Raw genomic sequence first — 72,089 nt, 5'->3', positions numbered from 1 at the left:
TTCCGCTTCCTAGATCTAGTTTAGGAAACTTGTTCCCCACTTGGAGCTATTAGAAAGAGTATAGTAAATGCTTCATTTAATATCATACTCCTTTTTGAACTTTGCCTTTTCTCTCCACCCTTAAGTAGGTCCGGTATTTGATGAAACTCATGAAAGTGGGTGGAACCTGTCTTGCCCCTCCTTTTTTCTAGGGTGCACTATACATGTGACTGTGACTTTCAAGAATGATTTGCCATTTGCTAATTTTTTAAAAATTAATTTCTAACTTCTTTCACTGATCAATGAAGAAAAATATTTCACCTTTTGAAATACACCGGAAGGACTGAATACATAATTAAAAAACATCTTTTTTCACTGTCAGTCATTGTCTTACATGCTTAGCATAGATGTCCAGCTTACTAGCATATGATATGGTGTTCCTAGAACACAGCTGAAGATCTGGTAAATGGAGAAAATGTGAGGGATGGTGCCAGAAGACAGAGGTCTATGGAATGATGCACATCATCTTTCAAGTTGGGAGGATGGAGACCTGCTCCATGAAGAAGCTGGGGTTGGGGAGAACATTTAACAACATGGGGACCAGTCAGGAGAATCCCCTTATTTCTGTTTTGTATATGAGGAACTCTAGAGTAGCTAGTTAAGGCTCTGTAGTTTAATAAAAAGATCCTGGAGTCTTATGAAGACTTCATAACTATGTGTTAGTAGGGATTTTATTCGCTTAGTTTGGTTGCAATTTCCAATTTTTTAAAATGTTTAGGTAATCTTGTCCCCCTTCCCCAAATCCTAATTCTTGTAGATTCATTACTGTTGAACCAATGTTCCTCATGTCTCAGTTCCTTGTATATGCATTCTTTTCAGATGTATTAAACAAACAAAAACCCCTTAAAAATTACTAACACCTTTTCTAATAATATTACTGCTGAAATGCTGTTCTTTTAATCTTTTTGTTCTTGGTGTATATGCCACTAAGGATGTATAGGCATTTGCTCTGTCTTAAGGTTACTTTGAATAGTTCATCTATTTGATTATACCAGCAGTTTGTTACGTATTCAGGCTCATTTGTTTTATTTTATTTTAATTTTTAGAGATTAATTTATAAGTTTAATTTTGTTTTGTAATTATGTGCAATATTTACATGGTTTCAAAGTTACATTTACAAAACAAATTATTGTCAAAGTAATTCAGCCTGTCCCATCAACCTCTCTGCTTCCTCTCCCTGTGGATGACCATTTAAATAGTGTATGGTTTGTCATTTATTGTTTATGTTCAGTACATAATTGTAAATCTGTCCCAGTGATCTTATGTGGAGCCAGACTAGAGAGCCTTTACTGTAGAAAATGATGAGCTAGAATGTTTGTTAGTCTTGTGGAACAGGGACTTTGCACAACATTTTTAAGGCTGTATTTCCTGCATCTAGATTAGTGGCTGGCACCTAGCAGATGGTTGGTAATATGTGTTAAATGAATGAATGAATGAATACTTAGTAGAAGTTTGCGAGCAGAAGAGTGAGAGAATCAAAGCTGTCCTTTTTTGAAAACTTAATCTGACAGTAATGGTTAAGGTAATTGGGAAGGAAAAACTCAATACTAGGTGACTCATTTGGAGACTTATTTGGTGAAGTGGATGATAGCAATTTTATTTTATTTTATTATTTTTTAAAGATTTATTTATTTATTTATTTGAGAGAGAGAGAATGAGAGACAGAGAGCACGAGAGGGAAGAGGGCAGAGGGAGAAGCAGACCCCCTGCTGAGCAGGGGGCCCGATGCGGGACTCGATCCCAGGACTCCAGGATCATGACCTGAGCCGAAGGCAGTCGCTTAACCAACTGAGCCACCCAGGCGCCCGATGATAGCAATTTTAAAGAAAAAATAAAAAGTGTGTGTGTGTGTGTGTCTTTGTGTGCATGTATAGGTTTGAATTCTGTGGACTGGGAGCATGCTGTCTGGACTGGTTCTATCGATCTCAACTGGGTGTACCTGTGTTTCTGTGGTCAACGGGCCTCACTTGCATCCCTGGCTGGTGGCAGGCTTTGGCAAGGGGACTAACTGTTGTCTGTGTCACCTCACTTCTCTTTGAGGTATTTCATCTTTCATCCTTGGGTTCTTTCCCATCCATGGTAGTCTCAGGGTACCGAGTACAGCAAAAGGCTATACAAGGTGCAATTGTTTCTCAAGCTTCTGCTTGTGTCATGCTTGCCAAGTTCCCACTGGCCAAAGGAAGCCATGATAACAGCCCTGATTCGGGAATTGTCCAGACAGACTCTAGCTCTTGATGAGAAGAGAATGTACAGCCATTTTGAATTTTCCAGTGTGGGATGTATGTGAAACATGTGAATAAGGTCATCTATTTCCTACAGCTTTTAGTTCTAGTTCCACACATGTTTGTTAATTTACACCTCTGCGTCCTTTCTATGGACTTTTCTGAAATGTTTCTCAGCCACATAGTCCATTTTGTATTCTGTATCTTCTACAAAACCTCTCTTTACCAATATTTCACTTATGAGAGTTTCTTTAGCACTTCTGGCTTTTGCCTTGGTGATTACCTTTTAATTAAACACTTTAAAACATATATTTATATGTTTTATATATCTATATTACAGTTTTGCATTGTTCTCTAAAATTTTGTGTATATTTCTCCTGAATTCTCAGCTAATTTGTCTTATTTTTCTATTGTAACTTCAATGAATTTAGAATAGTGTTAGAATATAAGTACTCTATAAATAATTGTTAACTTGAACTTTGGGTTGACCTAGAGAAACCTTCTGAAACTGGATATTACCAAAGCCCTCTTTATTTTGCTTTCCAGCAGATCTGTCAGCTTATGATTTACTATGTCTAAAAACAATGGCCAAGGAAATCTGGTTAAATTCAGCAGACTACTTTTTTTAAGTATTTTGACAATTGGATTGAATCCATTAAAAATAAAATATTTGTAATTATGTTTTTGGAATTACTTTACATGTGCAATAAGACCACTTACAAGTAAGACATATAAAATATCCCTGCTAGGGCGTATGTATGGCTGAGGAGGAGTCTTTCAGTGGTTCCAGTAGTGAAAACAAAACAAGCAACAAAGATTGTGATGATCCAGGGTGTGTCATTGGAAAACCTCTTAATTTCCTTTAGCGAAAAGTCATGTTGGGGAGATCTCAAGGAGAGCTGCTTGTATTTGTGTGATGCAGAAAAATAAAGATGAATGCTAAGAGGGAAGGTAGAAGCAAGGAGAGAAAATAGTGCCAGGCTAGGACAGCAGTATCAACTTATATCTTCTCGTTCTGATTTATCTTCCTATGGCCTGGGGAAGAGTACTCTGGGAGTTCTCAGAAGAGGAAGGAATAAAGACATCCTTTCCTTCTTCTCTTCACTGGAAATTTCAGAGAAGAGTGAAGGCAAAGGGAGAGAGAGGTGGGGCAGAATTGTTTTCGGTTCTGGAAGACAGAAAAAAGGAGAGGTAAAGGAGATTTGGGCAAAAGCCTTTTTTCTTAAGCCAGTCGTGATCCCCGGTTGAAGAGATCAGTACCTAACTATGGATGAATTACATTAAAACTAAAACTGCTTGTGAGGTGTGGCTCTAACAGGTTTTGGTGAAGTGCTTGATCGTTGGGGAGTAGGGTGATTGGTTATGATAAATTGTAAGATTTTTCTGCGTGATGAGAGATCTATAAAATTTTTGTTTTGTTTGGCTAGAGACTAAAGTAAACCTCAAAAGTCTTCATTGATCTCCTGTAAAATAAAATGACTACAAAGGAATTAACATGTATATACGGAAAGAAATGAGGCTTAGCAAAATGCATAGCAATTCATCAATGAGAGCTATATTAGTATCCAGAAGTCTAATGCATGCTATCTGTCAATAATTGTTGGAGACTGCTTGTCAACAAATTGGATTGTTTGTCATAGACACTGACAAACTGTAGTATAAGGATCTTGAACTTTTGCATAGATTTAAAATATTTATGTGAATATACATAGGCACATGTCTATTTGTAACGAGAGTGTTTTCCTGCATTATAAAGTTTCAGGATTTGTCCAATAAGGCCTGAAGTCTTTTTACTAAATGGTGGAACTCATCATGACATTTATATACTCTAACATCCAATCATCTTGGTTTTCATGAAAATATTTTCCTTAAATATTTTGAAAGTAAAGCATCTTCACTGAGTCAAAATTGACATTTTAATTTGAACTCTCCAGTCTGAAGAGTTCGCAGTCAAAATTTGTCATTAAAAAAAACTCAATGAAATGAAAAATAATGATCTGCTGGCTTGCGCCTACAGACATTTGGAATAGAAGTGCTAAAGATACTATATTTTAATGCTCAGTCGACTTCTTTTACTGCCAGGCAGGGAGTAAGTGGGAGGCAGCTCTTGGTGCTGTGGAAAGGACCATGGCCTTAAACTCAGAAGAGCTGCATTTAAGACAGAGCCGTGTCATTTATCAATGGGATGACTTTGCTCAAATGATTTAGTTTCTTCATCCTTAAAATTGGGATGATAATAGATATGTCACAGAGCCTTAAGACAGCAATGCATGGGAAATGTATTACAAACAAAATCTTATGTAAATGTAAGATTGTTGAAGATATTCCCTATCTATTTTCTAATAAATGATATTGTTTATATTCAAGTTCTATAAAAATTAATAAACATTTGTTTCAATTACCTCATTGAAAAAGCAATACACGGTGAAGGTAAAATATAAAAAGCAGAAAATTAAAACAAAGCAAAAAGAAGGAACTAAGAATCACCCATCATCATTCTAAATTTTCACCTAAACTTTTACTTCTGGATATAGCTTTTAAAAGTATACACTATTATTGCAGTGCACAATATACAGTATGTAGATTGTACCTTTTCCCTTAACATTATATTATGATTATGTTTTTAGGACAGTATATGTACTTCATAGGATTGTGTAAATTCATATATACTCCTTTATGTGAATAAACCATAATTATAATTTACCTATTTCCCTATTAGTTGAACAAAGACTTTAGGAGTTTCCAATCTCTCAAAGAGATGACTATTCTTTTCTGTTACTCCTTGTATACATTCACCAGTATTTCTGGATGAAAGAGTAAATAGCATTTTGAGCCTTTTAATATAAATTGCCAACTTGCCTTCTAGGCTGACTGCCAGTTTCTATTTTTCCTTGCAGTGTGTAAAGGTGCCTGTTTCCCCACATCCTAATCAATATTGGGCATTACAATAACTTAAAAAGTCCGTATCAAGGTCATAGGTGCAAATATTATCTCACTTTTTAATTAGCATTTAAACCAATATGTAGAGTCCAGTTGTAATTCTTTTTAAATTGCTTGTTCATGATGGTGGTCCAACTTTTTCTCATAATTTTTAGGAGCTCTTTATACATTAAAGTTATTAATCCCTCTCATATATGTTGTGAATATGTTTTCCCACTTTCCCACTTTTTCATTGCTCTTAAATTATGTTTTTGATGATTTTAAAAATGATGTATGCATTTTAAATTCATAGGTAGTGCTTTATTTATCTGGTATTGTCAACGAATGAGGAATACCACCTAAATAGAGTTTCCAAATAATTGAGGCTTTTTTTTATATATAATGGGAAGACAATTTTTAAATGAAAAATCATTCTAAATTGTGTAATCCACCTCCTTCCTTCCTTGTACAAAATGTACTGCACAAAATTATAAAAATGTTTCATATATATATATAAAATTTGGTCTTCAAAACAACCTTGCAAAATAGTTACTGTTACCTCCTTTTGTAGCTGGGGCCACTGAGGTTACAGAGACAATAGATAATAGACACAGCCTATGATTTGAACCTAAGTTTAAACCCTCTGCTTTTTATGCTATAGTCAACACACTTATATTGTGTATTAATATTCTGAGGCCCTCAAAAAATATTCAGAAGCCCTCAAGTCTATATAAGTGTCCAGAGCTATATTTGCATGATATCTGCTTTTTGGGTTTGTGGATATTTCTTTTAAAATAGATTTTGATATGTGCTTCCTCAATTTCAGCAAGGTAACTCTAAATGTGTCCTGCTTTCAGCTTCCTTGCTTCTGACATGGACAACAATAACCAATAAACACTTACAGATGAGTCACTGTGAGCCAGCCACTGTAATGGTTGCTTGGAGATTTTCCCTACCAGTGTTTTAATTTGCTACTCTTAATCTGTTGTAGGGTGGAAAATGCATGACCAGGTTTGTAAAAACTATGTACAAGAAACGAATAAACTTTTTTTTGAGCAAGTCCAAGAGGCTTTTCTGTAAGTAAAACTCCTGAGTTTGTTTTGCCTCAACCTGATTCAGGGTTTCATCCCAGAACCCTGGGATCATGATCTGAGCCAAAGGCAGTCACTTATCCGACTGAGCCACCCAGGTGCCCCTATAACGTGTATTCGATAGTGATGATTCAATTCAATATATATATATATATATATATATCTGTTCAATGTTTATCATTACACCCAGAACCATGTTATATGATAGAGGTGGGTGGATGGGAGTATAGTTGGGGAAAGAATACTAAAATATTGGATAACTGTATATTACAGAGTAGTATTAGCATGCACATCTGTATTTACAAAGTGTTGTTGTATCAGATTTATTCCTAGGTGGGTTCCAAACTGAAAGAGATCAATGGAAGTCAATAAAGGCTTACTTTGAGTTGCACATGAAGGTCAGATTTTAATAGAGGATGAGAGAGAAATATTTTTGCTAGGTGGGGAATAATATTATATTGGTTGTTGGCTTTTGGTGGCAAGTAACAAAACTGACTCTTGATAACCAGAACTACAAAGAGATTTTAGGTGGCTGCCATAATAAAAAGCAGAGTTTTAAAAAAATCAGTCCTTTTTTTTTGAAGAGAGAGCATGTGTATGCACAAGGGTGAGGGGCAGAGGAAGAGGGAGGGAGACAATTATAAGCAGGCTCCACACCCAGTGTGGAACCCGATGTGGGGTTTCATCTTACAACCCTGAGATCATGACCTGAGAGGAAACCAAGAGTTGGATACCTAGCCATCTAAGCCACCCTGGCACCCCAAGAGAAACATATTTTAAACTTTGGCTGTGCACTAATATATAAAAGGTGCTGGGTGGTCTACTTCACATGGTATAACTCCTTCCATCTTGATTTGAAATTTGAGATATGGTACTGTGATGGTTAATTCTTTGTGTAATTCTGTTAAGAATTAATTCTTAATTTCTTAGCTGGGCCATGGATTACCCAGATATTTGATCAAACATTATTCTGGATATTTCTGTGACGGTGTTTTTGTTTTGTTTTGTTTTTTACAACCTTGTTAATGTTGTTATTGTTTATATCTCCAAATTTTTATTTAAATTCCAGTTAGTCAACATGCAGTGTAATATTGGTTTCTGATGCAGAATTTAGTGATTCATCACTTAACATACAACACCCAGCGCTCAGTGTTGGTGATGGTGTTTTTGAATGAGATTTACATTTAAATTGGTGGGCTTTATGTAAATCACATTGTCCTCCAAGATGTGGATGGACCACATCCAATCAGTTGAAGACATGAACAGAACAAATGTGGACCTCTCTGGAACAAGAGAGACTTCTCTAGCAACTGCCTTTGGACTTCATCTGCAACATCAGCTCTTCCTGGCTCTATAGCAAATGGCCTTTAGACTTGAACGAGAATATTAGTTCTCCTGGGTTTCCAGCCTGCTGCCCGCTCCCCCTGAAAATTTTGGATTTGCCAGTCTCCATAATCATATAGCCAATTCCTTTTAATAAATGTTTTCCTATATATTTGCCCACGCTACTATATTCTTATTTCTGGAAAACATTGGCTAGTGCAGGTATGCCATAACACTTCTGTGTAAAAACTCCTCAAAAGCGCTCTGCTACCTACAGGACTGAAAAAGCTCCTTAGCTCCTTAGTGATCTAGTCTCTTGGAATTATACTTGGAATTCTCAAAAGGGGCCATGCTTTTTCTTGAGCATGCTGACCCTTCTACCTCATATGCTTTTATGCTGCTTGTTTGGAAAAGTCTTATCCTTTAGTTCTCAACCAAATATCTTTATAGTTCAGGGACTATTGCCAGATAACCAGTTAAAGCTAAATGCTGTGATTTGGAAACACCTGTTCATCTTCTTACACCATTTATCTCATTGCTTATAGTTATTTGTCCATATGTCTGTCCTCCCCATCGAACTCTGAACTTCATGAAGTAAGCAATCTTATTGTTCATGTTTATAGTATTTAGTAAAACTCCCGGCAGCATTAATAACAAGCCTGTGCTGGTATAGGATTCTTCCAATCAAAGACCTCAGTCACTGTGTTGTGTGTGCTTCTGGCCACACAGTAATTAGCCTTCCTGGGGATATTAATGGTTGCTAGAGTCTGAACTTTTGTGGATGTTCACTACCATTGAATTTCTAATATATATCTCATTGATTGTGAATAATATAACAAAAGTTAAATAGACAGCCTTTGTTTATTTAGAATAATATAGATTGTGGGGTATCTTTAAAGATTATCTTTGAGGCCCTAATGGCTCACAAATGAGTTTTCAGAAGATTTGTTGTGATATGTTGAAAACCCAGGTAAATATGGAAGGATTTTCTTTCTATCACAAAAAATTTCTGCATTTTCCTAGGGCATGCTTAATTATAATACCACCTTGTGTATTTATTTAAAGTTAGTTTTTACCTCCTTGACAGAGTGATCGGCTGTTGAGAAATATAAAATTTCAGTTTATAAACCTCTGTAGTAAAGGTCAATCTGAAATAACAATGAGAAAAATATGCTGACATTGACAAAAATTACATTAATGTGTATATCTCAGAGCACATATTTATCAGTTGAAGTTGGCTTTATCTGAACTGGCTCGTGGAGGAAGAGAAGTCATAAAAGTTATGGGCAGATTCTGGGTAACTGTGAGTCATCATATGCTCTTTTCAAGTGAGGTGTATTTTTTTTTTTAATGTGATTCTTTCATGAGAAAAATCTGGGGATTTTCAGCCTCTTCTGGTGTGTCTGTTTTGTCTGCCATCCCACTACCAGATCAGCATGCAAATGAAACTGCAGAACCATGATTCTTAATCACCTCCTTAGCTCACACAAACTGTTGCTTCACCAATGCTTCAAATCTGTTAAACACACAAAAATTAAATTATATATAAATATATATAAATTAATTATTAATTATTTATTTTTAGATTTATATTTATTACATTAATTATTAATTAATTATTAAATAATCATATATTAATTATTTATATTACATATATGTGTATACACACACACACACACACACGTATGTATGGATGGATATCAGGATCACTTCACAAAGTCCCTGGAAATTGAACACTAGAACTGCTACAGAATGGAGCATTTTATCAGAGTGGTAGCAAATTGTCTTGATTGGCAATTCTTCTTATTATTACTCATTACATTTCATCCTGTTCTGTCATCGTAACCTAGACTCATTTACTCCCAAAATTACTTCTGATAATGAAATTTCTAACAATAGAACATGTTCCTGAAGTACAAACTTCTCATGAATGGAGACTTGATGGTTCTTCTCAATGGAGCCTGACACTCAGCTCTGGGCACCAGGTCTTCTGGAAAGTAAAAAGTTCTTTCTCCGTTCCTGCCCTAAATCCTCAAAGTCAATAAAACTTTTACACAGTTCCTGAAGTCATTGTTCCATTGTTCCTGCAGACAAACTTCAACATAAGATTACCAAGCAAATACTCTTCTGCTTGCAATGATGTCTAGTGGGCCTGGTGTCCCCAGAACTCTGTCAGGAACTGGCCTGTTGAGGGGGAGGGTAAGACGCTGTTGTAACAGCTTTCAGCATGCTGACTTGGTTTCCTCCCTACTTTGTTTTGGAGTATAGATTTTCATCATTTTTACTAATTACATAGTATTCCACATGCTGATTAGTCATTTATTTATTTGGCTTCTCAGTGTTGGGACATCTTTATACATAAACTACTTTGAGTGGTTTCTGCAAACTACTCTTATTATTTCCTTGGACTCTTTTCCAGACTTGTAGTTGCTGAGTCAAAGAATGTATATAGTTGTAAAGTCTTTGATTTATATTGTTAAATTGCCTTCTAGAAATGTATCAATTTATAGTTGTACTAGTCATGATTGATCAGACAGTTTTTCCCTATTGAAGATGATATTAACCTTGGGTTTTTCATATCAGGCCTTTATTATATTGAGGTTTATTCCCTCTAAACCTACTTTGTTGAGAGTTTTTTATCATGAATGGATGTTGTACTTTGTCACATGCTTTTTCTGCATCTATTGAAAAGATCATATAGTTCTTATCCTTTTTATTATTGATGTGATGTATCGTGTTGATTGATTTGTGAATATTGAACAACTTTATAACCCAAAAATGAATCCCACTTGGTCATGGTGAATGATTTCTTTAATGTATTGTTGAATTCAGTTTGCTAGTATTTCATTGAGGGTTATTGCACCTATATTCATCAGGGATATTGGCCTGTACTTCTCTTTTTTAGTGGTGTCTTTATCTGGTTTTGGTATCAGGATAATGCTGGTCTCATAGAACGAATTGGGAAGTTTTCCTTCCTTTTCTATTTTTTGAAATAGTTTGAGAAGAATAGGTATTAACTCTTCTTTAAATTTTTGGTGGAATTCGTCTGTGAAGCCTTCTGGTCCTGGGCTCTTGTTTGTTGGGAGATTTTTTATTATTGCTTCAATTTCCTTGCTGATTATGGATCTGTTCAGGTTTTCTATTTCTTCCTGTTTCAGTTTTGGTAGTTTATATGTTTCTAGGAATTTATACATGAATAAATTCTTCTAGGTTGTCCAATTTGTAGGCATATAGTTCTCCTAGGTTGTCCAATTTGTTGGCATATAGTTTTTCATAATATTATCTTACAATTATTTCTATTTCTGTGGTGTTTGTTATTATTTCTCCACTCTCATTTGTGATTTTATTTATTTGAGTCCTTTTTCTTTTTTTCTTAAAAAGTCTGGCTAGGGTTTTGTCAGTTTTATTGATTTTTTCCAAAGAACCAGCTCCTGGTTTCATTTATTTGTTCTATTGATTTTTAGTTTCTATATCATTTATTTCTGCTCTAATCTTATTATTTCCTTCCTTTTGCTGACGTTAGGTTTTGTTTGTTGTCCTTTTTCTAGCTCCTTTAGGTATAAAGTTAGCTTATTTATTTGAGATTTTTCTTGCTTCTTGAAGTAGGCCTATATTGCTATATACTTGCCTCTTGGAACTGCTTTTGCTGCATTCCAGAGGTTTTGGATGTGCTGTCATTTTTATTTGTTTTTATATACTTTTTTATTTCTTCTTTTATTTCTTGGTTGAGCCATTCATTGTGTTGTTTATGCCTTGCTGCCGTGTCTGAGTCACTCTTGCTGTCAGTGCAGTTGTCTGCACTGACTCTCTGCCTGTTGTAGGATGTGTTTGTTCTCTCTGGTGTTAGTGGGACACAGGCAGGCTAGATCTGGAGAGGGGCAGTGTACTCTCTGGGGAACTGGGAGCAGGGTGGAGGTATTAGCAAAATTTGCATTGGGCCACTAGTCCTATGCCAGATCCCCCAAAGAACTGTGGTGGCTGGGGGCTGTGCACCAGGGTGGCTGATGGCATGAGGCTGGGAGCAGAATGTGACCATGGCTGGGCATGTAGCTGGGCACTGTGCTGCAGCTGGGCAGGGCATGCAGCGGCAGCTGTGCACCTGACTGCTTGGTGGGGCAAGTGCACAGCTTTAATAAAATTTTCCCTGAGCCAGGGGCCAAAGCTACAATTGTATGGGCAGCCCCGCTTCCCACAGGTGGCACTGTGTTTATGCTGGGGGGTATAGGAGGAAAATGGCACCTGCCAGCTCCCTTGTTTTCCAAGAAGTCCTCCAACATGCTCTGAAATTAGTATGAACAGATCTGTCTCCAGTTTGCCCTGAGTGCTGTGTAAATTGCCATTTTTATGTTTCCTTTCTGTAGAGAGGCTACTGTCTCTTTAAGGGAAGTGACCCAGCTATCACCTACCCTCCTGGCTTGCCCAGTGCTGAGTCAGATGACTTTTAAAGCTCCAGGCTCCAAATCCCACTGGTTTTACAAACTCATGGAATTCCGCCCTTCTGGGTTTTATTTTAAAAGATTATTATTTGAGAGAGAGAGAGTGAAAGGGAGAGAAGCAGACTCCCCACTGAGCAGGGAGCCCAGCAGGGGTCTTATTCTCACAACCCTGGGTCTTGATCTCATGACCCTGAGATCATGACCTGAGCTGAAATCAAGAGTCAGATGTTTAACCGACTGAGCCACCCAGGCACCCAGACCTTCTGGTTTTTAAAGCCAAACATTATGAGGATTAGTTTTCCCTGTGTGAACTCACTGGTGCAAAGGCCCATTTCTCTGCCCTCTCTGAGCACACAGCTCCCTCCCTCCTGCAGACAGCCTCCTTCTGACTTTCTGAACTTTCTAAGCTTTCAGATGCAGATTTTTCTCTATATTTAGTTGTGGAGTTAGTTTTTCCAGTCTTCAGATCACTCTCTGGTTTATTGGCTTGGATGTGGGTGATATCTAGGTGTAAATGTGGTGTGGGGTGAGCTCAGGATCCTCCTACTTTGCATCTACCCAAGCTCCTCCTTTCAGATCATTTCTTAATTTCACCTTTCTCTTAGCACATTCCTTGAAGTCAGTCTATTGAACATCATTATAATCTTTGTGTATTAAGTTATGCCAATTTTAGTGGTATATCATTTTCCTGAAGTAACTACAATGTCTCCAAAGAACATCAATACATAAATTATAGTCTTCAAGGACGATCCCCTGCTGTGCTAAAGTCAGAGTTCCCTATTAGATGTGTACTAGAAGAAGACTAAGTTCTGAGGGGTTTCCTTCTCTCCTGCTGGACCCATAATTCCCATGTATACACTGGAAATTTCATCTCCAACAAATATGGAAAAACATCTAGAGGTAAATTGCATATAAGAGAGACAAAAGGAAATTTGGGCAACCATATAGGCAATGCAGATACCATCTCTACTTTGGTATGTGACTAAATTATATAGATGATTTAATAAGGCATACGTGTGTTTTAATATTTTCTTTCTTTTTGCAACATCTTATATGGTTGTGTAGACTTCCTTTTATTACTATATTATTTTCATTACTATATTTTATTATAAGTATGATGATGGATAATGAAGATCTATCCTATAAAAATGTACCCTGTTCTCAATGATAGGGAGCTGAAGAGGGGCAGCTGTGTGGTGCAGAAATACGATGCCAAGAGAGACATTTTGAAGCATACCATGCTGGCAGAGTCCCTTGTCACTAAGAATCAGCGCAGCAAGCAAACCACTCTCACACTGAAGGACCATATTTTTGAGTCTGTGTGTGTATGTAAGAGGGAGGGAGGGAGATACTGTAGACCATACAGTAACAAAATATAGCAAAAGCTGCATTAGTCTTGAATAAAATGCTGTAATCCTTGTGTTAGAATTGTTTTTCGCAGACGCAACTAGTAGGATCAGTTCCTTCAAAGATCATCTTTTGACGGGAAGAGCAATTTTAAAAATTCAGTAATTTTTCTTTATGGTATAGATTTAAAGTGAGTTTTATATTCCAAATATGGACATATACAAGACCATTTTCCATATGTGGTGTATTATTTAAATATTGAAATTTTTATATATTTTAATATAGATGCCACATAAAATGAAAACTATTATTTTCTTATCATTTAATTGCACTTCCCATTTTCTATGAAAAGTATGAAGAAAAAGTACCACTAATATCACTCTGCCTTGTGCCAAAGCACAGTGCTTGTGTGACGTATGGTCCATGGCTTACTTGCTCATTCCAAGCTGGTTTGGGTTTCTCCCAATTTGGAGGGTTATCTCAATGGGAGAGCACAACAGGAACCCATCATATGGTCTCTAGGACACATTCTCTGAGCAGGAGTCATCCCAGACACTATGGTTTTGTTCTTGGGGTCAATGTCCTAGAGCCAATATAAATATTTAGAGTCTCTCAAGATGACTTGACTCCCATGGTGGATCTGTCAGCCTGAGAATCTGGGTTGTTGAAGTCTGCAAATCCAAATGCCATTGTCACCAACCAGATCTATGATGTCTCTCGCTCTCTCTCTCTCTCTGTCTCCTTGGGGCTTTATGGTTCTTTGGAGATTCATTGAGGGCTACCAGTAGTATGTGGGATAGGCCTAGCATCAGAATCTGAGCACAATTCTCATCTGTTTCACATGATATTTCACTGGAAAATAAAAAAAAAATTTTGGGGGGAGGAATTGTAAAAACCATGAAATTAGATGATCTCAAAAACTCATTCTAGTTTTATCCTCTGGTAATTCCATCACTTTCCAAAACTTTATTCCTTGACTCCTAAGGTTCCAAGGTTTTGAGGGGTGGCCCTACTTGTTTTATACAGCAGTGGATGACTGAAAAAAAGCCTTTTTGAAAAATGGATTGGTTCAGCCCTTGATTGGTAGCACGCCTATACATTAGACATGTGATTTTTGTTTTGCCATGACCTTTTATCCATACTTCTAAAATCATAGATATTTGCAGTATTATGTCATCTAAGTGGATTCAACTAAGTAATAACAAAAATGTGTGCTTCCTTCAACTGATATACGATACAGATAACTATAATATATGTTTGTGCTTTAACATGCCCTAAGTTTCTCTTGCATAGAGAGGAAGGAGTAAATGGTATTCTCTTAGGTCTGTAATTTTCTTTGGAAAGACTTCATGTGTTTTTAAGCATATTAGTTGTGACCCATATATATTAACTTTCTATAAAAATGATTCATTTGTACTCAGAGACAATTTTTTAGGGAGTTACCACAGAGAAGGATGAGTGCTATATTTGATGCTTATTGAATCTGTTCCTTTAGCTAACTTTCCAAGTCAGGATGAGTTAAATATTAATATTTAAACATTTCGGGAGAATTGGACAGAAAATATAGAAAAACAAATCATTAAACACTAATTGTCAATCTTCCTTTCTCCAGAACTACAACTCGCCTATGCTAGGATCCATGTTCTCTTTCTTCACTTCTGTCACAATGGAGGAAAATTTTCTGCAGCCTCTGCCTCAAGTTCCTCATTCCTTGGTACAATTTTCCTCACATTATTTTCTCTCACTTCCTTCTAGATTATTACCACTAGCATTCAATCATGTGGTAATATTTCTCATTGCAGCAAAAATTCTTAAAGTCTCTCTCCTACTCTGAGTAAACTTCTCAAAAGAGCTATCTACACATGTCTCTATTTTTTTACCTCTCATTCACTTCTCATGATTTTAGTCATCACTACTACACTGAAACTGCCCTAGTCAATGTCACTGATGACTTGCTTGTACCATTTCTAGATGACTCTTTATCCTCACTTTAGTATTTTCCTACTTGACTTATCATCTTTTGTTGGCTTAGAGGACATGCCTTCATGGACATGTCTCTTTCTTCGTTTTCTTCCTCCATAATGACCCTTCTCTATCGGTTCCTTTTGCTGGTTTCTCCTTTACCAAACTTACAGATATTGGCACTCATCTACATTTACTGCTGGGTTCACTTTTCTATTCTACACTTCTACCATAGATGATCTCATCGAGTCTGATGCACCAGTTTGTTTTGATGACTCCTACATGTTATTTCTCTAGTCCTCACCTGTGTCAAATGCATTCTACTGTCTACTTATCATCTCTTTTTAGATGTATTATAGTCACCTCGAACCTCATATGTCCACAATGGAAATCTTGGTTCTTTATCCCACTAAGCCCATTTTCTTCTCCCAGTCATTTCTGATTCAGTAAATAGTACCATCCTCCATTTAGTTGTTGAAGCCAGATGCTAGAAGCTGATGTTGATTTCTTTCTTGTCCTATGCCCTATTCATCTAGTAGCAATCCTGCTTCTACTCTCTACAAAGCAGATATGGACCCATTCTCTTTTCTCTAGTTCCACCACTATCACCTTAACCCAGGCCTCTGTTATTTCTCTCCTGAATGACGGCAATAGTCTAATATTGGGTGTCTTCCACAGGCTTTTCCTCTCTTTCAACCCAGTTTTGACTTGGTCGGAAAAGTGACTTTATCAAAATGTCAACAAAACCACATCATTTTCCTTGTAAAAGTCCTCCATTGATTTTCCACTGCACTTAGAATTACATTGGAACTTCTCACCAGGACTGAAAAATCCCTCTGTGATCCAGCCTTTGCCTAACAACACTCTCTTCCTCATTTGCCAGGTTACAATCTAGCTAATTTTCTTCTTTGTTGCAAGGTCTGAGCCCTTTGTCTCCAGAAGTTTTGTAGATGTTCTCACCTCTGCCAGGGAAATTCACCCTAGTTCTCATCACCTGAATAGGTCCCTCTCTTCCTTTGGATCTCTGTTTAAATGGTCCACCTCTAGAAAACCTTCTTGACTACTCTCTAGCATTTTTGTCCTCAGATTATTGTTTTTCCTTCATAGCACTTACTACAATTTATTTATTTTTTTCTAATTATTCTAATTGTCTAAACTCTATGAGGGTAGAAAAGATGTCTGTATATAGTATATTGTTTTATCTTCAATGAGTAGCACATTTCTTTGCACATAGTTGCTTCATAAATGTTGAATAAACAAATATATGTCACTTTATTTTATTTGGGGATGTGCAAAAACATATACAACTGTGAATTTTCTAATTAAAAAAAGAATACAAAAGTATACTGATTCTGATAGAACTAAGTGAAATGGGAAGTGGAAAAAAAAACCACGTAGTGATTCAAGAAAAAATTTGCATTTTTATTCAATCTGTCTTTCACTACAAAGCTAATGAATGATAGTTATTATATATTTGCTATAATTTTAGGAATTTTGAGGGTAAAAAGAAATATACATTATGATCTATTATGATAAATATTTTATAATCTAGTTTTCTTTAACTAAGTCATTTGTTTTTGTTTTTTTAAAGATTTTATTTATTCATGAGAGAGAGAGAGAGAACAAGAGAGAGCACAAGCAAGGGGAGGGGCAAAAGGAGAGGGAGAAGCAGACTCCCTGCTGAGCAAGGAGCCCGATGAAGGACTCAATCCCAGGACCCTGGGATCTTGACCTGAGCCAATGGCAGACGCTTAACTGACTAAGCCACCCAGGTGCCCCTATCTAAGCCATTTGTATAAGAAGAATCATTTTTGCTTGAATGGTTTGTGTAATAATTTCAATATAATGATTTCAATGAAAATATTCATAGATAATCTTTCCATTGGTTTCTGTTCCTCGTTTGTACTGGTGGTTTCATACTCTGCTAGGCTGAGGATAAAAGAGAGTTTCTTATTAACAGAGACCACTCTTTAGGTCAGGCAATTTTTTCTTTTCTTTCTTTGTTTTTTTTTTTTTTTAAGATTTTATTTATTTATTTGAGAGAGAGAGAGAGAGCGACAGAGACAGCGAGAGAGAGCACAAGCAGGGAGGACAGGGAGAAGCAGGCTACCTGCCAAGCAGGCTCCCCGCCAAGCAGGGAGCCTGATGCAGGGCTCCATCCCAGGATCCAGGGATCATGACCTGAGCTGAAGGCAGATGATTAACCGACTGAGCCACCCAGGCATCCCCAGGCACTTTCATTTTTTATTTCCATTAGAAATGTACTTCTGACCCACATCCAGGGGGATGTGGATTTCAAGTGTTATTTTTTTTCACATATAACCATATTTTTTTATGGTTTTCATTTGTCCTTCAGTTAGTATTGATAAAATGCTGACTGGGGATAAAGTTGCCAGCAAAGGCTTGTTGCTGCATTTTCCTCCCTGTGAAAATAACTATATTTTCAACCATAGCACTGACTTTGTTAATAATACTCTCGCAAGAACTTCTTTTTAAAGCCAGTCACCTGCACGATATCCCTCTTCTTCTCTGTCTCCTCTGGGAATGAGGTACCTCTTGGTGTTTTGTTACAGTCAAAAGTGGGACTCCTTGAACTCATGAATAAAACAGGTAACTTGTGTGTTTCTTTGCCATGTTAGGATTTTCAAAAAATATAATTGTGAATTTTACTTACCTGTTTTACATCAGGGACTTCTGTGGCCTTTCTTTACTTTTCCTGATCTTTAAGAGGTGAGTATTGATGGTTTTAAAAATTGCTTTAAATATACAATTATTTGTTCATCATATCACTTACGATGGAAACACCTTGCGTGACCATATGCTACTATTCGTTTAATGTTTGGCCAAAGGTAAAGAAATAATTCATTTCTATTTTGTTTATCTTTTGCATTTTTGAACAACCAGTCTCTTGAATCTTCTATATTTACAGAAAAGCAAATATTAAAAAACGTTGTTTTATAAAATTCTAGTTTACTTTTTAAGTGTCAGCCTTTTGAGATATAATTCCCACATAATAAAACGTACCATTTTAAAAGTATAGTTCAATGAATTTTGAAAAATGCATCTCCCTATGTAACTACTACCACATCAAAAATATAGAACATCATTATCCCAAAAAGTTCCTTCCAGACTCTGCAGCAACCACTGATCTGCTTTCTTTATGTATACCCATAGTTAGTTTTGTTTTATTGCTGAATAGTATTGCATTGTATGGATGTCCCACTATATAGCTCTTTTGGATGTATTTTCAGTTTTTGGCTAATGTGAATAAATATTCTGTCAACACTTGTGTATAAGTCTTTGTGCATGCATATTCAGAACTACTGGGTAATGCAGTTAGAGAGTAAAAGATATAAAATAAAGTGATGATTTAAGAACTTCACATTCAAGAAACGGAACTAGATTCATAGTAATTGGCAATTAATGCAAGCTGGTAAGTTCTCTGAGTATCCATAAAGTGTTGGAGAAGAATAGAGGAGGAAGCTATTAAATTATACGAAATCTTTTTGTGGATAAGTTTTCATTTCTTTTGGGTAAATATCTATGATTGAAATTGCTGGGTCATGGCTGCCCTGAAACTACTATTCATGCCTCCTGCTGTGAGAAGCATAGTGACAGAAAGCTCTAGTTGTCGCCCTCTGTTTGCCCACCAAGTTTGCACCGCAGCCATGCTACTCAATGCCTTTCCACACTTCCTGGCCACTGACTCATCACAGCAGGGGAACTATAGAGAGCCCGTGCTGTAAGATGTGGGTCTTCTCCAACCACTGAGTTTGACTTGAGTACTCTTGACTGCTTTTTTGGAATTGTGCAGTGATTCTGTCGATCCTTTCTTCCTCGCTCCTCTCTTTCACAGGTGTCAGACCTGTATCATGGTTTGAGGGCTATCCCCACCTTCTCCGCATCCCATCCCTTCATTGTTCTGAGGTGTTTCCCAAACAAATTTCTTGCATCTCTAAACGAGGTCATAACATCTGCTTCTTAGAGGATCCGAAGTTACACATGGGTCATATCAAAAGTTCATGTTTAAATCCATCATAAATTGCCAAACTCATTGTTGTATTAGCTTACATTCTCCGGAAACAATATGAGAGCGCCAGTTTTTCCACATCCTTCCAACATTTGATATTGTCAATCTTTCTTTTGTTCATTCTAGTGGGTATATAGTAGTATCTCATGATGGTTTTAAATTCACATGCATCTGACAACTGAAGATGTTAGGAAATGTCCTTCTCTTCGAATTTTATGTAATGTGTGTAGGTCTGTGAAATGCTTTACAGAGAAGTAACAGCTGGAAATAATGAGAGGGTAAGTAAGAGTGAAGTCCAGAGAAGAACAGAGGTGGAGCAGGCGTGGAGAAAAGAAAACAATAAATAATGAGGATATTTGTGGAATTCCAGGCCCTAAATACTTTTTTTGTTTTCCTGTTGTTGTCTTCGGAAATCTAGAGATGGTTCTAGTTGTCGTGCTTTGTTGATTATGAATGAATATGTAAACTTAAGAAAGTGGTGTGTTGTGTGTAAATTTCAATACGATGGAAACAATTAAACGGTGCAGATTATTCATTGTAAGAATCTATTCACTGGATATGAAAGAGGGAGAACAGACTTCTGGGTTTCAAATTGCTAAGCTGTTCCCTTCTTCTCTTTAAAACACAAATTTTCATTGAAAAGTTGTCAATAAATATATTGGCTCTGACATCAAATATAGACAATGTGATTCTGACTTCACTTAACCTGGGTTTCTGATCAACACTGAGCTTATTCCATTTGAACTTTTGTTAAATATGAATCGAGCAGGTATTAAATAATAATATCAACATTTTAAGATACATTAAAAGCTTAGAATTAAAGGAACATAAGAGAGCCACACTGAATTATTGATATAAGATTTTATAATTTATTTTTAGCAAAATGTAGACCGAAATGGGAGTAGCAATAATTAATGACTTTTAGAAATATCAGGTTTTCATTTTCTCTCCCTCAAGGAAGTATATGGAAAATCAAATGATACATTTTGATTGTAGCATAATCTCTTGTGGGGCTTTCATATGTAGATCAATACAAGAGAATTTCTGTCTACATTCCAGCGTGACATTATGTAGTTTTAGACACTATGTCTGGCAATTACCACATAACTCAAGTGCCACATAAATTACCTTTATAAATAAAACTTTGCATACATATGCAATATCAGAATGGAGCAATAAATTCGTCATGACTTCTTGTCTCCTATGGCGCCACTTCATCACTTCCTTTAGCAAGTTGGGACTGAGGGCACACTTGGTGAACGCCTCTGTCTAATCTCCTATCATGATGCACCTCATATTTCAATATACAACTGGTAGAGTTGGCCTTTGGAGGAAAGAAAAATTCAGTTTCCCACATGTCAGTCTTCTTACCTTCTTGCCTACAGCAAACTTTAAAAAAATTACTTGGGAGAAATGTTAAGCAACCAAACCTTTTACAAAACATGTCAAGATTAATTGCTGGTTTCACTCATGAGCTGTGTAGACTGTTTCCTAAGATTCTCATCTTATTAGATGCAATGATTCATATTCCCTTTCTTGGCAAAACATCTGCTTCTTTGCAGATATCCCCATCAATAATGTAGGCAGTGATGGGGTTCTGCCAGCACTGAACTCACTTACAAATACAGAGAATAAAAATGTTTCAAGAATCTCTTAGCTCTTTGGTACCTTAGACTTTAAATATTTGGTGCTTTGGTAATTTAGAAATCTCTTCCTACTTAACTATATTACAGGAATGATTTGATTCCTTAAACTTGTTTTTTATTCAACCCAAGTGGGAAAGCTGTTAATATGAGTTACTGAGCATTCTTATCCATATTCTTCTCTTCCGTGACCTAGCAGGGCTAACTCTGAAGCTTCTATGTCTTGAGCTTTTTCTTCATGTGGTGTTATTACGACATAGCCTGAGGATGGCCATTTTTTTTTTTTATTATGTTATGTTAATCACCATACATGAGGATGGCCATTTTAACATCCATTCTCAATTCCCTTTTCCCTTACTGTGCCAGTGAGGTGACAAATTTGAGAATCAGCGACATCCTGGTTGTGCTATAGCTGGGCCTTGGAACCACTGCCAAGTGCCTCCCCCATCTCTAGATTTCTTGTCCTGTGAGAAGAATGCTCATCTGTGAATTCAAGCCACTCTGTGGCAAATTTTTTTATCTTTGCAGCTGCAAATAAACTGATATAAATACTATTGGATACATTTGGCCCCCAAATGTCCCACTGAATTGAGAGGGAATCTTTCATCTGAGAATCAGATCTAAAGAGCAGGGAAACAATAAAATAGGTTTTATTTTTAACATTCTTCAGACAAACCTTTATGATAGCTGATACTGCATTAGTGCTAAAACCAGGTCTCATATTTGCAACTATGATGAAAGCTTATTAAAATCCAAACTCTTTAGACAGACATTAAAGGTCTTCCCCTCCAGTATAGGGGTATCTATTCATAGTTTCCTAGAAAAGCAATATGGATTTTGATCCCTACCTTTTTCTCATGATTTCCTCTAATTTGCTTTGCTCTCATTTCTTCCTTTCATTCAAAATCACTCAAGTCCTACCTCACCTGTATAGAAGGACTCACATGAGACACAAATTACAATGATCACTTTCTCTCCTGATGCAGACCTTGCTTACTTGAACATTCATTTAGCATTTTTCATATTGCATCTCTTATTGCTCTTTATTCCGTTATGTTTTTAATATTCAACTAGATTAGATGTTTCCTGAGAGCAGAGAATGTGTTTTTAATGAATGTGGCATGAATAGTCCTTTCCTCATGGTAAACACACTCTATATGTTTGTGAATTTATGTGCATTAATGCAGATGCTTCTCATTTTATTCATTCAAACTTTTTATAAGGCTACAACAATATTATACATTTGCCTGCTCTTAAGACATCTACTACCTGTTAATATGAGCAATATGTAATGTGCTCCTAGAAATCTCAATGTAAAAATCACTAAATCCAAATAGAAACATGAAAAGAACTTGATTAGGTAATTCACAAATAAATGAAAATGACCAAAAAACTATGAAAAAAATCAACCTTATTGATATCAAAAAAATACAAGTTAAAAAAACAAGATGCAATTTTTCACTTATGAAATTAGAAACAGTTTTACTTCTAATATATTATTGGCAGGGGTGCTGGGAGTGGGTCACTCTCATGCATTACGTTGGGAATGTCACTCTCACTCCTTCTGGAAAGCATTCTAGAAAGACTATTGGCAATATATTCATTCAATAGTTTTAAAAGAATTTGAAGTACTTGAACCATTTTTTGAAAATAATGAGAGAGGAGTAAAAATTAATTGAAGCGTTTTTGAAATAAAAGCAAGTTATTGAAAGAAAAAACTTACCTATCTAAAAATAGTGAAATTATTTTTTTTTTACCTTTTTGTTTAAATTCAATTTCATTAACATTTGGTGTGTTATTAGTTTCAGGGGTAGAATTTAGTGATTCATCAGTTGCATATAAGACCTAGTGCTCATTACATCAAGTGCCCTCCTTAATGCTCATCACCCAATTACCCCATCACCCACCCACCTTCCATCCAGCAATCCTCTGTTTGTTTCCTACAGTTAAGAGTCTCTTACGGTTTGCTTCCCTCTCTGTTTTTATTTTATTTTATTTTTATTTTATTTTTCCTTCCCTTCCCCTATATTCCTCTGTTTGTTTCTTAAATTCCACATATGAGTGAAATTGTTAATTGAGAATAGGTCACCATGACAAAACAAAGTATTTTTCTTTTTTTTAAATTTTATTTTATTATGTTAATCACCATACATTACATCATTAGTTTTTGATGTAGTGTTCCATGATTCATTGTTTGCGTATAACACCCAGTGCTCCATTCAATACATGCCCTCTTTAATACCCATCACCAGGCTAACCCATCCCCCCACCCCTGCCTCTAGAACCCTCAGTTTGTTTCTCAGAGTCCATAGTCTCTCATGGTGCGTCTCCCCCTCCGATTCCCCCCCTTCATTTTTCCCTTCCTGTGATCTTCTTCTTCTTCTTCTTTTTTTTTTTTAACATATAATGTATTATTTGTTTCAGAGGTACAGGTCTGTGATTCAACAGTCTTACACAATTCACAGCGCTCACCATAGCACATATCCTCCCCAATGTCTATCACCCAGCCACCCCATCCCTCCTACCTCCTACCACTCCAGCAGCCCTCAGTTTGTTTCCTGAGATTAAGAATTCCTCATATCAGTGAGATCATATGATACATGTCTTTCTCTGATTGACTTATTTCGCTTAGCATAATACCCTCTAGTTCCATCCACATCATTGCAAATGGCAAGATTTCATGGGGTTTTTTTTGATGGCTGCATAATATTCCATTGTATATATATATACCACATCTTCTTTATCCATTCATCTGTCGATGGACATCTGGGCTCTTTCCACAGTTTGGCTATTGTGGGCATTGCTGATATAAACATTGGGGTGCATGTACCCCTTCAGATCACTACCTTTGTATCTTTGGGGTAAATACCCAGTAGTGCAATTGCTGGGTCATACGGTATCTCTATTTTCAACTTTTTGAGGAACCTGCATACTGTTTCCAGAGTGGCTGCACCAGCTTGCATTCCCACCAACAGTGTAGGAGGGCTCCCCTTTCTCTGCATCCTCGCCAACATCTGTCGTTTCCTGACTTGTTAATTTTAGCCATTCTGACTGATGTGAGGTGGTATCTCATTGAGGTTTTGATTTGGATTTCCCTGATGCTGAGCGATGGTGAGCACTTTTTCATGTGTCTGTTGGCCATTTGGATGTCTTCTTTGGAGAAATGTCTGTTCATGTCTTCTGCCCATTTCTTGATTGAATTAGTTGTTCTTTGGGTGTTGAGTTCGATAAGTTCTTTATAGATTTTGGATGCTAGCCCTTTATCTGATATGTCATTTGCAAATATCTTCTCCCATTCTGTTGGTTGACTTTTGGTTTTGTTGACTGTTTCCTTTGCTGTGCAAAAGCTTTTTATCTTGATGAAGTCCCAATAGTTCATTTTTGCCCTTGCTTCCTTTGCCTTTGGCGATGTTTCTAGGAAGACGTTGCTGCGGCTAAGGTTGAAGAGGTTGCTGCCTGTGTTCTCCTCTAGGATTTTGATGGACTCCTGTCTCACATTGAGGTCTTTCAACCATTTGGAGTCTATTTTTGTGTGTGGTGTAAGGAAATGGTCCAGTTTCATTCTTCTGCATGTGGCTATCCAATTTTCCCAACACCATTTGTTGAAGAGACTGTCTTTTTCCCATTGGACATTCTTTCCTGCTTTGTCGAAGATTAGTTGACCATAGAGTTGAGGGTCCATTTCTGGGCTCTCTATTCTGTTCCATTGATCAATAGAACAAAGTATTTTTCTAGGAGCTCTAGGAAAGGACAGGAAAGAAAGAGAATGTTTCTTAAAAACTGATGATTAGGAGGAGGGGTACAAGCTTCCAGTTACAGAATGAATAAGTCACAGGAGTAAAAGGCACAGCATAAGGACTATAGTTAGTAATAGAGATGTAATGGGACAGATGGGAGCTACACTTGTGGTGAACAGAGCATAAGGTATAAACTTGTCAAATCACTAAGTTGTACACCTGAAACTAATGTAACATTATGTATCACCTATACTAAAAAAAAAAGAAAAAGAAAAATGTAAAGTAAAATGTAAAAAAAAATCTAAGAAAAAAATCTTGATGATTAAAGAAAGAAAAAGTTAAAATCAGATATATTAACATCAAGGTCAGGAATAAACTAAAGATGATGTCACTGTTCTTCTGAGTATCTCACAAACCAGCTTATAAGAAATAAAAAATCTTAACATTTGTTATTTTGATATTAATTTTAGTCAGATGTTATCACACCCACATAAAAATAATAATAAAGATTATGATCTCTAGTATTTATTGAGTGTGTTGGTTCCAGGTCCTGTACTGAGCATTTTATACTTATTTTTCATTTAATTCTCTCCACAACCTGATAAAGTAGTGAAGCATATTCCCAAACTACCATTTTACAAGTGAGAAACCGAAGCTTCAGAAATTAAATAACTTTGCCAAAGTAGCACAGTTACTGAAGGATGATGCCAGGATTTGGACTTGTACCTATCTGATTCCAGACTCCAAGTTCTTAACCAGTTTTTGGGTAATCTCTTTTGTATATTGCCTATGTACATCTTTGAGTTATCTCTTAGGGCTAGTTAACACTATGGTACATACATCTATGTGGGAAGCTTCACATGTGGTAGAGATTGCAGTTTCTTTCACTCTCAGTTCTGTCTCAAGGCTTTGGGCACTTACTTACTCTCTCTAAGCCCTGGATTTTCCTGTAAAATGTGGATAATAATTTCTGCCTCAAAGGATTATTGTAAAGGTTTAAGTGTCCCTCACACATGGACCTGACACATGAATGCAAATGGTAATCTTGAATAATATCATCCTGTCAATAATATGTTTCAGTTCACAAATACTGGGAAGAGGTCTCATTGGCTATAAAGTACACATAGATGGGAATAAGCTTTTAAAAATGGAAATACATTTGATTTATAACATTGTGTAAGTTTCAGGTAAATAACATGTTGATCTGATACATTTTTATATTGCAGTATAATTGCCGCTGTAGCATTAGTTAGCATCTCCAATACATCACATAATTATCATATCTTTTTTTTTTAGTGGGAATAATTAAGATCTGCTGTCTTAGGAAGTCTGATGTTTATGATCTAGTATTGTTATCTATAATCACTATACTGTGATTTCATAGATCTCTAGGACTTATTTATCTTCTAGTTGACAGTTTGTACCCTTAAACAAACTCTCTTCTATTACCCTCACCCCTAGCCCATAGTAATCACCATTTTACTCTCTGTTTTTATAAGTTCTGCTTTTTTAGATTCCACACATGAGTGATACCATACAGTCTTTGCCTTTTTCTGTCTGACCTATTTCACTAAGTATAATGTTCTCAAGGTCTATCCATGTTGTCACAAATGGCAGGATTTCCTTTTTTCTTGTGGCTGAGTAATATTCCAGTGTGTATGTGTGTGTGTGTGTGTGTAGAAATATATATACACACACCTATTTGATATGATATATATATCACCTATTCTTTATCCATTCATCCATTGATGGGCATTTATGTTGTTTCCATATCTTGGCCATTGTGAATAATGGTGCAAAAACATAAGAGTGCATATATCTTTTTGATAATATGTTTTTATTTCCTTTGGGTATATATCCGGAAGTGGAATTGATCAATCATATGGTAGAGTCAACATTTTTCATGTTGTAATACCGATCAATGCATGAAGGGTTTTTGGCCATGGCTTTCCAAAAATGAGATTATAAAATACACACTTTTCTTATGGTTCTTGTTAATCAGTATCTTGTGGAAATCTTCCATGTCAATTGGGGCAGCTTTAATGTGTTCTTTCTATGGCTGCATACTATTCCATTATGGATATACCATAATTAATTCAGCCATAATAAATCTGACTAAAAACACTCACTTCATTTCTAGTTCTGTTTATAGTTGTTTACAACTCCAAAAATTCATCTTTAAATAACCAGTTCCATGTATCTTTATGTATTAGTATTAGATTTTTTTTAAATGGTAGATTCTGATGAATAGGGTTACTGGGTAAGTCAGTTGTATATTTAATTTTAATAGGTATTGTCAGATTATTTTCCAAAAAGGCAGCAACAACATATGAGAATATGCTTTTCTGAAACATTCCCCTGTTGTTCATTTTTGGTTTTGGCAATATAATAACACAAAGCAAAGTGAGACAGCAGAAAAATGAGCACTGGAAAGTAACATATTCAAATGTTTCACAAATATATATTAAAAAAAAAAACTAAGATAAATTCAAATGAAATGAAAATGAGATACCACTTTATACCTAATAGATAGGCAAGTTCTTCCCAGGCACTGCTTTCCTGAGGTCCTTCCTGGGGACTTTATTTTGCTAATCCTTCAGTCCAAGGGACTGCAGGCTAGGGAGCACTACTGTGCTCTCTGGCTCCTCCTGTGCTTTGCTTACCTCCTCATCCCAGCCACTGCCTAGTTTGGGTGATGAGGCTGGAGTTGGAGATGAGAGAGGAAAGACGATTGTGTTAGTTAGCAAGTCATTCTTTCTGAGAATTCTCTGCCTATCTTTTGGAGAAGTTCATTAAACTCAGAATTTCATGAAGCAACAAAATGTTCATTGAAAATGACTGAACTCACATTAGGGAGTAAAGTTATTTGCTGTTTATTATATGAGGCAGCCTTGCATATTTATGTTACTTCCTTGGCTTTGGAAAGGCACTGTGTTTGGGACCCCTGGTCCATTTGCAGCAAAAATATTTGATGTTCTCCACCTTCCATGTGCAACCCCTATGGCTGGGCTGGGTGACTAGCTTTGGCTAATAGACAATGAGTTCCTGTATACATATGATGTTTCTCTGATGAGACAAGGAAATCTCCCTCCACAATCAGCAGAGTCTTCCTTCTTGGAAGCCATGTGCTGAAAATTTGGGGACATAAGATGGAAATATGCTGGATCCTTGAGTCAGTTGCAGTTTGGGGAGCTCCTGTGAACTCTTAAACCCACAGAGGATTTTGAGCGAATGAGAATTAGAACAAATTCCTGTGTGTTAAGCCACAGAGATTTTGGTGTTTGTTACCACAATGTAACTTAGCCTACCCTGACTATCATACTATTAGACCTATTCTAGGGGCAGCTCCTGTGTGTAATTAATGTCTCACAGATCAACAAAGTCATTGATTACCAATGGAATACATATGCCTAGAGAACACAATTGACAGCAATTCTTAGGTGAGCTCTAGACAAAAAGGAATTTGGATGTTTCAGTCCTCCTATAAGCTAATATACATCAGAAGGCAGTTTTCCGGTGGTCAAAGATGGCAGTAGCCATATACAGGCAGACAGAAAGCTGGGCAGTATGGGATGTGGTCCAGGTGATGGCTAATTTGTGCCACTAATTCACTTTTCTATGCTTAAGTGAAGATATCTTAGATTTTTATAAGTTAAACAATTTTAGTGTTTTTAAAAATTTATTTTATTTTCTTTTCTCGTGATAGTAAAATGCTGGCAAAAATGTCAGCCAGTGTATTAGCAGAGGTCAAAAAAAAAAAAGCTTTTGTCTATACATGGACAAGAATTGTAAAGGGAGATTGCTACAACCCTAGTGTAAGGGGCATGGTGGCAGTGGTGGAAGCAGTGAGAACCCCAAGAGGGTGACATTCAGGGAACAGAGTTCTTCTTCTAGCTCACTTTAGAGATTCTAGATATTAAGCTAGATGGAATCTCCAAAGGTTGAGCTGGGGCTATTCTGGATGGAGAACATGGAGTGAGCATAGAGGCAGGAGAGTGATTGCTGGGCAATCATGGGTGAGGTGCTGAGGGAAAATGCCTCTCCCATCCTTTCTTCTCACAGAAGAACTACTCATCTAACTCTATTCTTTTTTTTTTTTCCTGAAACAACAGACTTTTATTTTCTCACAGTTCTAGAGTTTTATTTTTCTCACAGATCTGGAGATCTGAAGTCCAAGATCAAGGGTCAGGAGGCTGGTTTCTTCTGAGGCCTGCCTACTTTCTTGTAGATGGCTATTTCTTCTTCTTCTGTCTTCACATGATCTTCCCTCTGGGTGTGTCTGTGTCCTAATCTCCTCTTCTTATAAGAATCAGTCATATTGGGTTAGGGCCCACCAATATGACCTTATTTCAAATGGAATTAAAATAAGTGTAATTATCTCCTTAAAGACACTCTCTCCAAATATTGTCACATTCTGAGATCCCGGGGATTAAGACTTCAACATATGAATTTTAAAGGGACACACAGTTCACCCATAAAAATATCCAAATTGGGTAGTTTGGGAGAATTACTCAGGAAGCTTTAAAAAATAAAAATTTCTGAACCTCAAGCCTAATCTCTAAGAACCATGAGAGATAGAGTCCAGGGATTTGCCTATTTTTTTTTTTTTTTTGTATTATGTTCAGTTAGCCACTGTATAGTACATCATTAGTTTTTGATGTAAGGTCTAACTCTATTCTTTCAGGGCTCCTGATTGAACCATGATGAATAGGGAACCAGTTCACTGCCCAGAGGAGGTAGGAGAAACTACTCCCCTGTAGTGGCATTCCTCGGCTCTCTCCTGGCATGCAGTTGATGCAGAAAGCTGCCCTCCAGCATGTATCTACTCTGACATCTGTCTGCTCTTTGCTTCTCCCACATGAACTGAGGCAACTCATCTCCACAGCTCCCTGAAGCAGAATATGGGGGAGGTTTTTGGTTCAGCAAAAGGGGAGAGATCCTATAAATCTGCATGTTAGGCTCAAGGGAACCACATTGGGCATAATGGGTATGATTGGGATTAGAAATAAATGACCATGTGTCCCATTTACCCTATTCTTCAGGAGCTCCTGAACAGAGGATGGGGCAGGAATTGAGCATTCCTCGGTCCTTGCCAACCACTGGCTAAAACCAGCAAAACTCTATGAGTAACTCCTGAAGATGGATTAACCAATATCTGAAAATAAGGATACCGATGATTTAACAAACTTCCTTTAGAGTAGTTGAATGGTAAATGACTGAAAAAACACTTTATAATTTTAATATATATGTATACACATTGTTTTTTTCAAATGTGAATCAGTGTATGAGAGTTTGAATCAAGTAAGACTTTCACAGCTTTACAAAATAGTGAATCCTATTTTTAGATTTTTTATCTTTTTTATGGTGTGATTAAAATAACCTGAAATTTTACCAAAAAGTTCTGTTTCCTAATTCTTAAATATACATAGATACTCATCCTAAGACTCATATATTCAGATCAGCAGTAATATATCATCTATTTAGATACAATAAGGTTTTTTTAAAAAAAAAACCCAACTTACATAACTTTATTCTATTAGTTGTGTACTAGCTTGTGAGATTTTAGGAAAGAAGTGAGCATGGAAATGTAAAAGTGGGCCAAATTCCCCTTTTTACTCTAAGAACGCAATAGGCAAGAATGAACCTCCTACTGCTCCATGCATATCTGTGAGCAGTAGGATAAAAATGAATACTTTAAAGATGCTCTTCCAAATGAATTCTTTAGAGTTCAGCAGTAGTACTCTATGTACAAAGCAATCAGGGGGTAAAGAAATTGCTTTTTTCTTTTTAAAAAAATACAATGTATTTTGTATTTTTGGAGACCTCCTCCTAAAGTTTTTCATTCTACATATCCCAAGATTTTCTTTAGACATTTGGGACCCTCAACAGACATTTTCCAGTACTTAGAACTCTATCTTCCTTCTGAGATTACAGACTTGTGATAACTACAATATTCCCTTTTAATGTCTGCAGGTACCGATTAAAGAATCCCATACTTTCTCAACCCATTGTATTAAACAAGTAAAACTAAAATATATATTATATAAAACACTATTTAACTCTTTGCTTCTACAAATGACTTGAGGTAGCCATAGTATGGCAGATAAAAGCATGGTCTCTAAGATCAGCAAGATTATGAGAAGTTAGTCAGAGCTAAGCCCTCCAAGGCTAAATTTTTCATCTGTAAAATGAAAAAACAATAATTCACATTTTATCAGGATTTTATGAAGACTAGTACTTTCATCAAAGTCATCAGTGACCTAAAGCTTGTCTAAGCCTCACTAGTCTTAATACCTTAGCTGTGTTTGGTGGGGTTGACTCCTTGCTTCTTGAAATGATTTTTCTTCCTTAGGTTCTGAGATACCCACTGACCTGATTTTGGCTTTCCGGTCCAATTCCTCTAGCAGATTCTTGTTCTGGAAAAGTATAGGCGGTCTCCTCAGGTCTTCTAGAACTTCATATATTAGCTCTAGCCTGGCTATAAGCTGACAGGACTCAGATTTCTACCACTAGCCCAGATCTTTCTCTTAAGTTCCAGAATCATGTATCTAACTCCCTATCTCACATCCGGAGGTCTGATAGACATTACAGCCTTAATGTGATTAAAACCAAAGTCTGAATCATGCCTCTAAGCCTTTTTCATCTCAGTCAATGGTACCATCCTCGGTCTAGTTGCTCAGACCAAATTCCTAGGAGTCACTGTTGATTCCCTTCTCCCGCCCCATCTCTCAGTAAGTTCAATAAGCTCTACCTCCAAAATATAGTCTTGACCCATCCACTTCTTTTTTTCCCCACTTTTTAAAATTTAAATTCAATTAGCCAACATATAATAGTACATCATTAGTTTCAGATGTAGAGCTCAGTTATTCATCAGTTGCATATAACATCCATCCACCCCTTACCACTTCCACGACTGCGATCCTCCTCCAAGGCATCACTGTCACTTGCCTGTCAACCACAACCAGTTTCTCTACCTCCACACTTGCGCTACTGCAGTCCATTTTCCACTTAACAGCTGAAGTGATCTTCTTCATGCACTAAGCATATTCTACCCTGCTTAGAGCCCTGGAGTTATATTACAATTAAATTATATCTGAACTCCTCACAAGGCTCCTCATGATCTCCCCAAGTTCTCCTTGCCTACCTGACAGGTCTTATACCCCTGCTCTCATTGATTCTGCTCTAGTATCCTGGTCTTTGTTCTGTCTCTCAAATATGTCACGTTTATTCCTATCCAGGAGTTTTACCACATGCTTGGAAGCTTGATCCTGGGTTTGTTATGGCTGCCTCCTTCTCATTCCTTCAGGTGTTAATGCCAGTGTTGTCTTCTCAGAGAAGTCTTCCCTAAGTTCACCAATGAAAACAAATCTCTAATTACTCTCTAGCATGTTGCTTTTTTTTTTAAAGCACTTATCAATACTTAAAATTTATTTAGTTACACTTTCATTTACTGCCTGCATCCCCTAATCTTGCCACCAGATTATAAGTTTCTTGTGGTCAAAACAATTTAGTTTCCTATAGACTGCTGTAAACCCAGGGCCTAGGGCCACGCCTGGCACATTTAAGGGTGGACGAAGTAATTATTGGAGTTGTCATATCGCTACTTCAGCTGAAATTCAAACACTCACTAACGTGTGCATTAGTGATGGCCTTGTGATAATTTCTACCTTTGTTAGTCTTTTTATTCTCAAATAAGGTGCTACATCTCGATTAGAGTTGTTAACATGTGGAATATTGGTTAACCATGACTTCATTAGGAAAGGGAGGACTTGTAACTGCAGGGTTGTGTGTTATTTACACACCTGCAGTTACCGTCAATGCATATAACCTTGGAGCCACAGAAATCCCAGTTAAGATCAACCAGTTTAACCACCTCATATTAAAGGAAATAAACTAGGTAGAACTTCCCCCTAAGGAAAGTTTTATTAATTACTTAGATGTATAATTAATTGCATCACTGATTATTTTTCCCTACTTATAAGCATTCATCAGTTTTTGTTCTTCAGTTAACTCCTTTTGCCTGCCCTATCCTCCCCCGTCCCCCTTGTCTACCTTTTTAAGATGTTTGATTGATTTTAGTCATTTGAATTTTTGGTTCTTGTTAGTTTATTGAAAAATGTGTAGAATGATTCTATTGATTATATAATCTTTTATATAGTGTTGAAATTCACTTTCCTTGAGACTGTTGTAGTCCTACTAAGGATTTTACATATGTTTACAATACCAAAATTCATTTAAATAAACTTTTCCTGGCTTAAAAGTTTTGAGTAAAAGTTAACAGACTTTTATTTTAGAATTTAGTTTCAAAGTTTAAGCCACTTTGTTTGCCAAACAGAATTCAGGTATATGATGAATGCCAATTTTTCTTTGAAATTTAATAGTTCTTTCCAGGTTTTAATTCCATGCACTAGGTACTCTACCTCTACGAGCCCCTTGCAGACACAATAGTCGATTGAAAGTCTGGATGTTCATGCAGCACTGCTCTTGCTCCATGTTGCTTTTACATTTATATCAGACTAAATGAGTAAGTGGATCCATATATAAATAAAGCTAATGAACCTAAGAATTCATACTTTATATTTTATTGTCCTCTTAAAATTTGTTGTATATGTATTGTTTTGTTAGAATTATTTTATTTTTTAAAAGATACTCAAAGGGAGGTGAAAAGAAATTTTGACTATAGAAACCAACCAACCAACCAACCCATAAGAAATGTCAATCCAGGGAGAGACAAAAGGAAAAGCTGTTGTTCTGGAGTCCCACTTGGATTAACTATACGAGAATAAAAAATATGCTATAAAGAGCATCTGCTACTGGCTCCTAGGATGGTAGGAAAGCAAGAACAAAATAAGAATTGCTGGATCAACTGCTCAGGAATTTGAAACCACAGGATATTGTAGTCCTTTGGGATTCTAAATATTCAGGCATCTGTTAGGTAGCAAATTCAGCTAAATATGGATCATCAAAGGAATACCAAAATTATGTTGAGGACAAGCTTATAATCTATAAAGAAGGAAATCAGTCACTGGGGAAGTCATCCTGGAAGAACATAACAATAATAATTGTGCTACTAAGTAGAAGTTCTTGGGAAAAAGTATTTCCAAAAATTTAACCCTTTCACTTTTTCTTCCCATTCCCACCTTGCCAAAAAAGAATACTGGCTCTGGGGGAAGAGGCTGGCTCTGAGAAAATCAAGTCGGGCTATAGAGCCAAAAATATAACACTCATCACTAGATGCTATTCCAATGGACTATCCCCAAATGAAGTATAATTTAGGATGGTTACCCCAATTATTTTCTGGCTTCACTTTATAGTCACAAAGGGAAAGTCGTTTCCTTGTTCTTCATAAGTATTTTATTTCCTTAAATTATCCTTTGAATAGTTGATTTCTAGAAGGAGAAATTGAAATGGGAAGCCTAACCTTTAAAAAGAGATTTAATATAGATCAGGATTCTGAACTATGGAAACTTAAAATAAGGTAGAATCTATTATCACTCTATCATTTCAGTAATATCAGGAACATGCATTCTTTCATTCAACAAGTATTTGTTAAGTGCTGACTCCAGGTACTAGGTTTTAAGAATACAGTAATGAAAAAAAATAGGCACAAATTCCTGTTTCCATGGAACTTCCTTTCTTTCTCATAGGAGAGGGTTTGGAATTACAAAATTGCAGAGGCAGAAGACTCCCAGAGAAGGCTGATGTTAAGGGTGTATCCCATCAACCTATCTACCACTCTTCACTTTAATGCTAGGAATTCTCTCCACAAAATGACTTTCTGGGTTATATTATTTAAAACTTGTTTTTGTACTTACCAGTTTTTACCAAATAATGAACCAGCATTAAATTTGTGAGCCTTCAAATATTTGATAAAATGAGAAAAACTGGAAAATGTATACACCTTTCTTTTTATTTGCTTGCTTGTGGGCTTATATAGTCCCTGAGCCTTTGTTCCTTACACTGCTGGTAGATCCATGAAACCCAGAGAGTAAAGAGAAACCAAATACATTTTGAAGATGCTTTGGAGAAGGATCAGGAGGAAGGAAAAAAATCAGTTACAACATCATAGGTCAGAGGTCAGGATTTAAACCTGCTCTACCATCAGGATTCTTCTCATTAACCCATAGCCCTCTTTCTCCTTTCTCTCTGTTTTAGATAACCCTTTTATCTGCATTGACCAATTTGAGGTCCCCATCTATAGAACCACCTGAAAATCTTACTAGCATATCAGAGGAATGACTTGTGTGTTGGAAACAAAATATGGGTCAAATGAATAGTTGATGTACCTGTAGATGATAAATTATAATAGTGCTAGTTGGCATTAAAAATTTCTCTTGGCTACACTCATTTTTTACCACCAGTTGCTATTGTACACAGGTTGAGAATTATTTAGGCCCTTTGGTTCTTCTTTGTCCAATTAGTACCTTTACCTCCTGGTCTTATTGTCCACTGACAGCTCTATTAGCTATTCCTCAAATTAATTAATTCTGATCATTGTCTGATATAGTTTGGTGTTTGACATAGGTTTGGGGGCCTATCCTATAATTTTGACATCGGGGACTGATAACAAATTTGGCACAGGTAAAAGACATTAAGCTCTAACCCTTCTGAAAATTCCCAGGGCTTATTTTAATGGGTTAAACATAGTTCCATTGTATAGCTCGGAGGGAGCTTTCATATTTACTTTTACAGCTCACCTCTTTAAGAAAGAACCTTCACAATGGAAAACAGCAGCAACAGTTGGAAGACTTTAAAAAGGAAGCTGTTAGTGCAGCAGTAAAATTTGGCCAGGTAAATTTTTTTCTCTCTCCCTCATTAGGTTTCAATATTCTTTAGTATTATGACTTATCCAAAACAGAATAGCATTGACTCGGAGCTTTCCGTTTTTCAAAAATTATGACATTTTTGTCTAAGCTCTATTTTAACCTGAATCAGTGTTTTCTGGGCTTGAATTTCAGTAATTCTTTTATTAAAATTTTCAGAATAAGGACTGCAGAAGTAAATGTTTGATCTATGGCATTAGTTAGGTCTTGCAGAGACTTATTTAATTTAATAGAATCTTTTTAATAGTTCCATCAGTATAGACATATGATCTCTTATGTTTATGTATTTTTCTTTTAAAAAAAAGCTTATTACGAAACTTTCCAAACATAATGAAAAGTAGAAAGTACAATAAACTTCCATTTATCCATCACCAGGCTTAAACAACCATCCATGTTTTGCCATTCATGTTTATGTTTTAATAATCAAGATTACTAGATATTAACAGGGAAGATCATCATCTGCTATTATTAAAAATGCTAGTAAGATTCCTCAGTTTGCAAAACTATGATTTTGGGTGAATTTCATTTTAAAAAAGTAGAGTGTTAATTGTAGAGCAGTGACCAGATATGCTATATTGAATTTTAAAAAATTAGTTCTTATTTCTGCTTTTTGTAGCTAGTATTTAAAATATTGATGGAGTATGAAGTTTTGTTTTCCAAATGTCAGCTGTTCCTTTCTCTATTCCTGGTTCAAAGCCAGCATTGTCAGAAGGGAGACAAGTTGGCAACTAGCCTAAATACCAGTGGGAATACATCATCTCTTTTGGACTTATATTCTTAAATACCACCTTAAAAATCTGTAGATAATTAGTGCAGCAATCTTGAAAATATTAATTAAGAAAAGGGCTAATAATTACTATGCTTTAAATTGAAAGTGATATAATTAGACTTAAACTGTGAGGTTTTTATTTGAAATTGATTAAGACCTTCAACGAATTACTTGGCAAAGAGAAATTTCCCATTTCTGTTCTTTACTAGTTAATAGAAATATAAACAGTCTCAAATATTTGTTTACTTATAGATTCTCTTGTCTAATTCCATTTCATTTTAATTATTTATGGGTAAAATGCTCTATTTCCAATAATGAGATTGAGCAGAACCGGTCAAATAATCCTGACAAGAAATGAAGAGATCTGATTTTGCTTTTAAAAAGCTGTATAGCTTGAGCATGCAGACATTTTCTTTACTGAAATTTTAGAACATTTTCTATAAATCTACTTCAAGTTTTTCCCAAATCATTGTTTATGCATGGGAAATAATGCATTGAGTTTCTTTTTTTCCCCCTCTCAAAAAAAACCCCCCTGAAATAGTGAATTAGAGAAAGGTCTCAAGCTGAATGATGCCATTTTGAATAGCCTGGTGTTGACAGGCTGGGTGATAGTTTAGGAGCTTTGACTGCTGACACTACTCTTGCTCTTGTGGATGATGATATCCCTGTGAAATACACTGCCCTGATCTGCCTTCAGAAATCTTAACCGCATCAGTCAACCCCTGTTGCCTGAACCTATGAGGTCATCATTATTACTTCATTTTTTATTCCTATATAATCCAGGCTGAACTTCAGAAGCCTTTCTGCTTTTCCCATCACAAGTTATTACTCTGAAATATGGAAATAATCTGAGAGATCTTTTATGAAATGTATACTCCTCTATTCATCCTAAGTATGTTATTGAAGCAACAAGCTAATTTTTTGAACAATAGAGTCACCAAATCTAAATAAACTTCAGGTGAATCAATAGTTTCCCTCCATGCAAATAATCATCTGGGCAAAAAAGACAACAATGTAATACTAATGGAACAAGAATGGCAGTACTGTGGAGAAGGAAGATGGAGTTTGATGAGAATGAAAAGAAATTTGAACAAAAACAATTAATGAGCTAATGAAAAAGTGCCAGAGATTGTTGACATTACTAATTTAAGCAATCTATTAAAAATAGTGGATTTCCTCTAAGTGGAAAGAAAAGTCCATAAGTAGAAATAATAAATTAGCAAAAAACTTCACAGGTAAAAGCTGACTTATATAAAATATGACTGGATTAATGACTTATAAAACCAATATGGAGGTTAAAATACTAAAGCAGTAAGATCAGTTATATTTACAAAAATTAGTCAAGGGATACACAGAATAAAAAGATGTGGAATTTGACATCATATACATAAAATGTGGAGGGGGGAGTAAAAATTGAGTGCTTTTAAAATGTATTCAAGCTTAAGCAACCACCAACTTAATATAGACTGCTATACACATAGAATGTTATATATGAACCCAATGATAACCACAAATCAAAAGCCTCTAGTAGATACACAAAAAATAAAGAGAAAGTAGTGCAAGCACAACACTAAAGAAAGCCATCAAACCACAATGGAAGAGAGGAAGACAAGAAAAAAGGAACAGAGAACTAAAAGTAGGAGAACACAATTAATAAAATGGCAATAATTACATGCTTATCTATAATTCCCTAAAATGTAAATGGACTAAATGCTCTAATGAAAAGATAGGGTGACTGATTGGATGAAAAAACAAGACCTATCTATATGCTGCATACAAGAGTCTCACTTCAGACCTAAAGACACATACACACTGAAAGTAAAGGGTTAAAAAAAGATATTCCATGCAAATGGCAGCAAAGAAGAAAAAGCCAGGGTAACAACACTTATATCAGACAAAATAGACTTTAAAATAAAGACTGTGGCAAGAGACAAAGGAGGACATTATGTAACGATAAAGGAATCAATCCAATAAGAGAATATAACATTTGTAAATATCTGTGCACCCAAAACAGGGGCACCTAAATACATAAAGCAAGTATTAACAGACATAAAGGGAGGAATTGACAGTAATACAATAATAGGAGATTTTAACACTCCACTTACATCAATGGATTAGATCATCCAGACAGAAAATCAACAAAGAAACAATGCCTTTGCACAACACATTAGACTATATGGACTTAACAGATTTTTACAGAATATTCCATCCAAAAATAAGAGAATACACATTCTTGTCAAATGCACATGTGACATTCTCCAGAATAGAACATGTTAGGCCACAAAACATGTCTCAATAAATTTAAGAAGACTGAAATCGTATCAAGCATCTTTTCTGACCACAATGGGATGAAACTAGAGGTCAATTACAAGAAAAAAAAAAAAAACTGGAAAACGCACATACACATGGAAGCTAAATTACATGCTACCAAACAACAAATTGGTTGATGAAGAAATCAAAAAGAAAATTAAAAAATACATGGTGACAAATGAAAATGAAACACAATGGCCCAAAATCTTTGAAATGGAACAAAAGCAGTTCTAAGAGGGGGGTGTATAGTGATACAGGCCTACCTTAAGAAACAAGAAAAATTTCAAATAAACGACCTGAACTTACACCTGAGGGACCTAGAAAAAGAAGAACAAACAAAGGCCAAAACTAGTAGAAAGAAGGAGATAATAAATATTACAGCAGAAATAAATGAAATAGAGACTAAAGAAACAATAGAAACGATCAATGAAGGCAAGGTCTGGTTCTTTGAAAAGATATCCAAAATTGCAAACCTTAAGCCAGACTCATTAAGAAAAAAGGAGAGTGTACTCAAATAAATAAAATCAGAAATGAAGGAGGAAGAATGATAATCAGCACCATAGAAATACAAAAATATCTAAGAGAATACTATGAAAAATCATATGCCAACAAATTAGATAACCTATAAGAAATGGTTAAATTCCTAGAAACATACAACATTCCAAAACTGTATCAGAAAGAAATAGAAAATTTAAACAGAACAATTATTACTAACAAAATTGAATCAGTAATCAAAAACTCTAAAGAAACAAATGTTTGAGACCAGATGGTTTCACAGGTGAATTCTACCAAACATTTAAAGAATTAATTATTTTTTTCTCAAACTATTCCAAAAAAATAGAAGAAGGAAACTTTCCAAATTAATTCTATGAGTCCAGCATTACCCAGATATTAAACCAGAGAAAGTCACTGCAAAAAAAGAAAACTACAGGTCAATATCTCTGACGTACATAGATGCAAAAAATCTCAGCAAAATATTAGCAAACTGAATTCAACAATACATTGAAAGGAATCATTCATCAATGATCAAGTAGGATTTATTCCAGGAATGTAAGGATGGTTGAGTATTTGCAAATCATTCAGTGTGATACGTCACATTAACAAGAAGGATAAAAACTGTACGATCATTCCAATAGACGCAAAAAAAAAGTTTGACAAAATGCAATATCTATTCATGATAAAAACTCTCAACAAAGTGGGTTGACAGGGAACATATCTCAACATAATAAAGGCCATACATGCAAAACGAACAGCTGACATCATATGCAGTGGTGAAAAACTGAAAGCTTTTCCTCTACAGTCAGAAACAAGACAGGGATATCTACTCTCACCACTTTTATTCAAAATAGTACTGGAAGTCCTAGCCACAGCAATCAGATAAGAAAAAGAAATAAAAGGCATCTAAATTGGTAAGGAAGAAGTAAAACTGCCAGTATTTGCAGATGATATGACACTATATAGAGAAAACCCTATAGATTCCACCAAAAAACAACTATTAGAACTAATAAATGAATTCAGTAAAGTTGCAGGATACAAAATTAATATATAGAAATCTGTTGCATTTCTATGCACTAATAACAAAGTAACAGAAACAGAAATTAAGAAACAACCCCATTTACAACTGAACCAAAAAGAATAAAATACCTAGGAATAAATTTAACCAAGACGGTGAAAGACCTATACTCTTAAAAACTATAAGATATTGCTGAAAGAAATTGAGGACAACATAAACAAATGGAAAGATATTCCATGTTCATGGATTGGAAGAATTAATACTGTTAAAATGTCCATACTACACAAAGCAATCTATAGATTCAGTGCAATCCTTATCAAAATACCAATAACATTTTTCAGAGAACTAGAATAGTTCTAAAATTTGTACCAACTATGAAATATCTTGAATAGCCAGAGCGATATTGAGAAAGAAGAACAAAGATGGAGGTATCAGAATCCTAGATTTCAAGACATACAACAAAGCTATAGTAATCAAAACAGTATGGTACTGGCACAAAAATAGACATGTAGGTCAATGGAACAGGATAGAGAGCCCAGAAATAAAACCACACTTACGTGGTCAATTAATCTATGATAAAGGAGGTAAGAATATACAATGGGGAAAACAGTCTTTTCAACAAATAGTGTTGGGAAAACTGGATAGCAACATGCAAAAGAAAGAAACTGGACCGGGACACCCGGGTGGCTCAGTCAGTTAAGCATCTGACTCTTGGTTTCAGCATAGGTCATGAGCTCAGGGTTGTGAGATCGAGCCCTGCATAGGTGTCCTCGCTCAGTACAGCGTCTGTTTGAGATTCTCTCCCTCTGCCCCTCCACCCTCCTCTCTCTCTTTCAAATAAATAAATAAATCGTAAAAAAAAGAATGAAACTGGACCACTGTTTTACACCATACTCAAAAAAAACTCAAAATAGATTAAAAGCCTAAATGTGATACTTGAAATCTTAGAAATCCTAAAAGAAAATATAAGCAGTAATCTTCTGGACATCAGCCATAGCAACATATTTATAGATATGTCTCCTCAGGCAAGGGCAACAAACACAAAAAAATAATTGGGACTATACCAAAATTAAAGGCCTTTGCACGGGAAAGGAAACTAAGAACAAAACAAAATGTCAAATTTGTGAATGGAAGAAGATATTTGCAAATGGTATATCCAATAAGGGATTAATATCCAAAATGTATCAAGAACTAACACAATTCCACACCAAAAAACCAAACAATTAGATTAAAAAATGGAAGAGGACCTAAGTAGACATTTTTCCAAAGAAGACATACAGATGGCCAACAGACGCATGAAAAAATGCTCAACATCACTAATCATCAGGGAAATGCAAATCAAAATGAGATATTATCTCACACCAGTCAGAATGGTTAATATCAAAAAGACAAACAATAACAAGTATTGGCCAGGATGTGGAGAAAAGGGAACCCTTGTGCACTATTGGTGGGAGCATAAACTGGTACAGGCACTGGGGAAAACAGTATGGAGTTTCAAAAAAATTAAAAATAGAATACCCTATGATCCAGTAATCCCATTGCTGGGTATTTACCCAAAGAAAATGAAAGCCCTAATTCAAAAAAATATACCCACCCCTGTGTTTATTCCAGCATTATTTACAATAGCCAGATAATGGAAGCAACCTAAATGTCCATTAATAGAAGAATGGATAAAGAAGATGTGTTATACATATGCAATGGAATATTATTCAGCCATAGAAAAGAATGAAGTCTTGCCATTTGCAACAACATGGATGGACCTCGAAGGTATTATGCTAAGTGAAATAAGTCAGAAAAAGATAAATATCATATGATTTCACTTATTGTGGGAATCTGAAAAACAAACCAAATGAACAAACTAAACAATAAACAGAATCTTAAATATAGGGAACAAACCGGTGACTGTCAGAGGGGAGGTGAGTGAGGGGTGGGTGAGTTAGGTGAAGGGGATTAAGAGGTACAAATTTCCAGTTTCCACAGAGATGGAAAGTACAGCATAAGGAATATAATCAATCATACCTTAATGACGTGGTGTGGTGACAGATGGTGACTACACTTAGAGTGGTGAGCATTGAATATGGTATAGAATTGTCAAATCACTGTGTGGTACACCTGAAACTAATATAACATTGTATGTGAACTACAATCATAAAAAAAAAAGTGAATTTCTGCCTCTTTTAAAAATGATTAAGAATGTGGGCCCTTATCTAGATAAAGTTTGACCCGGGTGTGAATCCCAACACTTCCACCTGCTAGCTAAATAACTTAGATCTTGCTTCCATCTATAGCAGGAATTGGCAATTTTTTGAGATATAATTGACATAAAACGTTATATTAGTTCAAGGTGTGTAACAAAATGATTCAATATATGTGCAAACTGTGAAATGGTCACCACCACAGGTGTAGTTAACACCCTCACCACACAGTTACAATTTATGTGTGTGTGTGTGTGTGGTTGATGAGAACTTTTAAGATCTACTCTCTTCCCATCTTTCAAATATATGATACAATATTATTAACTATAGTCACCATGCTGTGTGGGATTGGCAAATTTTTTCTATGAAGGGCCGGATAGGCTTTGTAGGCCATATTGTGTCTTTCACGACTACTTAGCTCTGCTGTTGTAATATGGAAGCAGTGATAGGCAATACATAATGAATGAACAGGCTTTTTCGAATACAACATTACTTCAGCATCCACTGATATTTGACTTGCATGTGATTTTTTTTGTGTCACAAAATATTCTTTGGAATATTTTCCCTATATTTTTAAAGATTTTATTTTATTTATTACACAGAGAGAGAGCACAAGCAGGGGGAATGGCAGGCAGAGGGAAAGGGAGAAACAAGCTCCTGTGGAGCAGGGAGCCCGATGTAGGGCTTACTCCCAAGACCCTGGGATCATGACCTGAGCCAAAGGCAGACACTTAACCGACTGAGACACCCAGGTGCCCTTGCATTTTTTTCACTATTCAAAACTAAAACCAATCTTAGCTTATGGACTGAACAAGAAAAAGCCCGGTTGGCTGAATTTAGCCTGTGGGACACGGTACTCTGAAACCTGATCCATAACAGTGGTTTCAAAGTGTGGTCCACATACCAGAACTACCTGGGAACCTCCTCAAAATGCAAATTCTTAGGACTTAACGTAGACCAATTGAATCAGAAACTCTTGGGCTGGAATGCAGCAAGTGTTTTAACACGAAGTTTTATTTATTTATTTATTTATTTTAAGATTTTATTTATTTATTTGAGAGAGAGAGAGCATGAGTGGGGGAGGGTCAGAGGAAGAAGCAGACTCCCGGCTGAGCACAGAGCCCTGTGTGGGACTCGATCCTGGGACTCCGGGATCATGACCTGAGCCCAAGGCAGTCGCTTAACCAACTGAGCCACTCAGGCACCCTAACACGTAGTTTTAACTCCACATGATTCTAATACACGCTCAAGTTTGAGAACTTTTGAGCTATAGATACTGCTACTTAACGGCACAGAACTTGAATTCTTGTGAGAATTAATGAGATATTGAATTAACAGTTCTCAGCATGATGTTGACGACGTCAATAGTGGTAAACACCTGTTTGCTATCATAAGCAAGGTCAAAGTAAGTTGACTTTAATTTTGAGCACACTTTTTCTTCTTTTTAGAAAGATGACTCTGTATGATAGTTTTTTGCAAGAATGCCATAACCAAACTAATGTGAGGGATATATACATATATTTTTTTTTTTTAGATTTTATTTATTTATTTGAGAGAGAGAGAGACAGCCAGAGAGAGAACACAAGCAGGGTAAGTGGGAGAGAGAGAAGCAGGCCTCCCGCAGAGCGAGGAACCCGATGCGGGGCTTGATCCCAGGACCCCGGGATCATGACCTGAGCCGAAGGCAGACACTTAACGACTGAGCCACCCAGGCGCCCCTAATGTGAGGGATATTGAAAGTGGATCATTCAAATCTTATTGGATTGAATTGATAAAACATGAAGATTAAGAAAATCAACTCTGGACAATACATCAGACTATGGTTTTCTTGGAAAACAGAATGCCTTTAAAGCTATTACTTCATTTGGCTTGTTAGTAATGAGAAAATGATAGACACAGAATTTGTGGTGTCACAAATCTCATAGCAGAATACATTTTTGCAAAAAAACCAGAAAGGCAAAATATGAATTTATACTTACAGAACAAAAGCACCTACTACACAACATTTCTTGTCTTTTATTTCTCCATGAACGTGTGGGCACAAGGGATGTTGCTGGTCATTTCCACATGGGTTATGAGAATCACATGCTGACTGACCTATCATAGGTTCTGGTTCAAAAAGGATTGAATAGGTGAATGACAAAGGCAAAAGTAATATTACCTCACAAAATTATTTGTGCCTTTTGTAGAGCTGATGTCATGGAAACCTGCTTTCTTATGGAAACCTCCATCATTAGTGAGCTGAGCGTTTTGAAATATAATGAAAAATGAAAGAAGACTGACAGAAAAAGGCCATTTACATTTCTTTGAATTGAAGCTTAATACTGACTGTAAATGTTCCTAAATAATCACAGGTGAACACAAAACATAATGAAGTTGAGTTGACATTTTTCACGAATATGGACTTCATGGCAAGCCATACATAACACTATGTAGAGAAGAAAGGGAGGTTCTGTTCTGCCTTTCTCACAACCATCTGGATAAATTTTTTTAAATTAGAATTTTGGTTATGATTTATCTGGATAGCCATGACTATGACTATGTAGGTTTATAAAAATGTCCCACACAAAACATCCTGAATTTCTATTTTGCTTTTATATGTACATATTTTATTGCAGAGACTCACAGAAGTTCTTGAGTGACAGCTGGTCCCTTAATGTCCTCATCATGACCAGTGAATTTGCAAAAGCAGATGAAATCCTTCTGTAAACTCAAGTAAACTAGAAATTAGAAAAAAAAAAAAATGCTTGAGCAAGTCCCTGAAATCGAAATGTTTTGTTAAAAGTTTTCCTGTGTCTTGGTATTTTAATAAAGACCATATGATATAAAGCTTATTTTTTGGTTATTAACTTTGGTTGCCATTTCCGTAACAGTATATATAAAGATCAGACTTTTTTTTGTCACTGTGGCCAGGATTTGCTAGAAAAGCAGCCGGAATGATGTCACAACATGCACCTTGGCAGCATATCGATGCATTCTGACGGTTGAGTAATTCTGATCAAGAGAATATTAGATTTCATTCCATATATTGTGGAACATTTGACACTTTAGTATATTTCTTTATTCTGTAAGCTATCAGTGACATCTGCAAAGATAGCCTCTGTGGGAAATTTCTAAAAAATATTGTCAAGACTTTCTGGAGGACAAACGTTAAAGCGTCAGAGCTCTCAAGCAAGGATCGTGTTTGGTTTGATCCCAAATATAAACGACTACAATCCAGATGTGTCCTATTTTTCCATATCTGCAAGTTTCCTATGGTCATCCTTAACTTTACTATCTCAATCAGATGCCTCGCACTCTACTGTGGGAAGCCTGGAATCCACCCCAATCTCGCTGGAGTTTTTCTGGAGTGCGTGTGCCCCTATGCGAGTGCGTCTGTGACTTCCACGCGCTGTTGCTCACTCCCGGCCGCGGCCGGCCCTTCCAGCCTACGCCGGCCTGGTGTGGGGTGCTGCTCCTCTTCCCGCACCCTAGCACAGCACCACAGACTGGGGCTCCGAAGAGCGGCAGTCTTTTACCACAGCCTCGAGGGGTGCAGAAAGTTACCTACAGGTCTGAAAATACCTCAACTTTAATGTCAAGTACAGATATGAATGTTCCAAGCAATTTGTCAGCCATCCCCTCCTTGGGAAGTTTTCCATGGCTGTGCGCCCTTGTGTGCTCCAGCCTCCAGTTATGTGCCAGCATCCCTCTTTATTATTTTCCTAGATCTTTCTGGCAACCCCCCTTTCTCCTCATTCCCAGGCCCCTCTCCCAGGCTGCCTGCAGCAGGGCCAAATTCTTCTCACTTATTGTGCAGAATAACAGTGCAGCTTTGATTACTAGCTCACCCATCCAGTCCCAAACATCTAGGTCAGGGACCTGACCTTTCTCAATGAAAGGAAACAGCTTCCACCATGAAGGTGTTTTTCCCCAAAAAAGAGGGGTCTCCCCAGAGATGAGTTATGCCACATCTCTGGAGGGCAGAATCAATTCAGTTTTTCCTTCCAGTAGTGATTGCTTCTCTTTCTGATATACAGAGTATTTCCACCCAAGCAAACCGCAGTGCTCTTTCACAGGTAGATTATTTTTACCCCCTTGGTAAAAATACTGCTGCAAGACAATCTCTATAAAAGGTAATCCCATCATGCCATTCTTTTGGTTAAACTATGGGTAGCATCTCAATGCTCTCAGGACCAACTTTCTAATCTGTAACGGACCCTACAGAACTCTACGATCCCGGACCCACTCCCATCCTTGTACCTCACCAGCCTTGACTTGTCTGACTCTCCTTTTTCCCTGTCTTCTCGCTCTCTCTGAAGGTACTGGCCTTTTGGCTTCTGGAACAGAGCATGCGCTTTCCCACCTTAGGCTCTGTGCGTTTGCTGTTCTCTCCTCCTGAAAGTCTCTCCCCCTTCGTCTAGTGATTTCTTATCATGCGGATTTCAGCTTAAATGTTTCTTCTTAAGTTTTCCCTAACCCCCAGCTAAGTTTAGGGCTTCGGATGTGTATTGTCATTGCACGCTGTCCTTCTCTTGCATGGCACTAATCCAAATTGTAATTCATTGATTTTGAAATTAATCCATTTTGCTATGGCTACTTCCATGCAGAATTGCCCAAGACTGTCTGTGTTCTTCTACTTAAGGTAGCTACAACTAACTTTTTTTTCTAGTCTCTTAACTGTCCCACCCCCTTCAGTGCTCCTCCAAACTCGGGGTTTGACCTCCATTGGCCAACCCAGGGTGACACCTTGCTCAACTTGTTCCCCAAACTTCCTGTCTGCTTTCCAGTTAGCACACTCCTAACTCTTACCATCTTTTCCAATGTCTTGCATAACTGCTTAACCTTTGGCCTTTGTCTCTTGCCAGACATCCCTTACCCTCACAATCTCAGCTTAAACCACACTTAATTTTTTCTTACGTCTTCTCACAGGCCATGTTCTCTGCACCTTCTGGGCCCCTACACATGCTGTTGCTATAATCAAAATAGATTATAGCCCTGCTAAGTCTTCCTTTTATCGATCTAAAGTCGACTTATCCTTCAAGACTTATCTTACATTTTAACCCTCTAAGAAGCCTTTCCTCACACTGTATATCCTTTTCACTCCAGCCTGCTTACAATAGGCAGAGTAACAGCCCTCAATGATGTCCACATTCTAGTCCTAATCCTTAGACCTGTATATATGTAATGTTACTGGGACAGGCTGGATTAAGGTTGTGCATGGACTATAGGTTGCTAATCAGGTGGCCTTGAAATGGAGAGACTATCCTGGATTATCTAGGTGGGCCCATGCAATTGCAAGAGTTCTTATAAGTAGAATAGGGAGCCAGAAGATTCAGGGTCAAAGTGTTGCAGCGTGAAAAAAACAAAACAAAACAAAAAAACAAAAAATCCCCAAAAAACTCCATTGGCCGTGATGACTTTAAAGGTGGCAAGGGGGGACAAGCTAAGGAAGGCAGGCAGCCTCTAGAAGCTGGAAAAAGCAAAAGAAAACAAAAGATTCTTTCCTAGAACCTCCAGAAGAAACATAGCCCTGCTGGCACCTTGATGTTAGCCCAGTGAGATGCTTTTCAGATTTCTGACCTCCAGAATTGTAATATAATACATTTATATTGTTTCAAACCGCTAAGTTTTGACAGTATGGTACAGCAGTCATGGGAAACTAATACAGTGCTCTTCCCAGGGCCTTCAAAATTCTGTACTTCTTTGTCATAGCTTTTATCATCCTGTGTTATAATTGCGTTTTTGCTTGTCTGACTTTATTTATTAATTATTTTTATTATTATTATTTTATTACTATTATTGAGAGAGAGCATGAGAGGGGGTTGGGAGAAAGGTGGAGGGAGAGGGAGAGAGATACTCTTAAGCAGGCTCCATGCCCAGCACGGAGATCCTGAGATCATGACCTGAGCAAAGATCAAGATCAGACACTTATCCGACTGAGCCACCCAGGTGCCCCTGACTATTTTAATAGCCTCAAAAGTCCACAAGACAAGAGTGGTGACTTTCTTACTTACTGTTGTATATCCAGTGATAACTATAGTGTCTGGAAGATAATAGACTTTCAGTAAGTATTTGCTGAGTAAATTAATGACAGAGCTAGAATTCAAATACAGATCTTTGAAATGCTACAGTAGCCCTTTGGACCAGAAACAGGCACTACTTGAGATTTTCTTCCTCCAGGAAATCTGCCTAGAGGTCATCTGAAATCAGATGTAGGTTGGACAAATTTAGTTATTCGAGAAAAATTTCCCAAATATATGTTGATCCACGATGCTATGGCATCCCAGTTACCATTGAGAAGGAAAATATTTGTAAAAGAATTTATTGGATCCCATTAACTTCTTTAAGCAGGGGGATGGAGCATTTCTCATCTGCCCTTAAAATCTGTTACATACATATGTTTCCAGGATACACTGTTGGGAAATGACCAGAAGCAGCTTGGTGGAGAAAGGAAGGACCACACACTATGTTTCAGTTTGCTTGGTTCACTGTGTCTCCACCCAGGACAAACTTAATCTCTTTAAAGGTTATTTCCTCAGGTGACATAAACACAGTTTCATCTGTTTGAACCATTTGCACAACAAAACTGGAACATCTTAGCATTCCCAGAGCAAATGCTGTGGGGAAGACTCTCTGCACGCTGCCAAGATCCTGCTTACCACCTCCGTGACAAACGAGAAAAAAACTTGGAGTTTTCATACGATAAAAACCAGATATTTTATTCTTTCCTTTTTGGTATTTCTCTCTAGTGAACCATTTGGTGGGTGAATATCAAAAGCTATTGGAACACAGTACATTATCACTCTCTATGCCTTATATTTTTAAGATGGAATGAAAGGAGTAAAAAAAAAAACCCTCCTAAATGATTCTTTTTATCTTTTCCAAATACAGTAAAACTACCAACTAAAATCACTAAGAAATTAAAGCTGATTAAGGAACATTAGAAAAGCTGTCAATGTATTTTAAAAATCAGGCTAAAAGTTGCAGTGTTCATTAAGCCCTCAGGGGAGGAAGATAGGTTCTTTCAAATCACAACAACTGAAATGTATTTCTATTATTTTTTGCTCTAGACTCTTCCAGCACTTATCCTAAATTTTAGAGTGCTTCAACAACTTCAAACTGATAGAGAGGAAGGCTGGTGTGTGAGCCAGAGAAGGAGAAACATTCTGGACTTCTAGCTAGCCGACAGGTTATTTTGCGGAATAGAATTTTGGTAATGTCTAGTCTAGATGACCCTGGAAATTTACACACATTTGCTTTTGGACTAAAACAAGAAACATTTTGTTATAATTTTGTGGGTTAAGGTTTAAGAAACCGCCTTAAAAAACCTGGATATTTATTTCCTATAGAAAGAGTCTAGGGCGCCTGGGTGGCTCAGATGGTTAAGCGTCTGCCTTCGGCTCAGGTCATGATCCCAGGGTCCTGGGATCGAGTCCCGCATCGGGCTCTCTGCTCCTTGGGAGCCTGCTTCTCCCTCTGCCTCTCTCTCTCTCTCTCTCTGTCTCTCATGAATAAATAAAAAAAAAAAAAAAAAGAAAGAGTCTAAATTGCACGAAATTAGGAGATTTTAAAAGTAGTCAAGCAGACTCCCTTGGATCACAGGGACACGTCATCAGAAAGTTCTCCACTGCAGTTTCTGCAAAGACTGTTCTGTGAGAGGAGCCAGAGACTGGACTGCTTGCGGAAGTGTGAAAACTGAAGCATCAAACGAGCTGTATGGACTCATCCCAGCCCTCCTGAATTCATCTGGGGTGTGAGCAGAAACCTAAAATCGGGCTCAAGGGCAGAATGCACATGGCTGGGTCTATCAGAGAGAAAACAGATTGACAACTTCAGGTCGGTTGGAAGATTTGGAAAATCTTTGAAAGTTTCAAAATGAAAGATTTTGTAAAGTGGTATGGGAAGTAATCCAGAGTAAAACAGGAAAAGAAAAAATGAACCCTCACAAAACTGGTTTCCATATGAGAATTGACAAGGCAAATATCCCTCTGATCTCTGTCTTGTATCTATTAGTAGGTTTCTACCTCCGGTCAGGCGATTCCAGGGATTTTTAAGCATATTCTAGAATAAACCCATGATTTCCAAAGCCCTCATTTCGCCTCCTCCCATCTAAAAAGAATTTGAGTTGATTATGTCAGATTTTAATGCGGTGAAGCAGTTGCAACTTTGTAGGGGTTGGTTCTTCCCCAAATGCACAAAACACCTCACACTGTCTTCTCTTCCATCCGCGTCGGAACTGACCACCCACCACAACATACTTCACAGGTTTTGCTGGATCTAACCAGCTTGCTGTGGCACATCTGTCTCATAAACACGCCATGTAAAAATGCAGTGTGGTAGTCATGGAGAAATAATGTAACCTTCAGTACTTTGAAAGCAGGTAATTTGCATTTTCTTTGATTATAGTGAAAATGAAGAGAATTAGTGTAAAGAAGTTCTGATAAAGCACCATGTTTATAGAAAAGACAAGAAACACACAGCTTGTGTTTTCAACACACCAGAACTTAAATTTATCATGAAATTGGGTAAATTATTTTGGAAGCTGGTTTCCTTGGAAAATAGAGGTCTGTTTTTAAAAATGGGAAAAATATAAAATGAATTCATATTAGAGATATATAACAAGAAAATATATTACAGCAAGAAAAATCTTACAATAAATTAAATATTAGATCTATGAGGAAGCACTTGCGAAAAGTCCTTGCGTGACATATTTGCTAGGTCACTAAGTATTGGCTGAGTTTGGCGACACTTTGACTGGCATTTCTGTTAGTATTCTCCACAGTAGGAAATTTCCTAATTAACAAAAGCTAATGTTAATGAAGAATGCAAGACTGTTTCCCTCTACCTAACTGAAGCCATAGATTGTCAAGTTCTGAGTTCTTGCCTTTTCTGTCTCATCCCTGATATTGGAATGACAATTTGTTTTTTGCCTGACAACTTCCTTTAAAATGGGATAGGTATTAGCCATTTCTGATTTGTTTGTGGGCTGCTCGAATTGCAACCTACCTGTTAATAGTGTGCCTGAGCATTAGTACTGCATTCTTTAATTTGGAATCCTTAGAATACACACCTCCAGTTTATGAGTAGGGTTTGTTGCAAAAAAAAAATTATACATTGTTTGGTGAAAACTCAGACTATAGTTTTCTATGGGGGTGGGGGTTTTCTAATGTTTTTTTTTTTATCCTTCAAGATTATTTATTCAACCACTTCGTCCCATTGTAACAGATAATATTCATTACGCCACAAGGCCAAACTCGTAGAGCGCCTGGGCCTTGAGTCCTGCTCCAACCCCCACCCCCACCGCAAATTTTACTTCCCTCTTGTTGAGCTGCTTCAATTTGAGGGAAGCGAGGGTGAAGGTAGATGGTGAAGAAGTGGTGAAGGAGCCTGTGGCTGGACATGAGAGGCTCCAAAGCCATTACAAAAGTCTCCCCTGGCTCAGAATTAAAGGGACAGGGGCTGGGTTAGGGCCCTGGTGGCGGAGACTCAGCGTAAGAAAATCTGCAGCTAGATAATGCACTCATGGCATGTGATGAGAAAACTTTGTCATTGACTATTACTGAATTAAATCTTAATAAAAGCCTGAGCTTTCCCCTCATCAAATCAAAACGGCTTAAGAAGTCACATATAATTTTGAATATCCTTTGAGCATATGTGATTTTCACTATAGTCATTGTGGGAGTTGTGTTATGGACAAATGTGCTCTAAGTCTCACCATTTAAGGCACTTATTCATGGCATAGACCCCCCATTGCAGTAGTCAGTAAAAATATGGTCCCCTATTCTAGGAGATGAAAGTTTAGTGAGAATCAGTCCATAGGAAGGCAACAAAATTAATCAGTCTTTCAAGCAAGTAATTTGACAATTGTGAAAGGAGAGAGGCTTTTTCTTTTTTTATATATATTTTTAAAGATTTTATTTATTTATTTGACAGAGAGAGACACAGCGAGAGAGGGAACACAAGCAGGGGGAGTGGGAGAGGGAGAAGCAGGCTTCCCGCGGAGCAGGGAGCCAGATGCGGGGCTCGATCCCAGGATCCTGGGATCATGACCAGAGCCGAAGGCAGACGCTTAACGACTGAGCCACCCAGGTGCTCCGAGGCTTTTTCTTTTTAAATTGGAAGTTTATTTTCCAAATTGCAAGATAGTCAAATAATTAACATACCTCATAAAATCTGAGTTTTAATTTAGCAGTCAAGGTGGTATCAATGATGGTCTATAGCTCGTGATAAAAGCAATTCATCTTCTTATGTGTCAGTTTTCTTGTTTTCAAAATCAGTGATGGTCAGATTTAACCATCTCTAAATGATGTATAGCGTAACTACACATAATTGAAGATACCTGAATTTATTTCCCCTGCTTTTCCTTGGTTGTGATAAATCTTCAGCACTTCAACCCTCCACTGCATCTTTATATTTAATTGAGGAATAAAGGAAACATCTTAGGAACAAAAGAACAAAAAAGAAGAAGTTGTCTCAAATTGATGAGTGAGGAGGATTAAGGACAGCCAAAAGAACTTGAATCCCCCTTCCCAACTTTTATTTTTAGGAACCCTTTCTACTCTTCCTCCCCCAGCTCTGTCTTCCACCTCAGGCCCTAGCTTTTTATTAAAACTCAGTATAAGATCAGTTTGCGGCGGGGGGAGGTGCCTGGGTGGCTTAGTCGTTAAGCGACTGCCTTTGGCTCAGGTCATGATCCCAGGGTCCTGGGATCGAGCCCCACATCGGGCTCCCTGCTCTGCGGGAAGCCTGCTTCTCCCTCCCCACTCTCCCTGCTTGTGTTCCCTCTCTTGCTGTGTCTCCCTCTGTCAAGTAAATAAAATCTTAAAAAAAAAAAAAAGATCAGTTTGGGGGGCAGAGAAAGTGAAATATAATTTATTTAATAAAAATTACAGAAATGATTTAGGGAAAGTAAAAAGTAAATGCATAATTTGGAATCCAATTAGTAAATAAAAACTAATGTCTAATTCCTTTTCCATTTCTAAAAAAATTTAAAGTGAGGAAGTCTTTATTTAGTATGACTAACAGCAAGAAACATGATTTTATATCTCCTGTGAATGGCAACAGTATTGAGATATGTAAGAATTTTTAGTGGCAGAAGTAAAAGACATCTAAATAAAGGTCAAGCAAGAGAAGGACATTTTCAGAGGCCATTACCTAATTTTAAAACCCCATTTGAAATTTATTAATTGAACATTTAATAAATTTATTTGGTTTCATAAAGGTGACATATATACTGTATCTTGACTTCTATAACCAAATTATAAAAGATAATATAACATTAACAGCAATAGTTGATTTTTTTTTAAAGATTTTATTTATTTATTCATAAGAGATAGAATGAGAGAGAAAGGCAGAGGGAGAAGCAGGCTCCCCGCTGAGCAGGAAGCCCAATGAGGGACTCGATCCCAGGACCCTGGGATCATGACCTGAGCAGAAGGCAGAAGCTTAACCATCTGAGCCACCCAGGCGCCCAACAATAGGTGATTTTTGAATGTGATCAAGAAATGTGATGAAGCTTTCTCACTGAAAAATTAAAGCGAATGCAAATGCACAAAGGCAGTTTATACAAGGTTTTATACTAAAGAATGATCCATTTAAATAGATGACATTTTACTACTTTTAATAGATGACTGGAAATGCAACCAAATGACAAAATGTATATAGAATATCTGACTATATTTGATTTAAAGAAAACTATCATAAAATCATGATTATAATTCATTTTAGTGACTTAGCACGATGATTACAGCAGCTATTAACCAAATGATTCCATGATGATCTACACAACAAATGGATATAAGAACAAAAGGTGACATTTAAAGAACTTACAGTATAACTTTAAAATGCTTTGACTTGTATACACTTGATTTTAATGCATCAAAAATAATGTGAATGTTAATTTTAGTCATATGTTACAGTGATCTGCCAAAGTACAAAATGCACCTCTGCAATTTTTACATTTCTAAAATTGTAGTTTTTTTTTTTTTTAAAGATTTTATTTATTTATTTGACAGGGAGAGACACAGCGAGAGAGGGAACACAAGCAGGGGGAGTGGGAGAGGGAGAAGCAGGCTCCCCGCAGAGCAGGGAGCCCGATGCGGGACTCGATCCCAGGACCCTGGGATCATGACCTGAGCCGAAGGCAGTCGCTTAGCCAACTGAGCCACCCAGGCGCCCTAAAATTGTAGTTTTTATATCTGCGTTCTCTCTGCACACTATTTTGAAAAGTGTCAAAATAGTTGTTTATTTAACACTATAACATGGAGAAAGAGTATATCACTAAAATGTATCTAATCAGAATTTATATAAATATATATTTATATAAATATATATATATTTACACCCCTCCATAACACACAGTTTGAGGTACTTTCCTGACCGTAATAATAAAATTAAATATTATAATTAGTATACTCCAAAACTAATAGAGATGAGACTCATAGACAATAATAATATTGTAGGACAGTTATTGATCAAGAAGTTCAATCAGTTTGGTTTTTGATATTTTGAAAGCACACACTAAAAAATATTTTTTGAGCCTCAAAAAATACATTAAATTTATTTTAATGTAATTTAATTATAAATGATAACAATACAAACCAGTCATTTTGGGGAGAAACTTCATTTTCTAGAGCACTTCTGCGAGTAACTAAGGTTACTTAACCAGATTTTAAAACTGAACATGTTTGAACAAGCTACTTCTCATCTTAATTTTCAAATTACAATAATGGCATGTCTTACAACTCTTAATGCCAATTATTTCTGTCTGAATTGAATTGCAATCTTTATTGACACATGGGAAACCAGGGGGTTCTTTTCTTGCTGATGATTACATTGTTCTGGTTGTTAGAATTATAGTGTCTCTGTTTTGTCCAAAGCTAGTCAGAGCAAGTTTCTTGAACTTGGATTTATGACTCCTTCATTGTCACCAGTCTACCACGACCTCAAGAGTTGTGACCAAAGACTCTTCAACTTATATTTTAGCATATTAAAAGGAAAGGAACATCAGTGGGGAACCCTTGGCACAAACAACGTCTAGGAATATTTATTTGTGCGAGAGAAACCTAGCTATTGCCATTTATAAAAAAAAAAGTAGACTTGCTTTAGCTTTCAGTTTTCTCAAACAGAAGAGGTAGACAAAGTATGTCCCCCGAATTTTATGATCATATTATGCCAAAGAAAACGAACCAGTCCATTTTAGGGGGTAAGAATTAAAGTACTTTTGAGCAAATTTTTTCTGTCATAGTTTTCCCCCCTAATCTTTAAGTCACCGCTTCTTTTCTTACACATGGATACTTTTCCATTGTGACTTTACCTGTCTGTCTTCCCTCCCCCACCCGTCTCTCGTTCTCTTTCAAAGCATTTTTTCAATCAGCACATGAGGTTCTGAAAGAAAATTATTTAGTCTTGGCTTTTCCCTCAACTTTATTCAGCAAAGCTACAGACTTGAACAAAAGCAGTACTGTACCTGCTCCTGGCCGCTAGAAACAATGACGAGCGCCTTGATAAGATTAGATGTAATTTTAAATGCAGCAGGGACAAAGCCTCCTTCCCACTAACCCCACTCGCAATCCCCTACTGTAATTCCACCACAGTGAGCAGTTGAAAAATCCCTGACCAGAGCCAGACTGCTTGGTAAGCACCACCTAACAGACATAGAAACATGATCTGCATCATTTTCAGGCTTGGCAGACATTTTGTGCATAAAAAAAGAAAAGAAAAGAAAAGGGGGGCAAAAAAAAAAAAGGCCATCTTTGAAACCAGACACAAGCAAACTTTATATATTCCCAGTTTTATAGTTTCAAGAAGAACTTAAATCTGAAATACCAAACAAAAAAAGAGAAAAATATGTGAAAACACTTAAATCAGTTTTAAAATTAGTTTTCTTTTTGAACAGCAACTATCCCTGTATGTCTAAGTTAAATTGTTCCGTGGATTGTGGAGTGTTTTGAATGACTGAAGTCAGCATAACTGTGTATGAATCGAAGAAGTTAGGTGCCGAGTGTGCGTTTTTTTTAACTCATAAAAGCTTACTTTTTAATTCTGTGAAAGCAGCTATGGAGTGTTAGAGTTCTTTCCTTTTTTTCTGTCCTTTGGGTAAGAAATTTGACCTAATATATGTCTTTATGTGTATGTGTTATGTTTGTTCTGGCCACAAAATTCTGTTGATTCTTCTTTTCTTGTACTAGTATGCAGATAACAGTGTTAATTTTTATTGTCTTACACTGTATCTACTTATCTATCATCTATCTCTACCTATCAACTCTTTTCATAAATACAAAACACTGATTGTTAGATTTTAAGAGGAAAAGTATATTGACAGCACTAAAATGTATTTGTTTCATTAATTGTACAGATGCAAATCATGTGCCCCACACAAATGCTTTTATAACAATATATTATTTCAATTTTTGTGAAACAAATCATTTAAACTGCGTTATATAAATTGTTTTTAATCAAAGAAACCCCCCTTTTATAATGTGGATAAGATCTCCTTAATTTGTCAGTTCTAATGCATTTTTTTTTGTGTCAAATATTCTTTATAGGGGGCATGACTGCATGCCGAAAAGAACTCAGATGTTGAAACTGGATAAAGAGTCTTAACTGACTAAATTTGAGAGGCTTACTAATCTCTGAACTTCTGATCCCTTAGTAGTAGGTATTTTTGAGTTAATACAAGAGGACAAATCTCTACACTCGTGTAGTTATGGAAATTAGTGGCGTTCTGAGCATGGAGCCTACCCATTAACCTGACAAATACACTGCATGTGTGTGCCATGATTGTCCTTGTTTTTTGTCATAAAACTTTAGAAAGCTGAAAAAATACAGTTAGAATCTCAATTTCTATTCCAACACACACTAAATGCATATGCTGTTTTCCTATGAGAGAAAAAGAAACCTAAACAGTAAGAATTTTCACAAGATTTCGTTTAATTAGATTCCACTAAACATTACTAAAATGTGTTATTTTCCTTGAACGTAATGGACTATATTGATTTTTAAAATTGTCTTGGTGGGAAAGAAAAGTTTTCTTCCTTTTCTTTGTCTCTTTTCTTTTCTTTCTTCTTTGCTCCTTGTTTTCGTTTTTTTTTTTTTTTTTTTTGGTGGTTGTTGTTGTTGTTTGGGTTTCGGTTTTGGTATTTTTTGATCTTCCAGTAGTGGAACCAAATGTCTTCTGTGCTCTTCTGTCTCTCTTTTGTGTCCTCCTTCATCTGTTCCTGGAAAGATGTGCATAGGAATAGCCAACCACGTTAACATTGGGAAAAATGGTAAAGATTATTTTCCTTCTGACAACCTCTTCCCAGGTGTTTAGCAGCCTCTGTATGTTAGTAGATCCTCAGCAGTTTTTTGGAGCAGTTCCTTTTATGTTCCTCTCCTCCCTCCCTTCCTCATCTTACTTCCTGCAATGCACTGGACACTGTCTTAGGGGCCGGGGATTAACCAGACATGAGTAGGACATAGTTCCTGCTCTCAGGTTGCTCACAGCCTGGTGACAAGAGACTTAAGAAAAGAAGCAGTGTCTGCTTCCAGCCTTACCTTCTCACCTGCCCTTGATCAGAAGCAAAGCTTCCCAGTTTCCCATTCCTTCTCCCCCCCAGGAAGCTGGGAAACAAATGCAAGCTAACTTAACCGATAACCTTTAAAAATGTTCTCATCTCAGACAGCTTTTTCATTTTAACTCCTGCCTGCAGAAGCTGGGTGACTACTAAGGCTTTTTGTCAGGAAAAGAGCACAGAGAAAAGGGAGCGATCTTTTATGTTTGAGAACCTTCCTCAAAATCTCTTGATCATGACCAAAATGTATTTATACTACAGTGGACCTCATCTTCTTGGTCCAGAGTTCATACAAATCCATCAGGATTCAAACTCAGAGAAATTAATTACAATTGTATGAATTTACTATTTTTTCATATTTATCATGTTCGGTGTATACTTTGTATAAAAGAAAAAGAAGCCAAATTACTATTTACGTGCCAACAAATTTTTATCATAAAACACACTTAGACATATATTGAAGTATTGTTTTCTGCATTACTAATATATCTTTGTAAAAAATAGAGATGACCTCCAGTTTCAGAAAGCTAATACCTGGCAACTGTCCAACTCTTTTTAGTGTATTCCTGCTAGCATTATTTTAAATCCATGATTAATACATGTTTGTTGACCTAAGATCACAATATCCACATAAACAAAAGGAACAAAAAGTAAGAGAAAACAATACATTTTTATTATGTTTTTAGTACTCTGAGATAGCAATTCTTAACATCTGCTTTCAACTTTTTCTGTCCAAATATTTTCATATTTTTCCACAACTGAGATCATAGTGTTCACGGCAGTTTTAAACCATTTTAACTTACCAGTGTATCACAATGCTTAAAGTTCACTAGAAGGATTATGCGTAATATTTCTAAATATGTTTCTATTTTTTAAATATCTGCATTGCGTGAATGTAGAATTTATTCAAGATTACCTTTTGTTTCTTGTTTTCTCTCTGCTTCTATTATATGAATGTGTTCTCTTTTGGCTCTTTAACCTCCAGCCTCCAACTTTTTTTTTTTTTTTTCCCCTATCCTGTCCCTTCTAAATGGAAAGTTTTTCCTTCCTTTATCTGCTTGTCTGGAAATTGTGTTCACCCCAACGTGACTCAACTGATAGGCCTTTTTCTCAACAAAATCTCCAATTCAGCTTTCTCCTCTGCATTCCTATCATGCCTTTAGTATACTTGCATTGTGGAATTTATCACACACTATATGGAAAGGTATTGTCAGAGATCCGACTCTGTAAGGCAGGCAAGTGTCATAACAACACATTCTCCTATGGGTCTATGTCGAATGTTCTGGGCAGAGCAGCCTCTAGATGGCACAGACTGTTTGGGGAGCTCCTTACTTGTCATGGAAAACAGAGGACCCTGAAGCAGCTGTCTGGCTAAATTCTATAATCTGCACGCGCTTATTGCACCACAAGTGAGAGAGTATGAACCCAGATCATAAAAGGGGTTCAGGCAAATGCAAATCTGATTGAAGGATTTTGGGGTTTCTCCAAAGAGACTCAGGTAGAGGAAGAGATCGCAGGTCCCCAAGAGAAAATCCTCTGTTTGTTGAGAGGCCGATTACTGAGATCAAAATGTGAGAGGGGCAGGGGCCTCTGGGGCGCCCTGAGCCGGGGCTGGCGTGGTTGTGCTGGGCCGTGTCTCTCCTATGTGCCGGGAATCCGACCGCTGTGAAAATAAAATGACTTGTGCCACTAAGGACCTAAATGCTTTGCTCTGGAAACTGCCCCGAAGGGATGAGTCCGATCCACAGATAAAAGCTCACAAGCGTGGATGCAGCCTGTGCTGTGTCGAGGTCCCGGTGCAGTTCGCTCTGGCCAGCAGGAGCCTGAAGGGTGGCAAGATGTAGCTGAAGTCAACAGAACAGAAGGACCGGGCGGGTGCAAAGCCTGAACAGGGAGAGCCTCCAGGAGAAGGCCCCTCCCAGGCCCCCACTCAGCCCGCTGACTCCTGGAGGGATCCCAAGTGAAGATCGTACTTCCTCTTGTCAGAGTGGTGGGGTTCAGAGTATGGCATCTAGTATGATACACAGATAGATGTAGAAAGTACATTTTTTTTTTTTTTACCCCTGCCTATTTCTAGCACTTAGTTCAGTGTCTTATAGATACCTAATAAATTCACTTATTTATTGAACCCATAAATATTATTATTATTGAGGCCTAATATATATCTGGCATTCTTCTAGGTACTAGGACAAAAATGGTCAGCAAAAAACAGCCGTGGTTATTGTCATGGAACTAAACATTCATTGAACTAGAATTTAAGCAAATAGATTTACATTTCATTACTTTCCTATCTCTTCATGCTGTTTATTTTGAATATCATTGAATAACTCAATGTTATTTTCCCATATGCTCTTAAAAATGTGGAGGAGTAAGCAGTTCTAAAACATAAATAACCCAGCAGGTTACAAATGATCTTTTATAGGTGTTGTTAAGTAAATTAATACTTTGGAATATACGTTAGTTTTTCCAAGTCACTAGGCCCAAGTGACTTGCTTTGGCACCCTAGGCTGTAGGGGAAATGTACATTTTGTATATACGCAAAACTCAACTTATTTGGAACTGTCATCCCAAATCTCTTTATTTTGACCTGACAGTGAAGCATAAAATGAAGATTGATAATTATTTTGAACTGGATTCTTTAACAATTGTTATTGATTTCTTAATGTGTTCAAGATATTATGCTTCGTCTTGCGAAAGAAGAAAAGGCGAATAAAAGATTGTTTCTAATGTCACTGTAGTGTAAAACTAATAGATTTGGCCAAAAATGTAGTTTTTCAAAGCGAGTGAACTGCAAAGTGCTATTGTTGCCTGGGTGTGGACAGATCACAATCGTCCTCCACAGGGCCCCGCCTACATGGGAGGGGGGGATGCGCATGTCGTCCTGGACACAGGCAGCAAATGGGATCACCCAGACAGCATGCAGTAGACTGAGTACTCTCAGGCACTCATTTGTGCATACCAAATGTATCCAAAGTGCCTCTATTCATTCCTCACTTGAGTTCTGTTCTTTTTAAAATCCTAAAGTCGAAGAATTTTCTGTAATCACAATTATAAAATGGACAATAATTAGAAAATTAACAAGAGCTACCTCTTTTCAAAAGTCTTCTTCACTCCTGAAGGTGGCTCAATTACCAAAGTAATGTGTTTAGCATTTTTCATATTTTATAAGGAACAGCCACACGTTTAATTTTTATAGCAATCCCATGAACCCAGTCATATTATCTTCATCTTAGAGGTGGCAAAACTGGGCCAAAGATATTAGGTAATTTGTCCAGTTTGACTGAGACAGGACAAGAATTTGTCAGTACTCAGAAAACACATAAAAACCACTTTTTCTTCTACTTTGGGCAAAACATGTTATACTTCTACGTAGTTTGGGCATATGCTTCTGGTGTGGATGGCATGACCTCTGTCCATAAAGACTTTCTATTTGAATGGAGGTAAAGAAACTATTTATGTTAGACATGGAGCATCATATTAACAGTGCAAAATAATATAGAGCAAGTTGTAGGCATAAATTCTGAGGACTCGAGTAGTGCCATAGCTCAGTAATATTAATGCTATTAATACTAGAGATATTGTTTTCTCAATGTGCAGGAAAGGTGTTCGGTGATTACCTTTGAGTCACTAGAATTTTATCCTAAAATAATAGCAGAGAAACCAGGAAAAGAAAAATGGCTGTCTCTGAACACTAGAAGGGTTTCATGGAGAGGCCTTTTCCTTTATAATTTCTAATTTCATTATTATGAAATGAAAAAGACAGGAAATAAAACACCACTAAACGGGGGAGAGAGAGAGAGGGAAGAGAAAAAGAGAAAAGAGACACAGAGGGAAACAGACTCCTAGCTATAGAGAACAAACTGATGGTTACCAAGGGGAGGTGGGTGGGGAATGGGTGAAATATGTGATGCGGATTAAGGAGGGCACTTGTCATGATGAGCACTGAGTGATGTTTGGAAGTACTGAATCACTATATTGTACACCTGAAACTAATATTACACTGTATGTTAACTATACTGGAATTAAAAAATAATTTTTAAAAACCACTAAAGTTTTACTAAGGAAATGATGTTTTCCATATGAAAAATCTGTGTGTGTATTTTACAAATAAGTACGAAAGATTATTAAGGCAGAATCATTCTGTCTGAAGTTTTTAAGCCAGGGTAGAAAGATGGACTCCCTTTACCAGGCCTTCTCTCTTCTCTCAGAAGGTGCTTGGAATAAATTGTCCAGGGATGCATTTTCCTTTCGAGGAAAACCTTGAAGAAAGAGAGAATGTAATACCTCACCTCCATGTAATGCAAAGTGATACTTCTTCAAGTAGAGGTTTTATTTTACAACAGACCTACAGTATATATTCCCACAGGTATAACACTGACCTACACCGAGAGGTTCTGAGATATCTACTAATTAGGGACTAAAGTTTTTGAAGAGAAAAAGATTAGCAAAGAAAAAAATTTACCTACATCTTTCAAGCCCCAGGGCAGCTACCATGTACATGGAGAGTGATGAGTTATGCATGCCAAAGCGTCTTCGCTTGCTGTTCTTAGAGAAATAATGGAAGCGAGTTTTGCTACAATAAATTTTTTTTCCATTTAGACTTTCTTCCTTATACCTTCAATTGAAAGAAATCCTTATGAAGGTTTTAAACAAGGAAGCATGTTTAAATTTAGACAGTTGATGTGTGACATTTTTTCTTTTCTTTATTTTTGTAGAGAACAATTGCACAGACTGATATTGCTTACAATGTCGATTAATTAATTCATTCTTCAGATATTTTGTCCAGATTCTAGCTGGTAAGCCCCAGGGTAAGAATTTGTTCAAGTAAAACAGGAATTTCTCTAAGCCAACATTTGAAACAATATTTGCTTGAATCCCACCAGCATTCTGACTTATAACCACAGAAATGAAACATTTTGGATGATGTCATTGTATCAGTATTTTTTAAGTTTTTGAAATGTTAATGTTTTCAATGAACATTGCCTTTTTGATTAATCTTAAGATTCCGTGGTATTTAACATTATTTACAACCACTATGTTGTCTTTAAAAAATGCTGACACTGTGTTAAGTGAAAGTCAGCAGGGAGCCTGGATCAGACCTTCCCTTTGAGTTAGTCTGTGTGTGAGTTACCTCAGGCCCCTTAACTTCGTGTTTCAGTTTTCTTCCTGTGCCCAATGACGTTAATCAAACCCCTTTCCTAAGCCAGAAGATTTGGAAGGATATATGAGATACTATTTGTAAAAGAATTCTGAAAAAGATGAAGCCTTCATATATAAGTGATGTAATTGTGAAATATTCAATTCAGCTCTTGGTATTAACCAGACTATAATATGTAATCCTATTGATGCTATCAATATTAGGTATTTATTTAAAACGAAGAATATACTTAAAGTGTGGAGGTCCCAAGAAGCAAGATGGCATAGTGCAAAATGCGTCGATTTGATGTCAGGAATAATATAGTTGAAATCCTGCCTGCTACTTACTAGTGAAGTGATCTCGAACAAACTGTCTTCTCCAAGCCCCAGTTTCCCTACCTGTACAACAGGGATAGCAGAGTTATCTAACTGGGTTTTTACACAGATTTAATGGGGTTCAGTGTTGGCCATAATAAATTTTGACTACTTCCAGGGATAGGTACTTTTAGAAAGTTGATTAATATATGAGCACAGCAGTTATTTAACTAGTGTCTGGTACTGTTGTTTCTTTTTCTTAAAAAAAATTATGTGACTATTACAGTAATCTGAAGGAATTTATGCTCCTCAGAGTATTTGAAATAACTAGGAGAACAGCAATGTATGGCTTTTATTTTCCCTAGGAAAAAATTTTAGGGTTTTTAATTCCCTCAGAAAGATTTTAGGGTTGACATACCCAGATATTAGACAAATTGCAAAGTTTTAAAAAATAAGATATTTAGCCAGACAAAAGAGTATATGATTACAATAGAGGAATGGCTGCACTGTTTTCCTGGAGGTGAACTAAATAGTTTCTGGTATTCCATATGAATTTCTACACAGAATACATTTTCAGTCCCTAAGCTTTTCAGGATAAAGGTTTTTATGTATTTACCTTTTATTCAAATGAACAAAATTATAAGCTACATTAAATTATTATGAACTGTCGTTAGTTTATGGGGAGTAGCTGGTTTTACTCATTCATCACTTGCTAACTTTAATAAGTTTTTCTTAAATTATTAAATTTCTTTTTAAATTTCAGCAAAAAATTTTAAGTGTTTGATGTATTTTCTCATTGTTAGGTTTCTGAAGAAATGAGGCAAAAATCTCTTTCTGATAATAAAAGTGATCTGGTATGATATGTACCATTGTCATAATGGTGGTAGAATTCTTAAATATTTTTATTATTTTTTAATATTTTGGACCTTTTAAAAAATTTTATTTCTATACTCCCAATTTAAAACTAAGAGTCAAAAGTAATGACGTGTATTATTGAGTGTAGTTACATTCTTAGAAATGGAACAAAAGTCATGCATCTTCATCGCCTTAGAATAAGGCATTTGGGGTTTCTCAGTTGCTCTTGATCACTTGGAAATTATTTATTTTTGAAGAAGCTCACTGAAGCTCTATGCTAGGTTTTATGAAATATAAAACAAGCATTCAATACAGTTTTTAAAATAGTTTTTTAGAAAAAGAGATTCAGCTGTGAATGCTAGTTCTTTTTTTTTTTTTTTTAAAGATTTATTTATTCATTTGAGAGAGCGAGAATGAGTACATGAGAGGGGGGAGGGTCAGAGGGAGAAGCAGGCTCCTCACTGAGCAGGGAGCCCGATGCGGGACTCGATCCCGGGACTCCAGGATCATGACCCGAGCCGAAGGCAGTTGCTTAACCAACTGAGCCACCCAGGAGCCCGTGAATGCTAGTTCTAATGCATAAACATTCCCACAGTAATTTTGATTATTGTAGATGAAGTTTAAAAAAAGAATGTGGAGGGGTGCCTGGGTGGCTCAGTCGATTGAGCGTCTGTCTTCCGCTGGGGTCATGATCTCAGGGTCCTGGGATAGAGCCCCACATTGGGCTCCTTGCTCAGCAAGAAGCCTGCTTCTCCCTCTCTCTCTGACCCTCCTTCCTGCTTGTGTTCTCTCTCTCTCTGTCTTAAATAAATTAAAAAAAAAGAAGGTGGAAAACTAATTTTTTTGGGAAATCATTTTATACGTTTATTCAGTATGTCCATATTAGATAATGAAGTGATAGAGGTAATGGAAATGTCAAATGTAAACTTAGGGTGTTCATTGGATACAGAGAAAAATTTTAGCATTTATATAGGAATTGTAACAATAATGGACTCAGAGTTAAAAAAGAAAGGACTTCTTTTGAATTGGTAATAAAGAATATGAGGCCCTTCCAATGGCTTAAAGTTACGGTCAGTCAGTGATTCAAGCGAACAGTGGATTAATGGCATTTTGGTACATACTCTTTCTGAGAAAATGCAATAAGATCTGTTTTACTGATGTTTTCCTATAATGTGATATCATTCCACAGATATGCTTTTTGTAGGGAGTAATTATTTATACTGAAAATGAGAAGAGCCAAAAAGAAGATCCTTATGACCCAAAAGAAGAATTCTGTGAATAGATGCTATGCCATATTTTTAATGAGAAAGAAACCACCATCTTGCTGATCAGATTCAGAATAAAGATGTGGCTATCATAAATTCACAGGGGAAGCTGAGTTAAAGCAAGCATGTTTCTGGGGGTTGGTATTGGGGGATTGTTCTCTTCACTGTTGGGCAAGCAGAACGAGAGTGTACTTCCAACTATGACTCTGGAGGACATAGTCCTACAAAAAAATAGAAAAGTGCCTGGAAATCTAAAAGAGAAATAGACACCTTGACTTTTTCTTTTTATTTTCCCCCCACCTTTTTTTTTTTTTTGATCAATGTTAATATTGTGGGCATATTCTCTGAAAAAAAGGGCTATTTATGTATTAGACACTTCAAACTATCTCTTGAATGGATGAGAGTAAATAATACACAGCAGTCAGGACTCTGGATTATTATTATTATTTTTTATTATGTTATGTTAATCACCATACATTACATCATTAGTTTTTGATGTAGTGTTCCATGATTCATTGTTTGCGTATAACACCCAGTGCTCCATGAAGTACTTGCCCTCCTTAATACCCATCACCAGGCTAACCCATCCCCCCACCCCCTCCCCTCTAGAACCCTCAGTTTGTTTTTCAGAGTCCATCGTCTCTCATAGTTCATCTCCTCCTCCGATTTCCCCCCTTCATTCTTCCCCTACTATCTTCTTCTTCTTCTTCTTCTTCTTTTTTTTTAACATATAATGTAGTACTTGTTTCAGAGGTACAGATCTGTGATTCAACAGTCTTGCACAATTGTGAATAAGACTCTGGATTATTTTTACTGTGGTAAAAGGCTAATATTAAAAATCCCCAAACATCCTTTCTGTAGTGAATTGCTGATACACTCTTAAATTTGGCTACAGAATATTAATACTTGCTGTTAAAGTTAACTTCAAATAACAAAGAGGTATCTATGTTAAACTTAGAGATATCTAAGTTCAAGTTGAGAACCATTAAGATTAGAGTCAAATCAACCCAGAAATAAACCCACAATTATATGGTAAATTACTCTTCGACAAAGCAGGAAAGAATATCCGATGGGAAAAAGACAGTCTCTTCAACAAACGTCCTGGGAAAACTGGACAGCAATATGCAAAAGAATGAAACTGGACCACTTTATTACACCATACACAAAAATAAATTCTAAATGGATTAAAGATCTAAATGTGAGACCTGAAACCATAAAAATTCTATTCTAGAAGAAAACAGAGATAGTAACTTCTTTGACATCAGTCATAGCATCTTCTTTCTAGATATGTCTCCTGAGGCAAGGGAAACAAAAGCAAAAATTAACTACTGGGACTTCATCAAAATAAAAAGCTTCTGCACAGTGAAGGAAACAATCAACAAAACTAAAGGCAACTTATGGAATAGGAGAAGATATCTACAAATGACATATTTCATAAAGGGTTAGTATGCAAAATATATAAAGAACTTATAAAACTGCATACCCAAAAAACAAATAATCCAATTAAAAATGTGCAGAAGAAATGAATGGACAGTTCTCCAAAGAAGACATCCAGATGGTCAACAGACACATGAAAAGATGGTCATCCCCGCTTATCATCAGGGAAATGTAAATCAAAACTACAATGAGAAATCACCTCACACCTGTCAGAATGGCTAAAATCAACAACAAGAAACAACAGATGTTGGCAAGGATGTGGAAAAAAACACTTATGCACTGTTGGTGGGAAGGCAAACTGGAGAAGCCACTGTGGAAAAAGAGTATGGAGGTTCCTCAAAAAGTTAAAAATTGAACTACCACACTACTGGGTATTTACCCAAAGAATACAAGAACACTAATTCAAAGGGTAACATGCACTCTTATGTCTATAGCAGCATTATTTACAATAACCAAGGTAAGGAAGCAGCCTGGAAGTGTCCATTGGTCGATGAGTGGATAAAGAAGATGTAGTATATATACAATGGAATATTACTCAGCCATAAAAAAAAAAAAATCAAATCTTGCCATTTGTAATGGCATGGATGGAGCCAGAGAGTATAATGCTAAGTGAAGTCAGTCAGAGAAAGACAAATACCATCTGATTTCACTCATATGCAGAATTTAAGAAACAAAACAAAGGGAAAAAATAAGAGAGAGAGAGAGAAATCAAGGAACAAATTCTTAATTATAGAGAACAATCTGATGGTTGCCAGAGGGGAGGGGGGTGGGGGATGGGGGAAATAGGTGATGGGGATGAAGGAGAGCACTTGTCATGATGAGCACGGAGTGATGTACGGAAGTGTTGAATCACTATATTGTACACGTGAAACTAATATAATAATGTATCTTAAGTAACTGGAATTAAAATATAAACTTAGAAAAAAGAGTCTAAATAAAAAAAATTAAAACAAAGAACAAAGTAAAGTCTAATCACCTTTTTTAAAATAAATGAACATTGTTTTAATGAATGCCTATTTTACAAAAGTAACTGATACAGAAAAAGTGGATGATGCTTATGTGCTTTTGTAATAATTTTAATTGACTTTTAAACTGTTTTAATTCACTAATGGAAGTAGACAAGGTGAAATACTGGCATGTTTTGTCTCTCTAGTTATTAACATAGCAATTTCCAATAAAATTATTAAAGCAAACTTTATTTTTTGAAAAATATTTTCTTATAAAATAATCTTAGCCCTCATATATTGAACTTAAAATTGAAGTTGGTTTTTATAAAAATTCCGGACCTTTACATTTCAAAATGACAGGAGGTGACGAGGTCAGGTAAATGACTATCATTTATGAGAGATGGCTTGAGGATATAAATCTTTAAATCTAAGTCAGGCAAGAAAAACATTTTGATATATAACCTGGTTCATTTTTTTCACTTCAATTTTCAGAAATTGAAGAAATCACTGCAAAGAGTAAAAGCATTTTGAGTATACAAATAAAAACAGAAAAGGACAAGCTAACAACTGGGTGCGTAAAAATCTACTTACACACACACTGTCACACGGGCCCCTTTGACTAGTCATCTACATAGCTAAGGCATTAATAGCTCATTTTTTACCTGATGATACACATTAGCTTCGGGGAGTATTTGAACCTTCCACTCAGGCTGCTAGTCATGACACAGTTATTAAACTAAACCCATTTGTTCTTTTTGGAACTGCTACTAAATATCTGTGAGTAATGGTTAAGTACATATGCAAGGATAAGCGAGGTACCTCAAATGACAGTGGTAGAACCAAGAGGGGCAAAGATTCATATCCAACTTATTAAGGTAACTAAGCTAGTTTATATTTTTAGTTTAATAAGTACTTTTACCTTCACTTTGCAATATATTACGTATTTTCACCTAGAGAATATGCTTATTCTGCATACATATAATCTTGCCCCCTGCTGATAAACTAGTCTTATACATAGGTGATGCCCCACACCGCAGCAGTTTTAAGAGTTAAAATGGCCAGAGAAATTAACAGTGCTGATAGTACTAAGTTACACATTTAAAAGTGACACCTTTGTCCTTTGATATCATTTCCCAACAAGGTTATCACGGAAACCTCTTCCATTTGAAAGAATTGTGTTTCTGTCCGCTGAAGTAGCTGACAACACCGTGTGAGGTGACATGCAACTCTGGGTCCTTCGTTTTCTTTCTTTTCTTTTTTTTTTTTTTTCTTTTTGGAGTTCCCCTAAAAGATTTTCGTTATCTGTCATCAGGCACAAGTTTAGATTCTACCAAGCCAAAGCAGCTTGGAATGTGTTGGTGAAGAGGACACTCCAGACAGGACAATATGCTTGTCCACAGGGCGAGCGTGAGGAAGAATGCTAAGAGGCTGTAGCGGGATTGCTTTAGCTGGGGTGAGCCTTGGAGGGGAGAGTGGAGCCACTGGGAAGGAATCCTGGTGCTGAAAGGGTGCACTTCAACCTTTCAGTTTGTACACAAGCCTCAGCACTCTCTGGCAATTGGCCTTCTTATGCCTAATTTCCAACCCACAAGTAGGAGTGAGGTTGTTGAGGATATCCTCACCCTTAGAGTTATTCACTTTGCATAATGACTCTACTTAGCACGTTAGGAGGGAGTGCTGATGTCTAAGTGCCCATCTGCTTCCATAGTCATTACTGTGCACCCTTCAATTAAGCAGTCCAGATATGAGTTCTTTCAAGATAAACTGAAAGCGATTATGGTGGTGGTTACACGAGTATGTACATTTGTCAAAACTCATCTAACACTTAAAATAGGGGAATTTTATTGTAGGTAAATTATACCTCAATAGACGTGATTTAAAAAAAAAGTTTAGGAATCTCAAAGTGTGAAGAATGTTAGATAAAATAAGAAAGCTGCTGTCAACAGGGACATGGTAATTTCTGCTACTGTTACAGAAATAAACTTTTCTGAGTACAGAATACATTAACCATTTACGAGAAATAGCAAAACCAGCTCACTACTGATGTATTTTACAATGATTTTCTAAAACAGCATGGCTCCCTTTTTCACCATTGTATTCCCATGGATTGTCTGGTGCACAGCACATAGCAGATACTCAGTAAATACTAGTGAAATCATTGATGTCTGAGTTGATGTCTGAGTAATTGATGTTCTGCACCATGTAAGTCTCAGGTGTTTTGAAAGATTCAGGGAAGCATGCCGAAGGGAAGATTATGTCTTGATTTATGCAAAAGCCTTTGCCAATTTGATTGCTTTCACAAAACATTTATTTTAAGTCATTTAAATTATGAAATCTAAAGAGGGAAAAACAAGGTAGTTAAAAGGGATAGGTGGATCTCCTCTTTGGTTGAGGGAAGATGGTGGATCGCAACATTTGGAGGAAAATATTTGTGGGGCCTGTATTGGAGGCTTTTCTACTTATTTTGTAGCTCAAAGCAAGAGCTAGGTTTGGCACTCAGTTGAGTATCTGACAGGTCTGAAGACTATGCATATGAGGAAAGTAATGCCTTTTGCCTTCTGCACTGTGGTTAGCTCTCACCTAAACACAGTTCAGGGGAAGGACTGGAGCCATCAGTTTGAAGTGCTAATTTGAAACCCTGCACCAATGGGGCTAAATATTTCAAAGAATTAAATGAAAGTGTTTCTCAAAATATTTTCAAACTAAGACTTTTGTCTAGAATGTTTCCAACCTGATGTTACTTACAATTACTCTTACCTTGTTTTCTTATAATGAACTCTTATTTAAGAAAGTTAGATCGCTTTACTTAATTGTTATGTGAAAGCCATGTAGACAGAAAGGAAGGGAATGAAAATAAATAAGCATTGTCATCATCATGAAGCCTCTGTGGCTTCAAGTTCAGACTTAATGTTTTCTCCTACTAATTATGTTAACTTCCATCATAGACTCATTTCATTTTTACAGTTTTCTCCATTATACTATAAACTGCTTCATGGCTGGGACAAGTTTAATCTCTCTGCACCACCCACAATATCTAGCACATAATATGATGCTTATTGAATATTTCTGAAATGACTGAATGCATATATTAACAAATAAACACATGCATGTGCACAAATACTGTGGTTCAACACATCAACTCTTTCCATTTTCTCTTCTTTCTTTTCGTTACTAGAACCCTCTAAGTTTACACTGAGCACACGACTTCTCACATAGTTCCCACTTTTCAATTTTTCTTGCAGCTAATTTTGACCATAATAATAAATTCAGGCCACTCTGATAGCATCAGAAAAGATGTCTACAAAGTTTGATATTTCCAACTGTAGACAAACCATTGGCCTTGGGTTTCAGCTCTTTTCTCATGAACTGGAGCACTAACTTGATTGTGAGTCAGCTCCAAACATGCGGAGGAGGATAATGTTCTACAAAATGACAGAGCATGAAGAAGGAAGTCTGAACCCTTGCATGACAACTTGCAGACAATGATCTTTTAGCATGGACCACGCAAACTGGGGCAAGAAAGAGAAGTAAGCATCTCTTTCATTTAAACTATTTTATTTGGGAGTCTTTGTTATAGCAGCTTCACTTACATAATAAGTAATATATATCATTTACTAATATGAACTGGTGACTATGTAACATGTACATGTAATCATATACCCGTGAATTAAGAGAGAAAGAAAAAAACCTAAATGACCCTCCTTAAAAAACAAAACAAAACAAAAAAACCTCTCCTTTGTTATTACTTACTTCACATGTGAACACATAATGCTTACATAATAATTTGGCACTTTCCAGACTTAAAAATAGACGACTATACAACAAAGAGTTGAAAGTCAATGCCTTGACTTTGAATTTGTGACTTGATCTTTCTAGGCTTCATTTTCAAAATCTGTGCTTTAAGCTCTAAAATTTTATTTATCTTTGAAATTCTATGAATTCTTCTTAATGTAATAGAAATAAACATTTTTAAGAATTCCAATGAGATAACTTCCCAATGATCTTACACATAGCTAAACTATTTCCAAACTTCACCACAGGGCTTATTAGAAAGAACGACATGATTGCTTAGCATATTCTCACTGTGGCCAATCTTGGACATGCAACCTATATTCCATTATTTAGAAGGATGAATAACAAGATGCCCAGTGGTTATCTTAACAAGTCTTTTGCCTTTGTGATTTTGCTTTTAGGTTTCCATCTATCTGTAAGACCAACCCAAGAGAACTTATGCTAGTA

Source organism: Neomonachus schauinslandi, chromosome 7 (assembly GCF_002201575.2).
Source record: "Neomonachus schauinslandi chromosome 7, ASM220157v2, whole genome shotgun sequence".
NCBI lineage: Eukaryota > Metazoa > Chordata > Mammalia > Carnivora > Phocidae > Neomonachus > Neomonachus schauinslandi.
This window is presented reverse-complemented; position numbering follows the sequence as displayed.